Raw genomic sequence first — 72,089 nt, 5'->3', positions numbered from 1 at the left:
ACCCGCAAGGTACCGCTGAAAAGGAGGGATGTCAGGAACAAACCTATCATCGGTTCAGGAACACACATACAATCGATTCACAATACACATTCCTATATATACATATTACTGCACAACCACTTTTATTGTACACACTTGAATATACATATTATTAAAGATTGTTCTTGACACGAACTATAATAAAGCACGTGACTTCTCAATCGATCTATTTTATTTAACAAAAGTAATTTGTACCAAAGTTAAGGTACATTACACCTGAGCCCTGCTTTCGATGGGCACCATTTACCTCATGGTTGTCTGCATTTTTTTTTTATCAGGTGTACTTTCGAGTCCTCGCCAATTGTTTTCATTTGTATGTCTGCTAGTTCTACTGTTTTACATATTTGTGTGCACTTCTCCAAATCTAATTTATCTTCTCGTAGAAGGCGGTTCCTCAATTCTGAGTCTCGGATACCACAGACTATTCTGTCTTTTATTAGACTGTCTTTGAGGTTACCAAAGCCGCATGTGGCGCTCAGCGTTTTGAGGTCAGTCAAATAATTTGTAAAATTTTCACCACTCTGTTGCACACGAGTGAAAAATAAGTGTCTTTCTACTGTCTCATTCGCTTTAGGGGAACAGTAGTTTTCGAACGATTTTGTCACTGCCTCGAGTTTGTTGCTATCCGCCTCACTTAGCCCGAATGTATTAAACTTTTCTAGTGCGTCATCGCCGATGACATGTAGGAACACTGCAACTTTCCTCTCTTCTTCTTTTTTGTCCAGCCCTGTGGCCTTCATGTATAAATCGAATTTTTGCTTCCACTTGTTCCATTTTTCTTTTACATTGCCGTCGAACGATAATGGAAGTGGTACCTTCATTGATGTCTCCATTGTTTCTGTTTGTTTCTGTTCCTGTGATTCCTCGCACACGTGTTCGGGCGTGTTTCCAGGATCCGACTTGTTTTCTTTCACTTTGAAATATTGCTCTGGTACTACACGTAACTTACAGTCGTCACAATTTTGATGATAATTTTGCTCTTGTGATGCTTAATTTGATATTTGATGATTTACCGGCTGCGCCATGTTGTAGATAAAATAGGCTACACGTGTTGGATTCTTATGATTACCTCTTTATTCCATGAGATGTACAAGTGGAAAAGGAACTTACTGTCGTCACAATTTTGATGATAATTTTGCTCTTGTGATGCTTAATTTTATATTTGATGATTTACCGGATGCGCCATGTTGTAGATAAAATAGGCTACACGTGTTGGATTCTTATGATTACCTCTTTATTCCATGAGATGTACAAGTGGAAAAGGAAGTTATGGTTTTACATCTATAAATATATCTATAATACCAGAGATGAGTAAAAATATAAATATATCGATGAAATACATAGAGCTGCCATCTATTATTAATTACAGCTGTCACACTATGCACTTCAGAATTCTGCAGTTTAACTGTAATGGATTAACTGGAAAGATCACGGAGATAGTTGATTTCATGAAGCGGCACAACATCCGCATTGCTGCGATTCAAGAGACTAAACTCACAGCAAGATCTGCTCTGGAGACCTGTTCGGGGTATAATGTCACAGAAAAGATATCGAGAGCGGAAATGGAGGCGGCCTCGCGTTTATCATACACCACTCTGTGCAATATTATATATTTGATCCTGGCATCGACCGCAAGGCAATGTCTAAGAACGTCAGGGCCTATCTGTCCGGTCAGGCGATGCAAACCTAGAAATCATTAACATCCCTCCTGCCACCTGTTGCCCCAGTGGATACCGTCCTAATTGCAGGGCCTTACTCACTGGCAACAATCGCATTATCTTAGGCGATTTCAATGCCCATCATGATCTATGGCATTCAAACTTGCGGGCGGACAGTAGTGGTGAGATGTTGGCGGATCAAATAGAAGAAACCTCGTTCTGCACAATAAACGGAGATGCCCCACACGTGTGGTAGGATGCTGTCACAGCTCGCCAGATATCTCAATCGTGAGCGCAGAACTCGTAAATTGCGTCAACTGGCAGCCGATGGTAACATTGGCATCCGACCACCTGCCCATACTTATTTCGCTCGAGCGTACCGCCGACTTCATCGTCACCGAAAAGCGCACTTTCATAAACTTCAAAAAAGGAAAGTGGGAAGAATATAAATCTTCTAGAGACAACCGCTTTGCTGCCCTCCCTATCCCGACTGATGCCCCCCAAGGGGAGCGTGCCTTCCATAAGTTCATTGAATCCGCCTCGGCACGTTTCATTCCCGCCGGGAGAATTCCCGAAATCCGGCCCCACTTCCCGGCGGAGGCCGCAAACTTAGCGAGAGAACGTGACCTTATAAGACAGCTAAACTGCCACCTATTGCCCCAGCAGATACCGCCCTAATATCAGCGCCTTACTCACTGGCAACAATCGCATTATTGAAACTTGCGGGCGGACAGTAGGGGTGAGATGTTGGCGGATCAAATAGAAGAAACCTCGTTCTGCACAATAAACGAAGAACCCCCACACGTATGGTAGGAAGCTGTCACAGCTCGCCAGATATCTCAGTCGTGAGCGCAGAACTCGTAAACTGCGTCAACTGGCAGCCGATGGTAACATTGGCATCCGACCACCTGCCCATACTTATTTCGCTCGAGCGTACCGCCGACTTCATCGTCACAGAAAAACACACTTTCAGAAACTTTAAAAAAGGAAAGTGGGACGAATACAGATCCTTTACAAACAACCGCTTTGCTACCCTCCCTATCCCGACTGATGCCCCTCAAGGGGAGTGTGCTTTCCGCAAGGTCATTGAATCCGTCTCGGCTCGTTTCATTCCCGCCGGTAGAATTTGCGAAATTCGGCCCACTTTCCGGTGGAGGCCACAAATTTAGCGAGAACGTGACCTTAGAAGACAGCCCAAATAAGGGATATAAACCAACGCATCAGATTTCTTGTGGATGAACACAAGCGGGCGAAATGGGAGGAGCACCTGAGTTTTTGTAATCTCTCTGCCGGTATAGGTAAACTTTGGTCTACCGTAAAGTTCCTACCGAATCCGTCTAGGCACAATGACAAGGTTTCCATCGCCATTGGCGATAAAGTGCTGTAGGATGCGAAAAAATGCGCGAGCGCTTTCTGCCGACAATATATAATGCATTCTACGGTCGACAAAGATAGACGGAGGGCCAACAGACACGCACATAAACATAAATTCAGCGCGTCACCAATTACCATCACCGCCAAAGAGGTTGAGGATGCCATCGGTCATGCTAAGGAAAGAGGGTTTCAAATATTTAGCACATGCCTTCAACCTGTCTCTTTCCAGCTTTGTCATGCGCGAAAAATGGAAAATGGCCAAGGTGGTCCCGCTACTAAAGCCTGGGAAACCAGCTAACATAGGAGAGTCATATCGACCGATACCTCTCTTATCGCCAGTAGACAAGACGCTTGAATCCATTTTGCTCCCCTACTTCAAAGCAAATTTGCAGCTAGCCTGTCATCAGCATGGCTTCAGAAAAGTCCATAGCAGCACCACCGCGCTAAATTCCATTAGCACCCAGATAAATTGGGGTTTAAATCAAAGCCCCCACCATAGAACAGTACTCGTTGCGCTAGACCTATCAAAAGATTTTGATACTGCCAACCATGGCACGTTACTGCAAGACCTGGAAGGGTCTACCCTTCCCCCATGTCTTAAGAGGTGGACCTCAAATTATCTGGTTGGTCGGCAGGCATAGGTCCAATTTAGAAACGAAACATCAAAACCAAGAAGGATTAAACCAGGGGTTCCACAGGGTGGTGTCCTATCCCCGCTTTTGTTTAATTTCTACATATCTAAGCTACTCTCCCCACCAGAAGGAGTTACTATCGTTCCCTACGCCGATGACTGCACAATAATGGCCACAGGCCCAGGCCCACAGATCGATGAGCTTTGCAACAGAACAAACAACTGCTTCCCTGATCTCTCCAGTTTTTCGCCCTGCGAAACGTGGCATTATCACAGACTAAATCCTCCGCGACCTTACTTACAACTTGGACGTCCCAAATGTCGACCATTTTGAACATCCACGCCGATGGCACTACGCTACCGACTGTCCTACACCCCAAACTATTGGGTGTGACGTTTGATCAGGATCTACATTTTGGTGAGCATGCAGCCGCAATTGTACCGAAAATCCAGAGCCGCAATAAAATCCTCAAATCCCTTGCTGGCAATACTTGGGGAAAACCAAAGAAACGCTCATTACCACATAGACAGATAATTAATTGAGGATCGCACTCCGACCATTGGCCTATTGTGCCCTCAGCTGCTTCACAACACCTCATCCAAGCCTCATTACCACATACAAAGCAATTGGACAGTCGCGTCCCCTATATGGTCGCCAAGCCTAAAAACTACCCACTGGAAGACGCTTCCCAAGGCAGTCGGTTCTATGTACTGGAGCGACTCGGGATTTTTCCCGACCAAGGACTGTCATTTCAGTGTGACCCCATTTAATTTGTTGCGCCCTCCCACAAATTGTCATCCTCCCAGCAGCTCCTTGCAGCAGGACTGCTCCATATTCTCTTGCTCCGGGAAGGTATCGAACCCAATCCGGGTCCGTCTCCTGACCCCGGTCCTGAGAAATGCTTTTGCTGCATCTGCCGGAAAAGAATCTTTTTAGGACGGTCATACTCTGTTCAGTGTGTCTCGTGCAAGGCATGGTTGCATCGGACAGGTTGTTCTGGGCTTGATCCCAAAAGCCGACGTCCACGTAACTTTTATAAATCTTTTGTGGCTCCTTGCTGTTCACGCCCGTAGTCTACGCCTAAGCGCCCCCCCCCCCCCCACTACCTTCCAGCAGCCCCGCTGCTCAGCAAGCCACAACAAGTACCCGCTGCTGCTCGCGCCCCACGGCGCCAACAACTCAAGCAGCTGCTACCACTCATAACTACTACCTTCGTAGTAGAGTCGGTAGCAATGCTGAGCATCAGCCCTTGCACCCGTCTTCTCCCCCCTCTTTTCCGGCAGCAATCGTGCAGGTCAGGGAAACAGACTCTTAGTCCCTACCTCCGTTTGCACCGTCTGCCAGCACAGTATAGGTTTGCGACATCCGCCCAATGCAGCTCCTGCCTTGGGTGGTGCCATTTTTCTAGATGTTCTGGTCTCCGCGACGGCAACCCCCCGACGGGTTTCATCGCGCCATGTTGCCAGGTCGCAAACCCAAATCATCCGGATACCCCAATGCTTGCACAAGGACGCCCAGTCCCAGGGCCACAACAGCAATTGCGTCCTGGCCTTCCACAACCCAGGCGTGGCGACGTCTCCCCTTATGCGCTTCAGAATTCTGCAGTTAAACTGTAATGGACTAACTGGGAAGATTACGGATATAGTCGATTTCATGAAGCGGCACAACATCCGCATTGCTGCGATTCAAGAGACTAAACTCACAGCAAGATCTGCATTGCAGACCTGCTCTGGTTATAATGTCCACAGGAAAGACCGCGAGAGCGGAAATGGAGGCGGTCTCGCGTTTATCATACACCACTCTGTTTTGCAGTCTTGATACCACTAAAAGGTTTGAGATATTTAAGTCTACTGTTCTGCAAATTTGTAGAAATGTCATTCCCTTGGCTTCCAAAAAGAAGTACAAGGTGCCCTGGCATAATAGAGCCTTGATGAAACTCCGGAATTTGAAAAATAAATTTTTCCGTAAATTTAAAAGAACTCAAAATCCAACGTTTTTCAACTTGTATAAAGAGTATGATAAGAAATTCGCGTGTCTGGATAAATTCTTACACAGAAATTATATTTTAAATTTTGAGGAAAATCTTAAATCTAACCCAAAATCATTTTGGAACTTTGTCAACTCGAAGAAATCAGTTTCGAATATTCCGTCCTCTCTTTTTCTTGCTGAAGAAGCTGTCGATACTCCGGAGGATGCTGCAAATCTTTTTGCTGAATACTTTATGAACAATTTCACTTCTGACTCTGTCAATCATGATAACATTACTTTTAATATTCAGGCTTCGATTGACTTCGGTAATGTAGTATTGTCTAAGGAAGATGTTCTTAATGGGCTTATTCGGCTTAAGACGTCGAATATTACCGATATCGATGGGTTCTCTGCAATTCTGTTTAAACAATGTGATTCCCTAGTCTATCCACTGTTGTTAATTTTTAATAATTCGTTATCTACAGGTACTTTTATTGATGCGTGGAAAGTAGCATTCATTACACCTATTTTCAAGAGCGGCAATAAAAATGATATTACTAATTATAGGCCTATTTCAAAACTGTCCACCATTGCGAAGCTCTTTGAATGTATCATCCAAGATAAATTACGTTTCTGTGTAAAGAATTTTGTGTGTCCTGAGCAGCATGGATTTTTTCCAGGACGTTCAACTGTGTCTAATCTGACTATTTTCTCGGATGACTGCCTTGCAGCTTTTCAGGCAGGATATCAGGTTGACGCTGTGTATACTGACTTTTCCAAGGCATTCGATCGGGTTTCCCATGTTATTTTGATAAAAAAGTTAGCCTGTTTGGGCTTTCACTCAGTATTTTTGAGTTGGATTGAATCCTACTTATTTAAGCGTCGCTGCATGGTTGTAGTTGATGGTGTTAGGTCTCGTCCATTCGTTGCTTCCTCCGGTGTTCCACAAGGTAGTATCCTGGGTCCACTGTTTTTTGTCATGTTTATTAATGATATTCGCTCTTGCTTCTCTAAAGTAAGATTCTTGCTGTATGCAGATGACCTGAAGATATACTTGCCTATTCATAGCCTTCATGATGCGGTATTGTTGCAAGAAGCTTTGGATAAACTTAGTAACTGGTGTAATAATAATCGGTTATCACTTAACCTAAAAAAGTGCTTTCAAATAACTTTTTCGAAGCGTGTCAACTTGATTGATACCGTGTATCAAATATCAAACTCGCCCCTGTTGCGGGTTAGTGAAATTAAGGACTTGGGTGTAATATTTGACACGAAGTTTTCGTTTTCAAGTCATATTAATGTGTGCATTGCTAAGTCGTATGCCATGCTAGCTTTTGTTAGGCGTCATAGCTTGGATTTCAGTGACCCGTATACGCTAAAGCTTTTATATTCTGCGTTTGTGCGATCCAAACTTGAATACGCTTGTTTCATCTGGTCTCCGTATTATTCCTGCCATGTTGCAAGAATTGAACGAATCCAAAAAGTATTCGTACGCTTTGCATTACGCAGTCTGCGCTTCTCGGATCCTGTCCCGACTTATAAAGCTCGTTGCTTATTGATCAACTTAAAATCATTGCAGGACAGGAGGACAATTTTATCGTTGTCGTTCGTTTTCGATTTGTTACGTGGGGTTGTTGATTGCCCTGTGCTCTTGGAGAGGATATTCATTAATATACCGGCTAGAGCTCTTCGTGCTTCTGAGTTTTTTCATATTGGTGTTCTCAGGGCTCTTTATGCGCGGAATGCTCCAATTACTAGAGCCTTAATTGAGTTCAATAGAATTTCTAAATTTTGTGAGATAGATTTTTCTTGTTCGAAAGATGGCTTTCTGAGTATTTTAAATACTTTTTATAAGTAAGGTAATTTATATTATTATACATTATTAACTACTTTACACTTTTATAATTAGCCTATAAGATTCTTTTTTAATTGGCTTAAATAAATAAATAAATAAATAAATAAATAAATAAATAAATATTATATATTTGATCCTGGCATCGACCGCAGGGACAATCACCCTTATTGTCATTGTCGTCGTCGACATCGTCGTCATATTTCAGTCGACGTCACATCGTATCGACGTCGTCGTCACTTCGACACCAAATCGGTATTGGCTAAGCTTGTTGAGACGACGACAATTTTTCGATAAAACGAAAGGAAAATATACCATCTCTGTCAATTCTGGATCAGCTGTTCGTAGAGTTGTGCTTTTTCGTTCATTTCAGAGATTCGAATCTTTAGTTCTTTTTCTGATGATCGAACAAGTTGTTCTTTTTGTTCATCTGCTCTTTTTTTCAAGCAAATTTGATCACTGCTGCACGCACCCGCGAAAAAAGTCAAAAAGTATAGATGGGGGTGTGTATTCAGCAATGCTTTGTGTAGGTATATTTAAATGAGTAATGAATAAATAAGTTAATATATATGTATAATTAACTTCAAAAAAAGTTACAAATTTCGGAAGATCCAGGAAATTGAAAGAGTACAGACACAAATTGTAAATATGAACTTTTCAAGTTTAATAAATGTAATAATTAAAAATAAAATAAATGTAAGGCGCGATAACCTCCGAAGAGATCTAAGTCCGAGCTTCTCTTCCAATTTGCGTCGTGCTCCTCTTGATTTTCCCTACAAATTGGCCGGACGGGACCTACATGTTTTTATGCCGACTCCGAACGGCATCTGCAAGGCAGATGAGTTTTCACTGAGAGCTTTTCATGGCAGAAATACACCCGGAGCGCTTGCCAAACACTGCCGAGGGGCGACCCCGCTTAGAAAAATGTTCTTATAATTGAAAAACTTTATTTCTAAAATTTTGATTTTCCTTTGCCCGGGAGTTGAACCCAGGGCATACGGTGTGATAGGCGGAGCACGCTACCATCACACCACGGTGGCCGCAAAGCATGTTTTTCATAAATAGTGCATACATATATTGTTGTAGCAGTGCCACACACAAAGATGACCACACATATTTTTAGTGTAAGTGGCATCATCGACATTCGTGCTCAGAATTTCTGCGTATATATGTGTGAATTTACAATGTTCGCGAACGAGAAGAGAGAAAGAATAACATTAGATAAAACGAACTAAAAGAACCAATGAACTAAAAGAACAAAAAGAACCGAAATCGAAGATCTAGTTCACTTGTTCAGTTGAGAGACCTGGTCAATTGAACAAGTTCAGAACGAAACGACCCAACTCTAGCTGCTCGATTTTTTTTACTCACCCTTATTGCCATTGTCGTCGTCGTCACTGAACGACGACGTCTCACGACGACATGTTAAATTCGGTATTACCGTTGTCGTTTTCGATAACTATTGACGACTATCGACACATGTTTGGTATTGGCTAAGCAAATTTGCTGTCGTCGTCGCCCTCACACGACGCCATTTGTGTCGACGCGGTTTTTACTGACGTCAGAAGGAAAATTTGTAAGTAAAACATTTTTTTTAATTAATTAAATATACATATATGTAATATGCATTGTTTTCTTAGATATTCAAAATGAAAATAACGAGTGCGCAATAATTCGAGGTTCTTGTAGCTGGGCTAGAAAAAATCGAAGTTATTTCTGATTTTTTTTTCTATTGAGTCTAAGCTCCTCTTTATTATTTTCGTCACTAGAGCTCATAATAAAACATTTTTGTAAAATCTTGAAAAGAAATATTTAAACAAATCTCAAATCGCGAAAAAAGATACAGAAATAGTAAAAAAAATCGAACAGCTGATCCAGAATTGACAGAGATGGTATATTTTCCTTTCGTTTTATCGATAAATTGTCGTCGTCGTCTCAACAAGCTTAGCCAATACCGATTTGGTGTCGAAGTGACGACGACGTCGATACGATGTGACGTCGACTGAAATACAACGACGATGTCGACGACGAGAATGACAATAAGGGTGAATGTTCGCGAACGAGAAGAGATAAAGAATAACATTAGATAAAACGAACTAAAAGAACCAATTAACTAAAAGAACAAAAAGAACCGAAATCGAAGATCTAGTTCACTTGTTCAGTTGAGAGACCCGGTCAATTGAACAAGTTCAGAACGAAACGACCCAACTCTAGCTGCTCGATTTTTCTTACTCACCCTTATTGCCATTGTCGTCGTCGTCACTGAACGACGACGTCTCACGACGACATGTTAAATTCGGTATTGCCGTTGTCGTTTTCGATAACTATTGACGACTATCGACACATGTTTGGTATTGGCTAAGCAAATTTGCTGTCGTCGTCGCCCTCACACGACGCCATTTGTGTCGACGCGGTTTTTACTGACGACAGAAGGAAAATTTGTAAGTAAAACATTTTTTTTAATTAATTAAATATACATATATGTAATATGCATTGTTTTCTTAGATATTCAAAATGAAAATAACGAGTGCGCAATAATTCGAGGTTCTTGTAGCTGGGCTAGAAAAAATCGAAGTTATTTCTGATTTTTTTTTCTATTGAGTCTAAGCTCCTCTTTATTATTTTCGTCACTAGAGCTCATAAAAAACATTTTTGTAAAATCTTGAAAAGAAATATTTAAACAAATCTCAAATCGCGAAAAAAGGTACAGAAATAGTAAAAAAAAAAACAGCTGATCCAGAATTGACAGAGATAGTATATTTTCCTTTCGTTTTATCGATAAATTGTCGTCGTCGTCTTGTTGTTGTTGTAGCAATGCTCGCCCCACCTAATAGCCGCGACCGATCACAAATTGTCATCAATATCCTCTAACGGGAGTCCAAGGAAACTTGCCGTTTCAACAGGGGTGGACCATAAGGAAATGGGTGTTAGAGGCGTTGGTTCCACATTACAATTAAAGAGATGGTTGGTGTCATGTGGGGACACATTGCAAGCAGGGCATACATTTTGTATGTCGGGGTTGATTCTGGATAGGTAAGAGTTTAACCTGTTACAGTATCCAGAACGAAGTTGAGCAAGAGTGACACGCGTTTCCCTGGGGAGTATGCGTTCCTCTTCTGCGAGTTCTGGATATTTTTCTTCAAGTACTGGATTCACCGGGCAATTCCCGACATAAAGGTCCGACGCCTGTCTATGGAGTTCACCAAGGACCTGCTTGTGTTTTTCCGCTTCATACGGCTGGGTTCTCAGGTGCCGTATTTCCTCAAAATGCTTACGGAGATGACTCCTTAGGCCCCTAGGCGGTGCTGGTTCGTCAATCAGATGTCTGTTGGGATGCCCAGGTTTCTGGGTATTCAACAGAAACTGTTTGGTCAGCATCTCATTTCTCTCCCTGATGGGGAGTATTCTCGCCTCATTATGCAGATGGTGTTCTGGGGACATAAGAAGACAGCCCGTGGCGATTCTGAGAGCAGTATTTTGGCAGGCCTGTAGTTTCTTCCAGTGGGTGGTTTTTAGGCTTGGCGACCATATGGGTGACGCGTAGCACGTAATCGGCTGGCTAATTGCTTTGTATGTGGTCAAGAGCGTTTCTTTATCAGCAAGGGATTTGAGGATTTTATTAGGGCTCTGAATTCTTGGAACAATTGCGGTTGCGTGCGCACCAAAATGTAGATCCTGATCAAACGTCACACCCAAGATTTTGGGGTGTAGGACAGTCGGTAGCGTAGTGCCATCGACGTGGATGTTCAATATGGTCGACATTTGGGGCGTCCATGTTGTAAATAAGGTCGCGGAAGATTTAGTCGGTGACAATGCCAGGTTTCGCGAGGCGAAAAAACTGGAGAGATCAGGGAGATAGACGATTATTTTATTGCATAGATCATCGATCTTTGGGCCTGGGCCTGTGGCCATTATTGTGCAGTCATCGGCGTAGGAAACGATTGTGACTCCTTCCGGTGGTGAAGGTAGATTAGATATGTAGAAATTAAACAAAAGCGGGGATAGGACACCACCCTGTGGCACCCCTTGTTTAATTCTCCTTTGTTTTGATGTTTCGTTTCTGAATTGCGCCGATGCCTGCCGACCACCCAGATAATTTGCGGTCCACCGTTTAAGACATGGGGGAAGGGTAGACCCTTCCAGGTCTTGCAGTAACGAGCCATGGTTGACCGTATCAAAAGCTTTTGATAGGTCTAACGCTACGAGTACTGTTCTATGGTGGGGATATTGATTCAAACCGCAATTTATCTGGGTGCCAATGACATTTAGCGCGGAGGTAGTGCTATGAAGTTTTCTGAAGCCATGCTGATGAGGGGCTAGCTTTAAATGTGCTTGGAAATAAGGGAGCAAAATGGCTTCAAGCGTCTTTGCCACTGCGTCAACTGGCAGGCGATGGTAACATTGGCATCCGACCACCTGCCCATACTTATTTCGCTTGAGCGTACCGCCGACTTCATCGTCACTGAAAAACGCACTTTCATAAACTTCAAAAAAGGAAAGTGGGAAAAATATATAAATCCTTTACAGACAGCCGCTTTGCTGCCCTCCCTATCCCGACTGATGCCCGCCAAGGGGAGCGTGCCTTCCGTAAGGTCATTAAATCCGCCTCGGCATATTTCATTCCCGCCGGGAGAATTCCCGAAATCCGGCCCCACTTCCCGGCGGAGGCCGCAAACTTAGCGAGAGAACGTGACCTTATAACACAGCTTGATCCAGGCGACCCCCAAATAAGGGATATAAACCAACCCATCAGATTGCTTGTGGATGATCACAAGCGGGCGAAATAGGAGGAGCACCTAAGACGTTGTAACCTCTCTACCGGTGTGGGTAAACTTTGGTCCACCGTAAAGTCCCTATCGAATCCGACTAAGCACAAAGACAAAGTTTCCATTACCCCAGCGGGTAAGGGGGTCAGAATATACCCGCGGTAGGTATGCCTGTCGTAAGAGGCGACTAAAATACCAGATTCAAGGGGTGTGTAGCGCAACCCTTCAGGTTGCCAGCGCAATATATAGCTTCTCCAAATCCAATTGTCAACCTCACCTATCCGCGGCGAATCCTGTTTCACTAACAGACGAGGCTCTGGCGACCCCAAGCTCCTCATGGATCTTGGGGGTGGGGAGGGAGGGGATGGCCTGAAGGTTTAATGTGGCCACATAAATCGTTCCCGAGATGGTCGGGCTAGCACCTTATTGGTGCTGTGGTACCGGAGCGTACCGGATCTGCATCCGGCAAAGGACCATCACATCGATAACACTCCCCAAAGCCTTCGGGGAGCAACCTTATCGCTACAACAACAACAACAACAAAGTTTCCATCGCCTTTGGCGACAAAGTGCTGTCGGACGCGAGCGCTTTCTGCCGACAATATATAATGCATCCTACGGTCGACAAAGATAGACGGAGAGCCAATAGACACGCACATAAACACAAACTCAGCGCGTCACCAATTACCATCACCGCTAGAGAGGTTTTTGACGCCATTGGTCGCGCTAAACCATCCAAAGCAGTGGGCCCAGACGGCATAGCCATGCCGATGCTTAAAAACCTAGGGAAAGAGGTTTTCAAATATTTAGCGCATGTCTTCAATCTGTCTCTTTCCACCTTTGTCATACCCGAGAAATGGAAAATGGCCAAGGTGGTCCCGCCTGGGAAAGCAGCTAACATAGGTGAGTCGTATCGTCCGTAGCGCTAGACCTATCAAAAGCTTTCGATACGGTCAACCATGGCTCGTTACTGCAAGACCTGGAAGGGTCTACCCTTCCCCCATGTCTTAAAAGATGGACCGCAAATTATCTGGGTGGTTGGCAGGCATCGGTGCAATTTAGAAACGCAACATCAAAACCAAGAAGAGTTAAACAAGGGGTGCCACAGGGTGGTGTCCTATCCCCACTTTTGTTTAATTTCTACATATCTAAGCTACCTTCACCACCGGAAGGAGTCACAATCGTTTCCTACGCCGATGACTGCACAATAATGGCCAGAGGCCCAGGCCCAAAGATTGATGCGCTATGCAATAAAATAAACGGCTACCTCCCTGAACTCTTCAGTTTTTTCGCCTCGCGAAACCTGGCATTATCACCGACTAAATCTTCCGCGACCTTATTTACAACATGGACGTCCCAAATGTCGACCATTTTGAACATCCACGTCGATGGCACTACGCTACCGACTGTCCTACACCCCAAAATCATGGGTGTGACGTTTGATCAGGATCTACATTTTGGTGAGCACGCAGCCGCAATTGTTCCGAGAATTCAGAGCCGTAACAAAATCCTCAAATGCCTCGCTGGCAGTACTTTGGGAAAAGATAAAGAAACGCTCATGACACATACAAAGCAATTAGCCAGCCGATTACGTGCTACGCGTCACCCATATGGTCGCCAAGCCTAAAAATCACCCACTGGAAGAAACTACAGGCCTGCCAAAATACTGCTCTCAGAATCGCCACGGGCTGTCTTCTTATGTCCCCAGAACACCATCTGAATAATGAGGCGAGAATACTCCCCATCAGGGAGAGAAATGAGATGCTGACCAAACAGTTCCTGTTGAATACCCAGAAATCTGGGCATCCCAACCGACATCTGATTGATGAACCAGCACCGCCTAGGGGCTTAAGGAGTCATCTCCGTAAGCATTTTGAGGAAATACGGCACCTGAGAACCCAGCCGTATGAAGTGAAAAAACACAAGCAGGTCCTTGGTGAACTCCATAAACAGGCGTCGGACCTTTATGCCGGGAATTGCCCGGTGAGTCCACTACTTAACGAAAATTATCCAAAACTCGCGGAAGAGGAACCCATACTTATTGCCACTAACAACTGATGAATACACGACTTTTTTTTTGGGGCATTTATGCTAGGCTTGACTGTAATGTGGGCATTTGATGGCAGAGGTGATTTATTAAGAAAGCTGGCAGCAGCATTGGCGTATGATGTAGCGGAAGAAGATGGCAGAGTGCTAGTAGTTGATAACTCACTGTTAGTGGCAGTCATCGAATTGCTTGAATTTTTCATATTTCTTCTCTGCTTGGAGTTGGCAGTAGACTTTACCTTAGTTGCTGCTGATGTATTTGTAGGAGTATTATCGTTATTAATAGTGAGAGTATTTGACACGAGTGGTTGCGTATTAAATGCAAGTGTAGAAGTAGAAATTGTAGATGCAGTAGAAATGTTATTAGTGACAGACTTTGATGATTGTGTTTGTTCGTTTGTATGTGTATGATTCGTTAGAATAAGTAGATGTAGACGAATAAGAAAATGTAGGCAAGGCACGACCATTGTTGGAAGAAAGACCGTTTGATATTTGCAGAGGATTTGATTGCAAACTGGCGACACATGAGTTGTTGTTGTGTATGATAGGACTAGACGGGGAAGTTGACGCATTGTTTTTGTTGTTGACATTCGGAGAACTTTCACGAACGTTCAGGTTGTTGTTGGATGATTGCAACGAGTTCATTAACAATTCTTTAAGATAATCAAATTGTTTTGAAAAATTAAAAAATTTGTTATCAATAGCACTTGAGATGAGTTCAAAACCAAGTTTTTGAACAGATAGCACAGAGTCAAGTGATTTGCAGAGCTTATCCGGCATACCAACGCACTCCTCACTCAAGTAGAGCAAGTGACGATTAGATTTGATTAATCTCACAACATATTCCGAGATATTTTTGCAACATTAATTAATTTCTACATATCAAAGCTACCTTCGCTACCAGATGGATTTAATATCGTTTCCTACGCCGATGACTGCACAATAATGGTCACAGGCCCAGGCCCACAGATCGATGAACTTTGCAACAAAATAAAAGGCTACCTCCCTGATCTCTCCAGTTTTTTCACCTCGCGAAACCTGACATTATCACCGACTAAATCATCGGCGACCTTATTTACAACATGGACGTCCCAAATGTCGACAATATTTACCATCCACGTCAATGGCACTACGCTACCGAGTGTCTTACACCCCAAAATCTTGGGCGTGGCGTTCGATCAGGATCTACATTTTGGTGAGCTTGCAGCCACAATTTCCAGAGCCGTAAAAAAATCCTCAAATCTCTTGCAGGCAGTACTTGGGGAAAAGGTAAAGAAACGCTCATTACCACTTACAAAGCAATTGGCCAGCCGATTGCATGCTACGCGTCCCCGATATGGTCGCCACGCTTAAAGATTACTCTCTGGAAGGAGCTATAGGCCTGCCAAAATACTGCCCTCAGAACCGCCACGGGTTGTCTTCTTATGTCTCCAGAACACCATCTACATAATGAAGCGAGATTACTCCCCATCAGGGAGAGGAATGAAATGCTAACCAAACAGTTCCTGTTGAATACCCAGAAACCTGGGCATCCCAACAGACATCTGAGTGATGATGATGAAATACGGCACCTGAGGACAAAGCCGTATGAAGCTAAAAAACACAGCAGGCCCTCAGTGAACTCCACAAACAGGTGTCGGACCTCAATGTCAGGAATTACCCGGTGAAACCTGTACTCAAAGAACAATACCTTAAACTTGCAGAAGAGGAACGCACATTGCCTAGGGAAACGCGAGTAACTCTAGCTCAAAAATGTATGCCCTGCCTGCGATGTGTCCCCACATTACACCAACCAGCTCTTCAATTGTAATGTGGAACCAAAGCCTCTAACAGCCCTCTCATTATGGTCCACCCCTGTTGAAACAGCAAGTTTCCTTAGAATCCCGCTAGAGGATATTGATGACAATTTGTGATGTTGTTGTTGTTGTAGCAGTGCTTCGCCCCATCCAATAGGTGTGCCCGATCATTTAGTCGAAACTTCCCAAGTCGACGCTTCCCAAGGCAGTCGGTTCTATGTACCGGAGCGACTCGGGATTTTTCCCGACCAAGGACTGTCATTTCAGTATAACCCCATTTAATTTGTTGCATCCCTCCCACAAATTGTCGTCCTCCCAGCAGTTCCGTGCAGCGAGACTGCTCCATATTCTCTTGTTCCGGGAAGGTATCGAACCCAATCCGGGTCCGTCTCCTGACCCCGGTCCTGAGAAATGGCTTTGCTGCATCTGCCGGGAAAGAATCTTTTTAGGATGGTCATACTCTTGTCAGTGTGTCTCGTGTAAGTGATGGTTGCATCGGACAGGTTGTTCTGGCCTAGATCCCAAAACCAGACGTCCTGGCAACTTATATAAATCTTTTGTGGCTCCTTGGTGTTCACGCCCTAAGGCGTCCCGTAGTCTACGCCTTAGCGCGTAGTAGAGTCGGGAGCAATTTCCAGCATCAGACTATGCCCTCGTCTTCTCCCCCCCCCCCCCTTTTTCCGGCAGCAATTGTGTAGGTCAGAGAAAGAGACTCTTAGTCCCTACCTCCCTTTGCACCGTTTGCCTGTGCTGGCATATATGTTTGCGACATCCGTCGAATGCAGCTCATGCCATGGACGATGCCACTTTTCTAGATGTTCTGGCCTCCGCGACGGCAACCCCCCGACGGGTTTTATTGCGCCATGTTGCCAGGCCACATACCCAAATGCACCGGGTACCCCAATGCTTACCCAAGGACGTCCAGTCCCAGGGCCACAACAGCACTTGCGTCCTAGCCTTCCACAACCCAGGCGTAGTCACCAGTCACTTACTCCCAGAGCGACGACGTCTCTCCCTATGCACTTCAGAATTCTGCAGTTACACTGTAATGGATTAACTGGGAAGATCACGGAGATAGTCGATTTCATGAAGCGGCACAACATCCGCATTGCTGCGATTCAAGAGACTAAACACACAGCAAGATCTGCTCTGGAGACCTGTTCTGGGTATAATGTCCACAGAAAAGATCGCGAGAGCGGAAATGGAGGCGGCCTCGCGTTTATCATACACCACTCTGTGCAATATCACATATTTGATCCCGACATCGGCCGCAGTGACAGTGTCTTAGAATGTCAAGGCTTATCTGTCCAGTCAGGCGATACAACCCTAAAAATAATCATCATCTACATCCCTCCTTCCACCTGTTGCCCCAGTGGATACCGCCCTAATATCAGCGCCTTACTCACTGGCAACAATCGCATTATCTTAGGCGATTTCAATGTTCATCATGATCTATGGCATTGAAACTTGCGGGCGGAAAGTAGGGGTGAGATGTTGGCGGATCAAATAGAAGAAACCTCGTTCTGCACAATAAACGGAGACAACCCCACGCGTATGGTAGGAAGCTGTCACATTTCGCCGGATATATCAATCGTGAGCGCAGAACTCGTAAACTGCGTCAACTGGCAGCCGATTGTAATATTGGCATCCGGCCACCTGCCTATACTTATTTCGCTCGAGCGTACCGCCGACTTCATCGTCACAGAAAAACACACTTTCAGAAACTTTAAAACAGGAAAGTGGGACGAATACAAATCCTCTACAGACAACCGCTTTGCTGCCCTCCTTATCCCGACTGATGCCCGCCAAGATGCTTTCCGCAAGGTCATTGAATCCGCCTTGGCTCGTTTCATTCCCGCAATTGCGAAATTCGGCCCACTTTCCGGTGGAGGCCACAAATTTAGCGAGAACGTGACCTTAGAAGACAGCTCGATCCCGGCGAGCCCCAAAGAAGGGATATAAACCAACGCATCAGATTGCTTGTGAATGAACACAAGCGGGCAAAATGGGAGGAGCACCTGAGTGTTTGTAACCTCTCTGCCAGTATAGGTAAACTTTGGTCCACCGTAAAGTTCCTATCGAATCCGTCTAGGCACAATGCCAAAGTTTCCATCGCCATTGGCGATAAAGTGCTGTAGGATGCGAAAAAATGCGCGAGCGCTTTCTGCCGACAATATATAATGCATTCTACGGTCGACAAAGATAGACGGAGGGCCAACAGACACGCACATAAACATAAATTCAGCGCGTAACCAATTGCCATCACCGCTAAAGAGGTTGAGGATGCCATCGGTCATACTAAACCATCCAAAGCGGTGGGCCCAGACGGCATAGCCATACCGATGCTTAAAAGCCTAGGGAAAGAGGGTTTCAAATATTTAGCACATGTCTTCAACCTATCTCTTTCCACCTTTGCCATTCGCAAAAAAATGGAAAATGGCCAAGGTGCTCCCGCTACTAAAGCCTGGGAAACCAGCTAACATAGGAGAGTCATATCGACCGATATCTCTCTTATCGCCAGTTGCCAAGACGCGTGAAGCCATTTTGCTCCCCTACTTCAAAGCAAATTTGTAGGTAGCCTGTCATCAGCATGGCTTCAGAAAACTCCATAGCAGCACCACCGCGCTAAATGCCATTAGCACCCAGATAAATTGCGGTCTAAATCAAATCCCCCACCATAAAACTGTACTCGTTGAGCTAGACCTATCAAAAGCTTTTGATACTGTCAACCATGGTACGTTACTGCAAGACCTGGAAGGGTCTACTCTTCCCCCATGTCTTAAGAAGTGGGCCTCAAATTATCTGGGTGGTCGGCAGGCATCGCTCCAATTTAGAAACGAAACATCAAAGCCAAGAAGAATTAAACCAGGGGTTCCAAAGTGTGGTGTCCTATCCCCGCTTTTGTTTAATTTCTACATATATAAGCTACTTTTCCCACCAGAAGGAGTTACTATCGTTTCCTACGCCGATGAGTGCACAATAATGGCCACAGGCCCAGGCCCACAGATCGATGAGCTTTGCAACAGAACAAACAACTACTATCTCCAGTTTTTTCGCCTCGCGAAATCTGGCATTATCACAGACTAAATCCTCCGCGACCTTATTTACAACTTGGACGTACCAAATGTCGACCATTTTGAACATCCACACCGATGGCACTACGCAACCGTCTTTCCTTCACCCCAAAATATTGGGTGTGTCGTTAGATCAGGATCTACATTTTGGTGAGCATGCAGCCGCAATTGTACCGAAAATCCAGAGCCGTAATAAAATAACCAAATCCCTTGCTGCAGTACTTGGGGAAAAACAAAGAAACGCTCATTACCACATAGACAGATAATTAATTGAGGATCGCACGGCGACCATTGGCCTATTGTGCCCTCAGCTGCTTCACAACACCTCATCCAAGCCTCATTACCACATACAAAGCAATTGGACAGCCGCGTCCCTTATATGGTCGCCAAGCCTAAAAGCTACCCACTGGAAGAAGCTACGGGCCTGCCAAAATACTGCTCTCAGAACCGCCACGGGCTGTCTTCTTATGTCCCTAGAACACCATCTACATAATTAGGAGAGTTTACCCCCAATCAGGGAGAGAAATGAGATGCTAACCAAACAGTTCCTGTTGAATACCCAGAGACCTGGTCATCTCAACAGACAGCTGATTGATGAGCCAACACCGCCTAGGGCTTAAGGAGTCATCTCCGTAAGCACTTTGAGGAAATACGGCAGCTGACAACTCAGCCGTATGAAGCAAAAAACACAAGCAGGTCCTCAATGAACTCCACAAACAGGCGTCGGACCTTTATGCCAGGAATTGCCCGGTGAATCCAGTACTCAAAGAACAGTACGCGCCTCTTACGACAGGCATACCTACCCCGGGTATATTCTGATCCCCTAACCTGCTGACAATTTGTGATCGGTCGCATCTATTAGGTGAGGCGAAGCACTGCTACAATAACAACAACAACAACATGATTTAGTCGATGATGTCAGGTTTCACGAGGTGAAAAAACTGGAGAGCTCCCTGAGCCATTTATTTTGTTGCAAAGCTCATCGAAATGTGGGCCTGGGGCCATTATTGTGCAATCATCGATGTAGGAAACGATAGAACTCCTTCTGGTAGCGAAGGTAGCTTTGATATGTAGAAGTTAAACAAAAGTGGGGAAAGGACACCACCCTGTGGCACCCCCTGTTTAATTCTTCTTGGTTTTGATGTTGCGTTTCTAAATTGCACCGATGCCTGCCAGCCACCCAGATAATTTGCGGTCGGCCTTTTAAGACTTGGGGGAAGGGTAGACCCTTCCAGGTCTTGCAGTAACGTGCCATGGTTGACCGTATCAAAAGCTTTTGATAGGTCTAGCGCAACGAGTACTGTCCTATGGTGGGGGTCTTGATTTAAACCGCAATTTATCTGGGGGGCAATGGCATTTAGCGCGGTGATTGTACTATAAATTTTTCTAAAACTATGCTGACGACAGGCTAGTTGCAAATTTGCTTTGAAATAAGGTAGCAAAATAGCTTCAAGTGTCTTGGCTACTGCCGATAGGATAGATATCGCTCGATATGACTCTCCTATGTTAGCTGGTTTCGTAGGCTTTAGTAGCGTGGCCACCTTGGCCATATTCCATTTTTCGGGAATGACAAAGGTGGAAAGAGACAGGTTGAAGAGACAGGTACCGTATCGGATTTTAAGATATTGACGATCATAGCTGATGTTGGAAGTTGTAGTCGCAGGTGTATATCGGTAAAGTTTGTTTGCGAGTGAGCAGTGGTTCAAATAGCTCACTTTTGCATAGCTCAATAAATGCATCATAATCGCATACAAAAATGATTCAAAAATCTCAACCAAAACGATTGAAATACATATGTTCACGAATATGATCAGAAAATTAATGTGAAAACCAGTCAAATATTACTCTAAAACAATTAAAGCTAAATTTTAGAATATCAAATGTGAACAAAACGTTTCGAAATAGGAATCATAATGATTATTCCAGAATAATAAGATTTAGAGCACATTTTTCTCCCGACGATTTTCGAACAGAAAATGCTTTCAAATTTGAACGTATTTAATCATCTTATGGTATATTTAAATATTTTTGGATCAAAATTTTCAAAAAATGCTTCCTGGGCACCCTCCCGTAAGCTCTAGAGCTTTGAAAAATGTGAATGTGTTCCTACTTGTATATGTGTTGTTCTTTTTGCTATAGAGCTTGTAATAACTCACCTGTTATGCTATGCGTACACAATAATGAGTCACACAAATACGTTAATAAAGTATATTTAATTATAGTTGAAAGTTGCACAAATATTATGTGCTCGAAGCCAATGAGTTCACAACCATACACCCGTAATACATATATTCAACTAACTAGGTAACTAACAACTACTCGCTGGTCTTCATCAAACGTCATCCACTGTCATGAGTGCACGCACACACACATACAGGTCTATACATTTCTCCCTTATTTTTGAGTCTCCTTTCCAGCTATGAATTTGAGGCAGTGGGAATTGTTGATGATGAAACTGTTACAGCCTTATGCGGTAGGTGTTGCTGACGACGCCTCGCCATGTCACTTGCGACCTTCGTTGGTACTGTTGTCGTGGTAGCAGACGGTGTAGCTAATTCTGCGGCGTTTTGGTGTTCTCCTGAAACAGAAGGATTACCGTTTTTGGTAACTGGCAGTCTTTTGACATGGGTTATGTTTCTTCTCAACGACTTCCCATTCGCCGCTATCGTCACCTCGTTTCCATTTACTTCCTTTACTACATACTCCGTTGGATCGAACGTTGGTGTGAGTTTGTGTGGGAATATAACATTTCGTAAAACCACTTTATCTCCCACTTCAATATCAGGTTCTTTCGTTCCGCGCTTCGTATCTGCCTTCTCTTTCCCCTTCCACTTGTTGATCATGTCTAAATCTCTGGCCGCTGAATCCAGCATATCGCCTGTCAAGTCTTGTATCCCCGGGATCTTATCTCTGATAACGCGACTGAACATAAGTTCAAATGGTGATGTCCCAGTTGTACCATGAGGGGTAACATTGTACATAAGCGTAAAGTCCTGAATTTCCCTCTTGTAGTCTCTTTTGTTGTTGCGTGCTATTACTAAACGTTTTACTAACGAGCGGTTAATATTCTCGACCTCTCCATTAGCCTGCGGCCAGTATGGGGGGTTGTGATTAGTTCCATGTTATGGGTTTGACAGAAACTCTTAAACTCCGCACTCACAAACTGCCGGCCGTTGTCCGCTCTTAATGAATTTGGTATCCCCAACCGACTAAAAATTTCTCGCAAAATGGAAATTATGACTTCAGATGTAATTCTTTTAGTGAACTTGACTTCTTGATATCGGGAATAATAGTCGATCAATGCCAAAACGTGTCCATCATTTGGGAGTGGACCGAGAAGATCAGTGGCCACGCATTGCCATGGTCCATTCGGAAACGAGTGCCTTTGCATTGGTGCTGGTTTATTTGGCTGACAAACTAGTAAGCAATTTACGCATCTTTTCACAAATGATTCCGCATCTCTGTCTATTAATGGCCACCACACTTTGGACCGTAATCTCCGCTTCATGGCCGATTCCACCGGATATCCTTCATGGGCCAGCTGTAGCGTTTTCTCTCTTAAAGTTTTTGGTATAACGATTCGAGTGCCTCGAAGTAAGATGTCGCCTACCGCCGACAATTCGTACCGGAATGGATAAAATGTGCTAGTTTTGTTCGTCTCCCACAAGTCATTTTTCACGTATGATACAGCGTCTACCAATTCCTGATCCTTGGTACTTTCCTTCGCAACCTCGCATATTCCCATAGCTGAAGGTATGGAGCTCTCGACAATGTGAAAAATGTTATTGTTTTGGTCGTTGTCAAAGGTGTTTGCATTCACGATTTTGCAGAGCCTTGACACGGAGTCCGCAATATTCTCTTTGCCTGGCCGATATGTGACCTTAAATTTGAAAGGCTGTAACCTAAGGAGCTACCTTTCTATCCTAGCAGGTGGTTTCGACGTCGGCTTGAAGATTGCCTCTAGTGGCTTATGGTCAGTGACTAGCTCGAATTCTAACCCATCAGGTAATAGTAATACCTCTCGACTGCCCAAACCAGTGCCAGAATCTCTTTTTCCGTTTGAGAGTATCGCTTCTCTGTGTCTGAAAGACTTTTACTTGCGAATGATATGACTTGGGCCTCGCCAGCGAGATCGGTTTGCAACAATACCGTACCTAGCGCAACTGGACTAGCGTCCGCTATGACCCGCGTTTTTTTGTTAGGGTCAAAATATGCCAACTTAGGTATCTCAGAGAGAGCGAGTTTTAGTTTGTTGAACGCATCTTTTTGGGGTTCATCCCAAGTGAACATGCAATTTAGCTTCAGTAAACATCTTAATGATTCAGTCGTGCTAGCGAGATCGGGGATGAATTTGCCTACGTACGTTACCAACCCTAAGAAGCTTCTCAGCTCTTCCTTTGATTGTGGAGCCCGAAAATCCCTGATCGTCTGGACTTTACTAGGATCTGGTGCGATGCCCTCATCGGATAGCAAATGGCCAAGAAACTTGAGTTGCCTTACCTTCCACACACATTTCGCTTCATTCAGTAGGAGATTGTTGTTTTTGAATATGTCTACCACTTTTTTGACAGCTTCATCGTGTTCTTGCTCTGTTCTTCCGAATATGATGATATAATCTATGTAATTTAGTGCGTTTTTGCACGAGCATAAAAGCGTTTCTATCACGCGTTGAAATACTTCAGGAGCTGAGTTTATTTCAAACATCAGCCTCTTGTACTGAAAGACGCCCTTGTGTGAGATAAACGTAGTGATGTGGCGGCTGGACTCGTCCAACGCTAACTGGTGGTATGCCTATTTCAGGTCAATTCTTGAAAAGAATTTGGCCCCTCTTAGTTTGTGGGGAGTGGATAATTCTCGCCTAATACGGCTTGATTTGCCCTGCGCATATCGATGCACAGTCTCATTTCGCCCCCTTCTTTGACGACAATCACTATTAGTGAAATCTACGACTTGGGTCCCGACACCGGCTCGATTATATCTAGTGCAAGCATTTGGTCTATTTTATCTTCGACCCTCTTCTCCAAAGCCACAGGGACTCGTCGCATTGCCTGTTGTACCGGCTTAACATCTGGATTTATTGATAATTTAATTTTCACCCCCAGCATTTTTGGGAAAGGTTCTACTCTATCTACACGATTTACGTTTGTTCCCAGCCTCAGTACTCCTAGCTTCGTTGCCGTTTCGCACCTTAATAGTGACTGACATCCATTTTCGATCACATAGAAGGTAGCAATTCTTTCTACATTACGTATTCCTATCGGTGCTTCAAATACTCGCAGGACATTAAGTGTTTGATTCGACGCATAAGCTTTAAAATGAGTGGACGAGTCTTTTCGGTCATTCCATAGAACTGCTGCATTGTTCTTTAACAATTTAAAATCATTTTCACTAACCAAGTTGAATCGCGTACCAGAGTCAATAATCATTGGTATGCCACAACCCCCAATGTCACATCTCAGGTTTTCATCATCAGACGCGTCATTTGTAATCTTGAAGCAATTCAGCTCTCGAACTTCTTCTTCCGGTTCGCTTTCGTCCTCTACATTACGCACCTTAAACGACCCTGATGACCGCTTTTTGGATGAACTATGTCCATTGCTGTTGTGTTTGCGCTTTTTGGTTTTGCATTTTCTTGCGAAATGTCCCACCAGACCACATTTGTTGCATTTTAGGAATCTCGCTGGTCATTTCAAGTCCTTATTCCCGTGACCTTTTTGACCGCATCTCATACACTCATATGTCTCCCTCCGGATGTTTTGGCTGAAATTCTGTTGACTTTTTCTTCGCTTGATTTTGTGAACATGGACCATGATTGTTTACTGATTTTCTCGTAAATTTGACAGGACTCGATTATTTCATTCAGACTCTGTTCCTTTTCGAGCAGTTTCCTTTTAAGGTCAACAGGGGCCCAAGAGTCAATAATTTTATCTTTCACGCAACTTTCGACAATTTCCGACACAGTTTTCCCAAACTCGCACTTAGACACTTGATTTCTAAGACGCAACAAGTATTTATTAAAATTCTCGTCCTCACTAGGGGGCAGATTACGGAACAGGTGCCTCTCAAAAGTCGAGGTACGCTTTGGTGAAAAATATTCATTCAGCTTATCTACCAGTACTTTGAAAACATTTGTCTTCCCATCGGATTTAACCAAAGCACCCGGAATATTAAATACCACTTCCTGTAGCTGTGGACCACCCAAATGTAACAATTTGTAATAATTGTAATAATTTGTTCTTTTTCTTTATTTTATCATTTATATATTCTGCCTGAAGATATAAAGAGAAGGACCTATGCCACTTTTCCCATTCTGATCGTATCAGCGCTCTATCAATATTATCGCACAGAAACGGGCGAATTTCTGTCATTTTGTACAATTAAATGTATTGCTTCAAATATACCTGAAATCAAATAATTAAGTTACACTTTTATATGCCTAACTAAATGCGCAAATTTTCTACCTATGGGTTTCCTTGGTTCGTTTGTAACCACTGCAGTGTATTTAACGCCTGCACCACTGACAAAATCAATTCGTCATCTCCGATTCGTGTCTGCTCTAGACAAAATTTAATTCGTCACTTGCAGTCTGAAATCAGGTAATTAGATCTGCTTTGATTATTTCTGATATGCACAATTGAATGTGCTAATTCAGGTTTATTTACTCTACCTTCGATTTGTTTCTTTCGGTTATCGTATCTATTTATCAATAGCACAATTTAATGTGTCTCAGTTTTAGCGAAATATCTGTAACGAAACATTTTCTCGTTATCAATACTGCAAATTCAGCGAGTACGTATTCGTCTGAACAGAATCCACAAAAGAAAATGGCCGACACTGCCGCCACTTCCAATTTTGAAAAACTAATTTTTATTTTCGATCTTTCGATCCCATCCTCGTCGCCACTGTAATAACTCACCTGTTGTGCTATGCGTACACAATAATGAGTCACACAAATACGTTAATAAAGTATATTTAATTATAGTTGAATGTTGCACAAATATTATGGGCTCGTAGCCAATGAGTTCACAACCATACCGTAATTCATATATTCAACTAACTAGGTAACTAACAACTACTCGCTGGTCTTCGTCAAACGTCATCCACTGTCATGAGTGCACGCACACACACATACAGGTCTATACAGAGCTGACTGCCAACTTTGTCAACATTTTATCTTGCTGGGCCCTATGTTTAGCCTCCTTTTGTTTTTTTTCCTCACGTTCTTTTTGTTCCAGCATTTCTTTGAAGCTGTCATCCTTAGGGTCTACTTTGAAACCGAAGTGCCTTTGTACTTCTTTTATTAACCTTTGATTTTCCTGTTTTATAGCTAATACTTCAGCTTCCTTTTTGAAGATCCTATTTTGCATTTCTACTTTCCACTGTTCAAGTTTTATCAATTTGGTAGCAATTTCGGTCTCCCTCCGCTCAATTAATTCCTTACGATATTATTCAATGGCCTTGGCATTTATTATTAATTGGTCAAAAGAACAGGGTTCCTTTGCCAGAACTCACTGTATCTTTTCGACGCATATTGAAACAGATATTGGGACATATTCCTGTCAGCAACCCATAACGTCCAAAAACTTTCTTTTATATTTTTCAGTTAAATGAATCCACGAACACGGACATTATACGGCAATATTTCCAACAGAACATTTCTATTTTGCTGCAATAATTTGGCCATATCATGTTTGTTGAATCCTCTTTCCTTAGAAGAGTAGTTGTGGACTTGTAGTTGAGTGCATGTGTTTGAACACTATTTTTCCCGTTTTTGGCAAGCACGTTCATTTTATAAATATTTGTTAACCACATATTAACGCCAAATATGCAATATTATTATTGTAGATGTATGAATGTCGAGATGGTCTTTATGGCAGCATCACATTAGCATTTTTGTGATATAGGTACAATCAATTTACAGGTCATGATACAAAAAACGGAGGTAATTCCATTTAGTGTGACCAAAGAGGATAGATACAATAAGAGCCGTAACTCATTATTTTGTGGCGAGTATTTCGCTGGAAATTGAAAAAAATTGATGCCGAATGTTTTCTGAGAGGGACATATTTAATTGTCTCGCATTTATCCATGCCGCGTAGGCCCTTGTGCAACTGTGATTTTTGGAAAGAGAATTAAATAGTTTAATTAAATACAGTCCAAAAAATAAACAAAAATATCCCACGAAAATGTATAGAAGAAATTTATAAACATCTCGCCCAAAAAAAAAAATAACCGACTACCTCTCAGTATACATCGAGTAAATGCCAAAAAAATAACGAGTGACGGCTCTTATTGTATTTATCCTCTTTGGTGTGACGTTAGCCACTTGACTTTTGCGGGGAAAATGACAATTTCACCAAAAACAAGCTACCAGATTGAAAAATGTTACGATTTTTTCTAATTTTGATGGATTTCATATTAAATGGAAATATTTTAATACGAAACATCAGCCTAGAAAAGAAGGTTTTTATAAGTTTTTCGAGCTGCAGAAAGTTGTTTTGGTGGAAGAAATATGGATGGAAGTATGCAAAGCAAGTGAATATATCCTTCTTAAGTGTCCGTTCGTTTGCTCAGAGCATTTTGACAAAACATACACGTTTGTCAATTGCTTGCTCAAAGGAATTTCTTGATAAATTGGCTACAATTCCACACACCCGGACTTGGCATGGCGTAGCCCAGGGTTATTTTTTATAAGCGGGCCCGAAGGCCGCCTATGCAGAAAGGTGTTCTACGCAGAATTACTGTGCATGGCGCAGCCGGTGTTGGATCGGCTAACATAACAATAAACATAAGAGTTATAAGGTAATATCAGCTCGTTCACGAATGCAAAAAAGAGCTTTTTCAAATTTTTGGTAAATAAACACTAGAAAAGTTAAGGATATATATACATCAGATGAAACGTATTTTTATAGGTTATTTTTCGATTTTTTAATTTTTGAAATTCATCCACTAGTTTCGGAGATATTTTGATTTGAAAAATTCATAATTTCGCCTTTTGACATGGAATTACCCCCAAACCTTTCATTTGCACCAAAAAAGAAATATACCATTGGAATCAGCACAAAAATCTCTATAAAGTCCGATTTTTTTTTTTTTTTTTGACAAATGTATGTATTCTGCACTTGTTACTAATTTTTTTATTTATTGTATAATTCAAGCGTTGCGCCTTAGGAGGGAATTTTTAAACCATTTTTTAGGATATCCTGTAGCTCTTCAAGTTAGCCACTATTTATGAGAGCGTTTTTGCCCGTTGTACCAGGGGTCACCTTGAGGCAGCCCCATCTATACACATTCTGTGCCCTTTTAGCATTGACATAGATGTGCAGACTTTGTAGGTACACTTTTTCTCAACATGACTTGAGAAATATTCACTGTGGGGTATTATAATAGGGCCATGCTAGAACAACAGGATTTTTCGTGTATTTTTTTCTGTCTAGAGGTCAAGCTGCCATAGATATATGAGTCATTAACCAATGTATGAGTCATTATCCACTATTTTTCAATAAAATTGCATGTTTACTGTATTCTCAATCGATATATATGCATATAATTCGTGCTAAAGCATATTATTATTGCCTCAGATTACCATTTTTCGCTTCCCAAGGCCGTCGGTTCTATATACCGGAGCGACTCGGGATTTTCCCCGAACAAGGACTGCCATTTCAGTGTAACCCCGTTTAATTTGTTGCGTCCCTCCCACAAATTGTCATCCTCCCAGCAGCTCCTTGCAGCGGGACCGCTCCATATTCTCTTGCTCCGGGAAGATATCGAACCCAATCCGGGTCCGTCTCCTGACCCCTCTGCCGGAACATAATCTTTTTAGAACGGTCATAATCTTTCCAGTGTGTCTCGTGTAAGGGATGGTTGCATCGGACAGGTTATTCTGGGCTAGACCCCAAAACCAGACGTCCACGTAACTTCTATAAATCTTTTGTGGCTCCTTGCTGTTCACGTCCTAGGACGTCCCGTAGTCTGCGCCTTTGCGCTCCCGCTACCCTCCAGCAGCCCCGCTGCTCAGCAAGCCACAACAAGTACCCGCTGTTGCTCGCGCCCTCCGGCGCCACCAACTCATACGGCTGCTCTCACTCATACCTGCAATATCCGTAGTAGAGTCGCGAGCAATTCCGAGCATCAGCCCCTGCCCCCGTCTTCTTCCACTCTCTTCCGGCAGCATTTGTGTAGGTCAGGGAAACAGACTCTTAGTTCCTACCGGGAGGTTGCACCGTTTGCCAGCACAGAATATATACCTTTGCGACATCCGCACAATGCAGCTTCTGCCATGGACGGAGCCACATTCCTAGATGTTCTGGTCACCGCGGCGGCAACCCCCCGACTGGTTTCATTGCGGCATGTTGCCAGGCCGCATACCCAAATACACCAGGTTCCCCAATGCCCACCCAAGGACGTCTAGTCCCAGGCCTCAACAGCAATCGCGCTCTGGCCTTCCACAACCCAGGCGTAGTCACCCGTCACTTATTCCCAGAGTGACGACGTCTCCCCCTGTAATGGATTAACTGGGAAGATCACGGAGATAGTCGACTTCATGAAGCGGCACAACATCCGCATTGCTGCGATTCAAGAGACTAAACTCACAGCAAGATCTGCATTGCAGACCTTTTCTGGGTATAATGTCCACAGAAAAGATTGCGAGAGCGGAAATGGAGGCGGCCTCGCATTTATCATACACCACACTGTGCAATATCATATATTTGATCCCGACATCGACCGCAGGGACAGTGTCTTAGAACGTCAAGGATTATCTGTCCGGTCGGGCGATGCACATTTAGAAATCATCAACATCTACATCCCTCCTGTCACCTGTTGCCCCGGTGGATACCGCCCTAATATCAGCGGCGTACTCATTGGAAACAATCACATTATCTTTGGCGATTTCAATGCCCATCACGATCTATGGCATTCAAACTTGCGGGTGGACAGTAGGGGTGAGATGTTAGCGGATCAAATAGAAGAAACGACGTTCTGCACTATAAACGGAGACGCCCCCCACGTATGGTAGGAAGCTGTCACAGTTCGCCGGATATTTCAATCGTGAGCGCAGAGCTCATAAACTGCGTCAACTGGCAGCCAATGGTAACATTGGCATCCGACCACCTGCCAATACTTATTTCGCTCGAGCGTCCCGCCGACTTCATCTTAGCAGAAAAACGCACTTTCATTAACTTTAAAAAAGGAAAGTGGGACGAATACAAATACTTTACAGACAACCGCTTTCCTGCCCTACCTATCCCAACTGATGCCCGCCAAGTGGAGCGTGCTTTACGCAAGGTTATTGAATCCGCTTCGCCTCGTTTCATTCCCGCCGGTAGAATTCCCGAAATTCGGCCCACTTCCCGGCAGAGGCCGCAAGTTTAGCGAGAGAACGTGACCTTATAAGACAGCTCTATCCCGGCGACCCCCAAATAAGGGATATAACCCAACGCAGCAGATTGCTTGTGGATGAACACAAACACACGAAATGGGAGGAGCACCTAAGCGGTTGTAACCTTTCTTCCGCTGTAGGTAAACTTTGGTTCACTGTAAAGTCGCTATCGAATCCGTCTAGGCACAATGGCAAAGTTCCCATCGCCTTTGGCGACAAAGTGCTCTCGGATGCGAAAAAATGCGCAAGCGCTTTCTGCCGACAATACATAATGCATTCTACGGTCGACAAAAATAGACGGAGAGCCAACAGACACGCACGTAAACATAAGTCCAGCACGTCACCAATTACCATCACCGCCAAGGAGGTTGAGGATGCCATCGGTCATGCTAAACCATCCATAGCAGTGGGCCCAGAAGGCATAGCCATGCCGATGCTTAAAAGCCTAGGAAAAGAGGGTTTCAAATATTTAGCACATGTCTTCAACCTGTCTCTTTCCACCTTTGTCATACCCGAAAAATGGAAAATGGCCAAGGTGGTCCCGCTACTAAAGCCTGGGAAACCAGCCAACATAGGAGAGTCATATCGCCCGATATCTCTCCTATCGCCAGTAGCCAAGACGCTTGAAGCCATTTTGCTCCCCCACTTCAAAGCAAATTTGCAGATAGCCTGTCATCAGCATGGCTTTAGAAAACTCCATAGCACCACCACCGCGCTAAATGCCATTAGCACCCAGATAAATTGTGGTTTAAATCAGAAGCCCCACCATAGAATAGTACTCGTAGCGCTAGACCTACCAAAAGCTTTTGATACGGTCAACCATGGCACGTTACTGCAAGACTTGGAAGGGTCTACCCTTCCCCATGTCTTAAAAGGTGGACCGTAAATTATCTGGGTGTTCGGCAGGCATCGGTGCAATTCAGAAACGAAATATCAAAGCCAAGAAGGATTAAACAAGGGTGGTGTCCTATCCCCACTTTTGTTTAATTTTTACATATCAAAACTACCTTCGCCACCAGAAGGAGTTACTATCGTTTCTTACGCCGATGACTGCACAAAAATGGCCATAGGCCCGGGCCCAAAGATCGATGAGCTTTGCAACAGAATCAACGGCTACCTCCCTGATCTCACCAGTTTTTTGCCTCACGAAACCTGGCATTCTCATGACTAAATCATCCGCGACCCTATTTACAACTTGGACGTCCCAAATGTCGACCATTTTGAACATCCACGTCGATCGCACTACGCTACCGACTGTCCTACACCCCAAAATCTTGGGTGTGATGTTTGATCAGGATCTACATTTTGGTGAGCACGCAGCCGCAATTGTTCCGAAAATCCAGAGCTGTAACAAAATCCATAAATCCCTTGCTGGCAGTACCTGGGGAAAAGATAAAGAAGGCAATTGGCCAGCCGATTGCATGCTACGCGTCCCCGATATGGTCGCCACGCTTAAAGATTACTCTCTGGAAGGAGCTATAGGCCTGCCAAAAAAAATACTACCCCCAGAACCGCCACGGGTTGTCTTCTTATGACCCCATCAGGGAGAGGAATGAAATGCTAACCAAACAGTTCCTGTTGAATACCCAGAAACCTGGGCATCTCAACAGACATCTGAGTGATGATGATGAAATACGGCACCTGAGAAAAAAGCCGTATGAAGCTAAAAAACACAGCAGGTCCTCAGTGAACTCCACAAACAGGCGTCGGGCCTCTATGTCAGGAATTACCCGGTGAATCCTGTACTCAAATAACAGTACCCTAAACTTGCAGAAGAGGAACGCACATTGCCTAGGGAAACGCGAGTCACTCTAGCTCAACTACGACCTGGATACTGTAACAAGTTAAACTCTTACCTAGCCAGAATCAAACCCGACATTCAAAATGTATGCCATGCTTGCGATGTGTCTCACATGACGTCCACCCCTGTTGAAACAGCAAGTTTCCTTGGACTCCCGCTAGAGGATATTAATGACAATTTGTGATGTTGTTGTTGTTGTAGCAGTGCTTCGCCCCATCTAATAGGTGTGACCGATCATTTAGTCGAAACTTCCCAATTCGACGCTTCCCAAGGCAGTCGGTTCTATGTACCGGAGCGACTCGGCCGATCAAGGACTGTCATTTCAGTATAACCCCATTTAATTTGTTGCATCCCTCCCACAAATTGTCATCCTCCCAGCAGTTCCTTGCAGCGGGACTGCTCCATATTCTCTTGCTCCGGGAAGGTAACGAACCCAATCCGGGTACGTCTCCTGACCCTGGTCCTGAGAAATGGTTTTGCTGCATCTGCCGGGAAAGAATCTTTTTAGGACGGTCATACTCTTGTCAGTGTGTCTCGTGTAAGGCATGGTTGCATCGGACAGGCTGTTCTGGGCTAGATCCCAAAACCAGACGTCCACGTAACTTCTATAAATCTTTTGTAGCTCCTTGCTGTTCACGCCCTAGGGCGTCCCGTAGTCTACGCCTTAGCGCTCCCACTACCTTCCAGCAGCCCCACTGTTCAGCAAGCCACAACAAGTACCCGCGGCTGCTCGCGCCTCACGGCGCCACCAACTCATACGGCTGCTCCCACTCATACCTACAGCCTGCGTAGTAGAATCGGGAGCAATGCCGAGCATCAGCCCCTGCCCCCGTCTTCTCCCCCCCCCCCCCCTGTTTTCCGGCAGAAATTGTGTAGGTCAGGGAAACAGACTCTTAGTCCCTACCGGGAGGTTGCACGGTTTGCCTTTGCTGGCATATATGTTTGCGACATCTGTTCAATGCAGCTCCTTCCTAGATGTTCTGGCCTCCGCGACGGCAACCCCCCGACGGGTTTCATTGCGCCATGTTGCCAGGCCGCATACCCAAATACACCGGGTACTTCAATGCTTACCCAAGGACGTCCAGTCCCAGGGCCACAACTGCAGTTGCGTCCTAGCCTTACACAAATACACCGTGTACCCCAATGCTTACCCAAGGACGTCCAGTCCCAGGGCCACAACAGCAGTTGCGTCCTAGCCTTCCACAACCCAGGCGTAGTCACCAGTCACTTACTCCCAGAGTGACGACGTCTCCCCCTATATGTTGTAGATTAAATAGGCTACACGTGTTGGATTCTTATGATTACCTCTTTATTCCATGAGATGTACAAGTGGAAAAGGAAGTTATGGTTTTACATCTATAACTATATCTATAATACCAGAGATGAGTACAAATATAAATATATCGATGAAATACATAGAGCTGCCATCTATTATTAATTACAGCTGTCACATCTTCCCTCTTAAATAACTTAAATTAAATTGGTCGTTTTACAATTTCGTTATGGTCTTAAGTTTGATTTGTTACTCGACATAGTTATCTAGATATTCAGGTTTTCTTATCTCTCTACCCGAACGGGTGCGCATGTATTGTTCAGGATTCCCTCCGTGCGTTACGTTTGTGTTAGGGATAAGATAGCTATGTTCAGTATCTGTGTCTATGGGATCGTTAGCATCATGTTGCGTCCTATCGCTATCGTGATCATAGGTGTTATCCTTTTGATCTACATTTTGCTCATTGCTTTCGCTTTTGTTCATACCAATTGGACCATATAGGTGTCTACGATTTCTTTCTATCTTTTTTCCATTTGCCTATGTTACTTCATATGATCGGGGTCTGTTACAAATCTTGCTTATTCTACCTGGAACTAATGGTTTATTCAATTCTTTTCTTACGTGAACTTTATCATTTATTTTTAATGGTCTATGATCACGTGCACCCCTATCATATTGCTCTTTTTGCCTTAGTTGTATTTTAATCAATTTCTCTCTTGTTTCCCTATTCTCACTTTCTCTTTCAAGACTTCTGTTATTTGGTAGGATTCCTCTAATCTTCCTGCCGAACATGATCTCATTCGGAGATTTTACGCCCTTGCCTATCGGTGTGTTCCTGTATTCTAACATTGCCAGATTCGGATCCTTGCTTGGATCTTCATCCATTTTCTTAAACATTCTTTTCGTTGTGCCTATATGTCTCTCTACCATTCCATTTGATTGTGAATAATTTACACTGGAGGTTTTCCAGGCGAAGTCCCAGTCTCTGGCAAACTTCGACATTTCCAGGCTATTAAGTTGTGTTCCAGGGTCTGAATATACAGTATGTGGGATTCCATACCTTGCAAACTGGAATTTTAGCACAGCTATCACTGAGCTGCTAGACATGTCCCTCAACTTTGCAACTTCTACATATTTACTGAAATAATCCACTGTAAGTAGAAATTCAGAACCCTGATAGTAAAAAAGGTCTACACCTAACATTTGCCATGGTCCTTCTGGAACCTCCCTGTTTAGTAGCGTTTCTTTGACGTTGGCCTTTCTGTGCCTGTTGCAAATATCACAATTATCTACCATGTCTTCGATTTCTTTGTTCATGTGGGGCCAGAACAGGATCTCTCTTGTCCTATTTTTGCATTTTTCTTTTCCCATGTGATTGAAACGAATCAAGCCTAGCATTTCCTTTCTTAACTTTTTAGGGACTACTATCCTGCTACCTTTGAATATTAGGTCATCTATTATGGTTAACTCATGAGAGTAGTTATAGTAACTTCAGTGGCAGAGTTAATGCCAAACGGCATTCTTAGATACCTGTATCTACCAAACGGGGTAATGATTGTCATCATATAACTACTTCGATCTGTCAACCTTACTTGATGGAATGCTTTGCTTGCATCAAGCACGCTAAAAATTTTGCTACCGGCTATACTTGAGCTCAGCTCATCAAATGTGGGAATCTTTTTATGTTGCCTCTTTATGGATTTGTTCAGTTCAGTTGGGTCTATATATATTCTGATCTGTCCGTTTTTCTTTTTGCTAATAACTATGGGTGAACCTATTCAGTGGGCTCAGTCACTTTTTTATTATACCCTCTTTTTCCATGTTCTCTCTTTTCTGACCGAGTCATTTAGTCCAATTGGAATTTTTCTGCAGGCAGCAATAATAGGTTTAGCATCATTTTTTAATTGTTTATGCAACCCATGCCGTCAAATGCTTTTTTATATTTCGTTAATATTTTTCCAGTTGAGGAACTGTTATGATTCAATTCCACATTGTGAACTCTTTGCACAATGTTAAGTGCCATCAAACTTGGTAAACCTGATCATCTGTGTTTTCAGTTACTATAAACTACAGATCTGAATTTTCCCTATGTGCAAATTTAAAGCTTAGATTACATTTTCCAATAACATTTATATGTTGACCTCCATATGCTGTTAGCTTTACATTAGTTCTAACAATTTTTATATTTTTTAATTTTGTATTTTTTAGTTTGCTTACAGGCATGACATTGCACCTCGCGCCTGAGTCTATTTTAACCTCAATTTTGCACGAGTTATTTACTATAATTTTTTCAGTCCAGTCTAGTGTGCCTTCTACACTACCAACATAGAGTGAGTCTACCTTATCATTTCGAGTTTCTGATTTTGTTTTAACTTTACACATTTTAGCATAGTGATTTTTTCCTTTGCAATTGTTGCATACTTTACCAAAAGCCGGGCATTGGCCATACCCATGTTGTCGACCACATCTCTGACACTCCCGCTGCTGGTTATATGTCGAACTTCTCTCCTTGTCATTGCTTATGTGGCTGCCTGTTTGCATCTTAATGCCTGATGTCCGGAACAAACCTATCATCAACCACTTTACTGCAACTCTTTCACGTTACTCGATTGTAAAAAAAGGCTTTTGGCAACTGCAAGTAACACCCCGTACTTCAGAATATCTGACATTCAGTACCCCATTCGGAAGATAATCTTGCTTAAGAATGCCATTTGGCTTAGCATCGGCTCCGGAAGTTTTCCAACAAGTAATGAGTTCGTTGATAGCGGACGTAAAGAACGCGGAGGTGTCTATGGATGATGTTCTCTTGCATGCCACCAGCAAACTAGAACTAGAGAGGATCACTCAAGAGGTACTTGACAAATTCAGAAAAGCAGGCCTTAAGCTTAATAAAGAAAACTGCGTTTTTAATACACAAAAAGTAAAGTTTCTGGGACATATAGTCTCCGCTGAAGGGGTAAAACCTGATCCCGAAGAAATAGAAATTATAACGAAAATTAAGCAACCGGAAAACGTCAAAGAGTTGCAAAGATTCTTGGGTATGGTAACATACGTGTCGAAATTTATAAACAATTTGGCAGATATCACCCAACCACTAAGACAATTATTGCGAAAAGATGTTGAGTGGGTGTGGGATAGGCAACACAATGAAGCATTCAATAAACTAAAAAATCTGTTGCAGAATCCACCAGCACTAGGGTATTATGACACTAAAGCGCCAATTTTGCTGTCAGTAGATGCCAGTAGTTATGCATGTGGCGGAGTACTAATACAAAAACAGAAGCCGAGCGCTTACTGTGCGAAATCGTTCACAAAAACTGAACAGGGCTATAGCCAATTAGAAAAAGAAGCAAACGCCATTCAAGTTGCATGTAAAAAATTTCACATGTACATTTGGGGTTGCAAAGATTTAACGATTGAATCTGACCATAAGCCTTTTGAGACAATATTTAAAAGGCCAATTACAGATGCACCACCGAGATTGCAAAGAATCATGTATCAAATCCTGCCTTATAATCCAGAAGTCACTTATAAAAAAGGTACGGAATTGTATGTAGCAGATTTACTGAGTAGAGACTGCGAAAACTTAGATAGTGAAGATTTAAATACAGAAAATTTACAAATATGTGCTATTGTACCATTCACGAAAACGCGAAAAGACGAACTTAAAGCAGAGATCTCAAAAAGTAAAGAACTTAATGATTTGTTATGGTATCGCATCTACGATGGAAGCAGTAAGGAAGGCGGTCGGCATGATGTGGTGGTGCACAGTGGCTAGTCATCGTCGGCTGGGGCGGGTCCTTGCCAACCTTACTGTTCCTGCGCCATAAACAGAAAAAAGTTCCTATCATGCCTATCAAAACCAAGAGTTGTCAAATTCAAAAAAAAACTGACAGAAGCGCAGAGACCGACTCAAAACGCTTATAAATTCAAACTAAAACGACATCCGGTCAAACCGGATGCCACGGACAGACCGCGAACATTCAAAAATTTAAATTCAAAAAGAAATTAAAAAAAAACTAAACGCAACGAAAATTACCGAACCGGACATGACCGGTTACCACAAGTTCAAAATCAAAATTAGAAAAAAAAGGCTGAAAAATAAAAATACAAATAAAAGGGCCGAATATATAGAGGGGCGCCGCGCTGTTGTTGCCACGCCCGGTGCTTATACCCACCCTCAAATCCATGGCCACCGACGCACCTATTTTTCGGTGGCCCCTTACCTGTATACCCTACATGCCTTCTAAGTCAAGGAGGAAGTCAGCACTCCCATTATTAGTACACTTTATTGATTATTCATCTTACAAAAATAAAGGGGGTAATTCCAGAGCAGTTAAGTTTTGTTGTGATTACATTAACGATTGTTTAATTTTTACAATGGTTTACAATTATCATATATATTTTCGCAAGAATTAAATAATAAATTTTTTTTTTTTTTTTTTTGATTATTTAAACTAGGAGTCTTTAAGAATAGATAGAAAAAGACGTGGGCATGGAAAAGGCGGAATGGTAAGTAGTGTGTACTTGGGATTTCGTAACCCTTTACCCGTTTGCGGTTTGTTCGGATTTTCGATATCAGTTCTTTTACCCAAATCTGTTTTTATATCTTAATTTATTTGGTTTTATTTTAGGTTGATTTATTCGCGTTTAAGTTCAATTTATTTTAGTTTTATTTCTGGTAAATTCAGTTTAATCAATAACCTCTTAACCCGTACGCATATCATAACGAATATGTTAATTTGTGTATTTTAGCAATGGTGTTATGTAAATGGGTTGGGGGGGTATATATCGAAGGTAGTAGAAGAGGGCGAAATAATTATATAATTAGATTTACTTATACCAAGGGACTTATAGGAATAATAAAGGAAAAAGAAAACCACTTAATATATAACCAAATTCTACTTCCTGCATTTAGGTGTGTACGTATATAAGTTATTTGTAATAGTGGTCATTACGTAATGTTTATACCGAAACCAAAAAAAAGGACTATGTGCTTATGCACTTGTAATACTAACGATACTAATGACATGTATATAATTTAGTCTTCCTAAATTCAAAGGTGTAAACATTTTCTCTTTTTTTTTTTTGATTTACATTCACCAAAATGGAGTTGACACAATGTATTAATTAATATAAAGCACTATGCATGATGTATTATACTATGTCCTAATGTAATCTACTACTTCAAAGATTTTATCATTAATTCATAAGATTAAATGGAACGATAAATGAATCATATGCAGCCATGGTTACAAAGTGGCAATGAAAACGAATACTAATCCTTCCGGTTATCATCTCCGGGTAGGTATTTGCTTGTATGTAACCATGTTTGCTATAAATATATATGTATGTATTTCTATACTAATGTATGCCTATGCGTAATTTTATGTATGCCTCTGCTTACAGGTAATTTACTATAGGCGATATCAGCACCTAAGCAGGTATTTAAAAGGGGGTTGCATACATACGTGCAACTCTAAGTAGGCATATGCTTATATATACATATACCCATATTCGCTATTAGCACCCAAGTATATATTTATAGGTGGTTGCACTCAATGCGCAACTCTAAGTGGGTATATGCCTATATATGCATATAACTATAATTAATACAAGTACTTAACCATATGTCTTCATGGTGTGGTATATATATGTGTATATTTTTATTGCTTTAGTTTCTTTGTGTGCCTACGCTCATGTATATACGTCTACAAGTGTATTTAAGCTCTCCTCATGGGGGGCTTTGGAACGGACCCACCCCTTTATGTGGTTCTGGTTGCGGTGGCCGGCTCTGCAGCAGACCTAGGTGCACGATCGTACAGTTGTTGTAGTTGGTATTGTTGTTGCTGTCGTTGGCTTGTGCGCGCTGTTCTGGTACCGTTGGTGGTTGTCGCGCTCTGGTTCGAGGTGGTCGAGCGCACCTGGTGGCAATACACGTCGTGTTGACCTTTACTATTTGGATGACTGGGGACTAATTCTGCCGTTCGTTGTATTACACTTCAGCGTACTGCTGGCCCTGGAGGCGGAGGTGGTGTTGAACGCTTTTCCAAAGGAAACGGTGTGCTTCGTGGACGCAGGGAGAAGGGTGTACCTTCGGAGTACTAGGCCTACTCTTCACAATTAGTATAGGGCTCTCCGATTTTGAATCACCATTGCTTTCCTCACTAGGAGTGACTGTCCAAGGCCGACTTACTGCTCACTTGGAAATTGTCTTGTGGTTTATTACTATCCCAGAATAGACGAATGGGAACGAGGTTTGCCGGAATGAACCGTTACGGTACTTTGCTCTACCGCTTCTTTCCTAGTTTCTAGGCTTTGCTGATAGTCCTTTCGTCGTGGGTCTAAGGAATCGGCCGTGCTTCCTCGTGGCTGTATTTTGGTTCTTCACCAATACTCACTTAATTATGTGCACAGCATGGCGATGACGTTTTACCATGCGTTGATTATAGCTGGGGATGGGCAGTTGATGTACACAATAATGATAATACAGCAGTTTCTGAGCTTGACGCTTTTCCGTTTGAAGTTGTGCGCATAACTGTTATACTATCCTTTGCAGGATCAAAAGGCCGCCAAAGTTTAGGCTGAACCAAATCACCAATCTCGTAATGATTAATTCTACTATAAACCTTTTGGTTTATAAAAAATTCCCCGATTAAATGCGCACAATAAAAAAAACAGTTCTTGCTTCTTCTTTTACCAGCAACTAAACTTCAAGGCTGGAGCCTATTTTTCTTGCGTCCATCCGCCAGCTAACCAAATAAGGAAGAGAGCAAAAAAATTTTTCGTTTCCGCGAAAAACGTGCCTTTTTTCCTTCCTTCTTTTTTCTTCTTTCTTTTGATGCCGATTTTTCGATCTTTTTTTCTTGTTTTCAATACTTTTGTATCGCAACTTTCGTCCCATCACCAGTCACTAGGTGTGTTCGCGCGAACACGCTCCCAAGTGGACCGTAACCGTAGACCATAACCGTGGACCGTAACAGATTTAAAGTCAACCATATTAAAAGGATGGCCAGAGCCCATCAATAAAGTGCCGGTAAATCTCAAAAAATATTGGTACTACATAGAGGCTCTCAGCGTTTACGAGGACATAATTTTTAAAGATCACAGAGCATTGGTTCCAAACTCAATGGTGCCATTAGTAATGAAACATTGCCATCTTAGTCATACAGGACTACAAGGGACGCTAAAACTGGCCCGTGACAATGTATTCTGGCCAACAATGACCAAAGATTTAACTGAGTACATAAAAACTTGCAGTGCATGCAGCAAAATACAAAAAGATAATCAGATGGAACAAATAAATTTACAAGCAGCGCCGAAACGGCCATGGAGTATTGTCGCTTCGGACATATTCCACTTAAGAGGAAAGGATTACATCCTCATTGCAGATAGCTACTCAGGATACTTTGACTTTAAACAACTAAACAATATCACCAGCTTCAACGTCATTAAAGAACTTAAGACATGGTTTGCTACCTTCGGCATCCCGGAAGTACTATTATCAGATGGTGGTAAACAATTTGATTGCAGCGATTTCAGGGCTTTTCAGAAAGAATGGAACTTTGAACATAGAATTTCGAGACCTCATTTTCCACGTTCAAACGGTCTAGCCGAACGCTATGTACAAGAGGCAAAAAACCTGATGAAAAAGTGCCTCGAAGACAACACGGACATACAATACAGCTAGCGCTGCTACATCATCGGAATACTCCACGCATGGACCTAGGGTCTCCAGTTCAACGGTTAATGAACAGAAGAACCAGAACGCTATTACCTACCAATGAAAAGCTACTCAATCCAAAAATAATAAAAAACGTAAGCAAAAAACTAACAAAACTCAAGGTAGGTGAGAAAGAAACAGCAGATAGAAATAAAAAACAGAGTAGATAATACAAAACGCAAGAGAAAGTACTGCTTAGATAAAGCCATAACAACTGGGTTCCAGCTTATATAGTGAGAACAGAAGGACACCGCTCGTACAGAGTACAAACCAAAGATGGCGCCATATACAGAAGAAACACATGGCATCTTAAGCCAGCCACTTCATCCCTCGACGTTGATCCTAGGTCGTCCACAGATCGTCCTACTGTTGAACCAAAAACCAAAGTTCTTCAAGTCCAACACAGCCACCTACAGAAACCACAACACAACAGTGTTCGCCAGATGACGTGCCTCGTGAATCTGAACCTTCCACGCCCGCTACACCACAGGATGCAGCTAGCCTCAATCATCCACCACGCACTCGCTCTGGACGTGTAATTAAAACACCCGCAAGGTACCGCTGAAAAGGAGGGATGTCAGGAACAAACCTATCATCGGTTCAGGAACACACATACAATCGATTCACAATACACATTCCTATATATACATATTACTGCACAACCACTTTTATTGTACACACTTGAATATACATATTATTAAAGATTGTTCTTGACACGAACTATAATAAAGCACGTGACTTCTCAATCGATCTATTTTATTTAACAAAAGTAATTTGTACCAAAGTTAAGGTACATTACACCTGAGCCCTGCTTTCGATGGGCACCATTTACCTCATGGTTGTCTGCATTTTTTTTTTATCAGGTGTACTTTCGAGTCCTCGCCAATTGTTTTCATTTGTATGTCTGCTAGTTCTACTGTTTTACATATTTGTGTGCACTTCTCCAAATCTAATTTATCTTCTCGTAGAAGGCGGTTCCTCAATTCTGAGTCTCGGATACCACAGACTATTCTGTCTTTTATTAGACTGTCTTTGAGGTTACCAAAGCCGCATGTGGCGCTCAGCGTTTTGAGGTCAGTCAAATAATTTGTAAAATTTTCACCACTCTGTTGCACACGAGTGAAAAATAAGTGTCTTTCTACTGTCTCATTCGCTTTAGGGGAACAGTAGTTTTCGAACGATTTTGTCACTGCCTCGAGTTTTTTGCTATCCGCCTCACTTAGCCCGAATGTATTAAACTTTTCTAGTGCGTCATCGCCGATGACATGTAGGAACACTGCAACTTTCCTCTCTTCTTCTTTTTTGTCCAGCCCTGTGGCCTTCATGTATAAATCGAATTTTTGCTTCCACTTGTTCCATTTTTCTTTTACATTGCCGTCGAACGATAATGGAAGTGGTACCTTCATTGATGTCTCCATTGTTTCTGCTTGTTTCTGTTCCTGTGATTCCTCGCACACGTGTTCGGGCGTGTTTCCAGGATCCGACTTGTTTTCTTTCACTTTGAAATATTGCTCTGGTACTACACGTAACTTACAGTCGTCACAATTTTGATGATAATTTTGCTCTTGTGATGCTTAATTTGATATTTGATGATTTACCGGCTGCGCCATGTTGTAGATAAAATAGGCTACACGTGTTGGATTCTTATGATTACCTCTTTATTCCATGAGATGTACAAGTGGAAAAGGAACTTACTGTCGTCACAATTTTGATGATAATTTTGCTCTTGTGATGCTTAATTTTATATTTGATGATTTACCGGATGCGCCATGTTGTAGATAAAATAGGCCACACGTGTTGGATTCTTATGATTACCTCTTTATTCCATGAGATGTACAAGTGGAAAAGGAAGTTATGGTTTTACATCTATAAATATATCTATAATACCAGAGATGAGTAAAAATATAAATATATCGATGAAATACATAGAGCTGCCATCTATTATTAATTACAGCTGTCACACTATGCACTTCAGAATTCTGCAGTTTAACTGTAATGGATTAACTGGAAAGATCACGGAGATAGTTGATTTCATGAAGCGGCACAACATCCGCATTGCTGCGATTCAAGAGACTAAACTCACAGCAAGATCTGCTCTGGAGACCTGTTCGGGGTATAATGTCACAGAAAAGATATCGAGAGCGGAAATGGAGGCGGCCTCGCGTTTATCATACACCACTCTGTGCAATATTATATATTTGATCCTGGCATCGACCGCAAGGCAATGTCTAAGAACGTCAAGGCCTATCTGTCCGGTCAGGCGATGCAAACCTAGAAATCATTAACATCCCTCCTGCCACCTGTTGCCCCAGTGGATACCGCCCTAATATCAGGGCCTTACTCACTGGCAACAATCGCATTATCTTAGGCGATTTCAATGCCCATCATGATCTATGGCATTCAAACTTGCGGGCGGACAGTAGTGGTGAGATGTTGGCGGATCAAATAGAAGAAACCTCGTTCTGCACAATAAACGGAGATGCCCCACACGTGTGGTAGGATGCTGTCACAGCTCGCCAGATATCTCAATCGTGAGCGCAGAACTCGTAAATTGCGTCAACTGGCAGCCGATGGTAACATTGGCATCCGACCACCTGCCCATACTTATTTCGCTCGAGCGTACCGCCGACTTCATCGTCACCGAAAAGCGCACTTTCATAAACTTCAAAAAAGGAAAGTGGGAAGAATATAAATCTTCTACAGACAACCGCTTTGCTGCCATCCCTATCCCGACTGATGCCCCCCAAGGGGAGCGTGCCTTCCGTAAGTTCATTGAATCCGCCTCGGCACGTTTCATTCCCGCCGGGAGAATTCCCGAAATCCGGCCCCACTTCCCGGCGGAGGCCGCAAACTTAGCGAGAGAACGTGACCTTATAAGACAGCTAAACTGCCACCTATTGCCCCAGCAGATACCGCCCTAATATCAGCGCCTTACTCACTGACAACAATCGCATTATTGAAACTTGCGGGCGGACAGTAGGGGTGAGATGTTGGCGGATCAAATAGAAGAAACCTCGTTCTGCACAATAAACGAAGAACCCCCACACGTATGGTAGGAAGCTGTCACAGCTCGCCAGATATCTCAGTCGTGAGCGCAGAACTCGTAAACTGCGTCAACTGGCAGCCGATGGTAACATTGGCATCCGACCACCTGCCCATACTTATTTCGCTCGAGCGTACCGCCGACTTCATCGTCACAGAAAAACACACTTTCAGAAACTTTAAAAAAGGAAAGTGGGACGAATACAGATCCTTTACAGACAACCGCTTTGCTACCCTCCCTATCCCGACTGATGCCCCTCAAGGGGAGTGTGCTTTCCGCAAGGTCATTGAATCCGTCTCGGCTCGTTTCATTCCCGCCGGTAGAATTTGCGAAATTCGGCCCACTTTCCGGTGGAGGCCACAAATTTAGCGAGAACGTGACCTTAGAAGACAGCCCAAATAAGGGATATAAACCAACGCATCAGATTGCTTGTGGATGAACACAAGCGGGCGAAATGGGAGGAGCACCTGAGTTTTTGTAATCTCTCTGCCGGTATAGGTAAACTTTGGTCCACCGTAAAGTTCCTACCGAATCCGTCTAGGCACAATGACAAGGTTTCCATCGCCATTGGCGATAAAGTGCTGTAGGATGCGAAAAAATGCGCGAGCGCTTTCTGCCGACAATATATAATGCATTCTACGGTCGACAAAGATAGACGGAGGGCCAACAGACACGCACATAAACATAAATTCAGCGCGTCACCAATTACCATCACCGCCAAAGAGGTTGAGGATGCCATCGGTCATGCTAAGGAAAGAGGGTTTCAAATATTTAGCACATGCCTTCAACCTGTCTCTTTCCAGCTTTGTCATGCGCGAAAAATGGAAAATGGCCAAGGTGGTCCCGCTACTAAAGCCTGGGAAACCAGCTAACATAGGAGAGTCATATCGACCGATACCTCTCTTATCGCCAGTAGACAAGACGCTTGAATCCATTTTGCTCCCCTACTTCAAAGCAAATTTGCAGCTAGGCTGTCATCAGCATGGCTTCAGAAAAGTCCATAGCAGCACCACCGCGCTAAATGCCATTAGCACCCAGATAAATTGGGGTTTAAATCAAAGCCCCCACCATAGAACAGTACTCGTTGCGCTAGACCTATCAAAAGATTTTGATACTGCCAACCATGGCACGTTACTGCAAGACCTGGAAGGGTCTACCCTTCCCCCATGTCTTAAGAGGTGGACCTCAAATTATCTGGTTGGTCGGCAGGCATCGGTCCAATTTAGAAACGAAACATCAAAACCAAGAAGGATTAAACCAGGGGTTCCACAGGGTGGTGTCCTATCCCCGCTTTTGTTTAATTTCTACATATCTAAGCTACTCTCCCCACCAGAAGGAGTTACTATCGTTCCCTACGCCGATGACTGCACAATAATGGCCACAGGCCCAGGCCCACAGATCGATGAGCTTTGCAACAGAACAAACAACTGCTTCCCTGATCTCTCCAGTTTTTCGCCCTGCGAAACGTGGCATTATCACAGACTAAATCCTCCGCGACCTTACTTACAACTTGGACGTCCCAAATGTCGACCATTTTGAACATCCACGCCGATGGCACTACGCTACCGACTGTCCTACACCCCAAACTATTGGGTGTGACGTTTGATCAGGATCTACATTTTGGTGAGCATGCAGCCGCAATTGTACCGAAAATCCAGAGCCGCAATAAAATCCTCAAATCCCTTGCTGGCAATACTTGGGGAAAAACAAAGAAACGCTCATTACCACATAGACAGATAATTAATTGAGGATCGCACTCCGACCATTGGCCTATTGTGCCCTCAGCTGCTTCACAACACCTCATCCAAGCCTCATTACCACATACAAAGCAATTGGACAGTCGCGTCCCCTATATGGTCGCCAAGCCTAAAAACTACCCACTGGAAGACGCTTCCCAAGGCAGTCGGTTCTATGTACTGGAGCGACTCGGGATTTTTCCCGACCAAGGACTGTCATTTCAGTGTGACCCCATTTAATTTGTTGCGCCCTCCCACAAATTGTCATCCTCCCAGCAGCTCCTTGCAGCAGGACTGCTCCATATTCTCTTGCTCCGGGAAGGTATCGAACCCAATCCGGGTCCGTCTCCTGACCCCGGTCCTGAGAAATGCTTTTGCTGCATCTGCCGGAAAAGAATCTTTTTAGGACGGTCATACTCTGTTCAGTGTGTCTCGTGCAAGGCATGGTTGCATCGGACAGGTTGTTCTGGGCTTGATCCCAAAAGCCGACGTCCACGTAACTTTTATAAATCTTTTGTGGCTCCTTGCTGTTCACGCCCGTAGTCTACGCCTAAGCGCCCCCCCCCCCCCCACTACCTTCCAGCAGCCCCGCTGCTCAGCAAGTCACAACAAGTACCCGCTGCTGCTCGCGCCCCACGGCGCCAACAACTCAAGCAGCTGCTACCACTCATAACTACTACCTTCGTAGTAGAGTCGGTAGCAATGCTGAGCATCAGCCCTTGCCCCCGTCTTCTCCCCCCTCTTTTCCGGCAGCAATCGTGCAGGTCAGGGAAACAGACTCTTAGTCCCTACCTCCGTTTGCACCGTCTGCCAGCACAGTATAGGTTTGCGACATCCGCCCAATGCAGCTCCTGCCTTGGGTGGTGCCATTTTTCTAGATGTTCTGGTCTCCGCGACGGCAACCCCCCGACGGGTTTCATCGCGCCATGTTGCCAGGTCGCAAACCCAAATCATCCGGATACCCCAATGCTTGCACAAGGACGCCCAGTCCCAGGGCCACAACAGCAATTGCGTCCTGGCCTTCCACAACCCAGGCGTGGCGACGTCTCCCCTTATGCGCTTCAGAATTCTGCAGTTAAACTGTAATGGACTAACTGGGAAGATTACGGATATAGTCGATTTCATGAAGCGGCACAACATCCGCATTGCTGCGATTCAAGAGACTAAACTCACAGCAAGATCTGCATTGCAGACCTGCTCTGGTTATAATGTCCACAGGAAAGACCGCGAGAGCGGAAATGGAGGCGGTCTCGCGTTTATCATACACCACTCTGTGCAATATTATATATTTGATCCTGGCATCGACCGCAGGGACAATCACCCTTATTGTCATTGTCGTCGTCGACATCGTCGTCATATTTCAGTCGACGTCACATCGTATCGACGTCGTCGTCACTTCGACACCAAATCGGTATTGGCTAAGCTTGTTGAGACGACGACAATTTTTCGATAAAACGAGAGGAAAATATACCATCTCTGTCAATTCTGGATCAGCTGTTCGTAGAGTTGTGCTTTTTCGTTCATTTCAGAGATTCGAATCTTTAGTTCTTTTTCTGATGATCGAACAAGTTGTTCTTTTTGTTCATCTGCTCTTTTTTTCAAGCAAATTTGATCACTGCTGCTCGCACCCGCGAAAAAAGCCAAAAAGTATAGATGGGGGTGTGTATTCAGCAATGCTTTGTGTAGGTATATTTAAATGAGTAATGAATAAATAAGTTAATATATATGTATAATTAACTTCAAAAAAAGTTACAAATTTCGGAAGATCCAGGAAATTGAAAGAGTACAGACACAAATTGTAAATATGAACTTTTCAAGTTTAATAAATGTAATAATTAAAAATAAAATAAATGTAAGGCGCGATAACCTCCGAAGAGATCTAAGGCCGAGCTTCTCTTCCAATTTGCGTCGTGCTCCTCTTGATTTTCCCTACAAATTGGCCGGACGGGACCTACATGTTTTTATGCCGACTCCGAACGGCATCTGCAAGGCAGATGAGTTTTCTCTGAGAGCTTTTCATGGCAGAAATACACCCGGAGCGCTTGCCAAACACTGCCGAGGGGCGACCCCGCTTAGAAAAATTTTCTTATAATTGAAAAACTTTATTTCTAAAATTTTGATTTTCCTTTGCCCGGGAGTTGAACCCAGGGCATACGGTGTGATAGGCGGAGCACGCTACCATCACACCACGGTGGCCGCAAAGCATGTTTTTCATAAATAGTGCATACATATATTGTTGTAGCAGTGCCACACACAAAGATGACCACACATATTTTTAGTGTAAGTGGCATCATCGACATTCGTGCTCAGAATTTCTGCGTATATATGTGTGAATTTACAATGTTCGCGAACGAGAAGAGAGAAAGAATAACATTAGATAAAACGAACTAAAAGAACCAATGAACTAAAAGAACAAAAAGAACCGAAATCGAAGATCTAGTTCACTTGTTCAGTTGAGAGACCTGGTCAATTGAACAAGTTCAGAACGAAACGACCCAACTCTAGCTGCTCGATTTTTTTTACTCACCCTTATTGCCATTGTCGTCGTCGTCACTGAACGACGACGTCTCACGACGACATGTTAAATTCGGTATTACCGTTGTCGTTTTCGATAACTATTGACGACTATCGACACATGTTTGGTATTGGCTAAGCAAATTTGCTGTCGTCGTCGCCCTCACACGACGCCATTTGTGTCGACGCGGTTTTTACTGACGACAGAAGGAAAATTTGTAAGTAAAACATTTTTTTTAATTAATTAAATATACATATATGTAATATGCATTGTTTTCTTAGATATTCAAAATGAAAATAACGAGTGCGCAATAATTCGAGGTTCTTGTAGCTGGGCTAGAAAAAATCGAAGTTATTTCTGATTTTTTTTTCTATTGAGTCTAAGCTCCTCTTTATTATTTTCGTCACTAGAGCTCATAATAAAACATTTTTGTAAAATCTTGAAAAGAAATATTTAAACAAATCTCAAATCGCGAAAAAAGATACAGAAATAGTAAAAAAAATCGAACAGCTGATCCAGAATTGACAGAGATGGTATATTTTCCTTTCGTTTTATCGATAAATTGTCGTCGTCGTCTCAACAAGCTTAGCCAATACCGATTTGGTGTCGAAGTGACGACGACGTCGATACGATGTGACGTCGACTGAAATACAACGACGATGTCGACGACGAGAATGACAATAAGGGTGAATGTTCTCGAACGAGAAGAGATAAAGAATAACATTAGATAAAACGAACTAAAATAACCAATGAACTAAAAGAACAAAAAGAACCGAAATCGAAGATCTAGTTCACTTGTTCAGTTGAGAGACCCGGTCAATTGAACAAGTTCAGAACGAAACGACCCAACTCTAGCTGCTCGATTTTTCTTACTCACCCTTATTGCCATTGTCGTCGTCGTCACTGAACGACGACGTCTCACGACGACATGTTAAATTCGGTATTGCCGTTGTCGTTTTCGATAACTATTGACGACTATCGACACATGTTTGGTATTGGCTAAGCAAATTTGCTGTCGTCGTCGCCCTCACACGACGCCATTTGTGTCGACGCGGTTTTTACTGACGACAGAAGGAAAATTTGTAAGTAAAACATTTTTTTTAATTAATTAAATATACATATATGTATTATGCATTGTTTTCTTAGATATTCAAAATGAAAATAACGAGTGCGCAATAATTCGAGGTTCTTGTAGCTGGGCTAGAAAAAATCGAAGTTATTTCTGATTTTTTTTTCTATTGAGTCTAAGCTCCTCTTTATTATTTTCGTCACTAGAGCTCATAATAAAACATTTTTGTAAAATCTTGAAAAGAAATATTTAAACAAATCTCAAATCGCGAAAAAAGGTACAGAAATAGTAAAAAAAAAAACAGCTGATCCAGAATTGACAGAGATAGTATATTTTCCTTTCGTTTTATCGATAAATTGTCGTCGTCGTCTTGTTGTTGTTGTAGCAATGCTCGCCCCACCTAATAGCCGCGACCGATCACAAATTGTCATCAATATCCTCTAACGGGAGTCCAAAGAAACTTGCCGTTTCAACAGGGGTGGACCATAAGGAAATGGGTGTTAGAGGCGTTGGTTCCACATTACAATTAAAGAGATGGTTGGTGTCATGTGGGGACACATTGCAAGCAGGGCATACATTTTGTATGTCGGGGTTGATTCTGGATAGGTAAGAGATTAACCTGTTACAGTATCCAGAACGAAGTTGAGCAAGAGTGACACGCGTTTCCCTGGGGAGTATGCGTTCCTCTTCTGCGAGTTCTGGATATTTTTCTTCAAGTACTGGATTCACCGGGCAATTCCCGACATAAAGGTCCGACGCCTGTCTATGGAGTTCACCAAGGACCTGCTTGTGTTTTTCCGCTTCATACGGCTGGGTTCTCAGGTGCCGTATTTCCTCAAAATGCTTACGGAGATGACTCCTTAGGCCCCTAGGCGGTGCTGGTTCGTCAATCAGATGTCTGTTGGGATGCCCAGGTTTCTGGGTATTCAACAGAAACTGTTTGGTCAGCATCTCATTTCTCTCCCTGATGGGGAGTATTCTCGCCTCATTATGCAGATGGTGTTCTGGGGACATAAGAAGACAGCCCGTGGCGATTCTGAGAGCAGTATTTTGGCAGGCCTGTAGTTTCTTCCAGTGGGTGGTTTTTAGGCTTGGCGACCATATGGGTGACGCGTAGCACGTAATCGGCTGGCTAATTGCTTTGTATGTGGTCAAGAGCGTTTCTTTATTAGCAAGGGATTTGAGGATTTTATTACGGCTCTGAATTCTTGGAACAATTGCGGTTGCGTGCGCACCAAAATGTAGATCCTGATCAAACGTCACACCCAAGATTTTGGGGTGTAGGACAGTCGGTAGCGTAGTGCCATCGACGTGGATGTTCAATATGGTCGACATTTGGGGCGTCCATGTTGTAAATAAGGTCGCGGAAGATTTAGTCGGTGACAATGCCAGGTTTCGCGAGGCGAAAAAACTGGAGAGATCAGGGAGATAGACGATTATTTTATTGCATAGATCATCGATCTTTGGGCCTGGGCCTGTGGCCATTATTGTGCAGTCATCGGCGTAGGAAACGATTGTGACTCCTTCCGGTGGTGAAGGTAGATTAGATATGTAGAAATTAAACAAAAGCGGGGATAGGACACCACCCTGTGGCACCCCTTGTTTAATTCTCCTTTGTTTTGATGTTTCGTTTCTGAATTGCGCCGATGCCTGCCGACCACCCAGATAATTTGCGGTCCACCGTTTAAGACATGGGGGAAGGGTAGACCCTTCCAGGTCTTGCAGTAACGAGCCATGGTTGACCGTATCAAAAGCTTTTGATAGGTCTAACGCTACGAGTACTGTTCTATGGTGGGGATATTGATTCAAACCGCAATTTATCTGGGTGCCAATGACATTTACGCGGAGGTAGTGCTATGAAGTTTTCTGAAGCCATGCTGATGAGGGGCTAGCTTCAAATGTGCTTGGAAATAAGGGAGCAAAATGGCTTCAAGCGTCTTTGCCACTGCGTCAACTGGCAGGTGATGGTAACATTGGCATCCGACCACCGGCCCATACTTATTTCGCTTGAGCGTACCGCCGACTTCATCGTCACTGAAAAACGCACTTTCATAAACTTCAAAAAAGGAAAGTGGGAAAAATATATAAATCCTTTACAGACAGCCGCTTTGCTGCCCTCCCTATCCCGACTGATGCCCGCCAAGGGGAGCGTGCCTTCCGTAAGGTCATTAAATCCGCCTCGGCATATTTCATTCCCGCCGGGAGAATTCCCGAAATCCGGCCCCACTTCCCGGCGGAGGCCGCAAACTTAGCGAGAGAACGTGACCTTATAACACAGCTTGATCCAGGCGACCCCCAAATAAGGGATATAAACCAACCCATCAGATTGCTTGTGGATGATCACAAGCGGGCGAAATAGGAGGAGCACCTAAGACGTTGTAACCTCTCTACCGGTGTGGGTAAACTTTGGTCCACCGTAAAGTCCCTATCGAATCCGACTAAGCACAAAGACAAAGTTTCCATTACCCCAGCGGGTAAGGGGGTCAGAATATACCCGCGGTAGGTATGCCTGTCGTAAGAGGCGACTAAAATACCAGATTCAAGGGGTGTGTAGCGCAACCCTTCAGGTTGCCAGCGCAATATATAGCTTCTCCAAATCCAATTGTCAACCTCACCTATCCGCGGCGAATCCTGTTTCACTAACAGACGAGGCTCTGGCGACCCCAAGCTCCTCATGGATCTTGGGGGTGGGGAGGGAGGGGATGGCCTGAAGGTTTAATGTGGCCACATAAATCGTTCCCGAGATGGTCGGGCTAGCACCTTATTGGTGCTGTGGTACCGGAGCGTACCGGATCTGCATCCGGCAAAGGACCATCACATCGATAACACTCCCCAAAGCCTTCGGGGAGCAACCTTATCGCTACAACAACAACAACAACAAAGTTTCCATCGCCTTTGGCGACAAAGTGCTGTCGGACGCGAGCGCTTTCTGCCGACAATATATAATGCATCCTACGGTCGACAAAGATAGACGGAGAGCCAATAGACACGCACATAAACACAAACTCAGCGCGTCACCAATTACCATCACCGCTAGAGAGGTTGGTGACGCCATTGGTCGCGCTAAACCATCCAAAGCAGTGGGCCCAGACGGCATAGCCATGCCGATGCTTAAAAACCTAGGGAAAGAGGTTTTCAAATATTTAGCGCATGTCTTCAATCTGTCTCTTTCCACCTTTGTCATACCCGAGAAATGGAAAATGGCCAAGGTGGTCCCGCCTGGGAAAGTAGCTAACATAGGTGAGTCGTATCGTCCGTAGCGCTAGACCTATCAAAAGCTTTCGATGCGGTCAACCATGGCTCGTTACTGCAAGACCTGGAAGGGTCTACCCTTCCCCCATGTCTTAAAAGATGGACCGCAAATTATCTGGGTGGTTGCTCAACTTCGTTCTGGATATTGTAACAGGTTAAGCTCTTACCTATCCAGAATCAACCCCGACATACAAAACGTATGCCCCGCTTGCAATGTTCCCACACGACTCCAACCATCTCTTCAATTGTAATGTGGAACCAACGCCTCTAACACCCCTTTCCTTATGGTCCACCCCTGTTGAAACGGCAAGTTTCCTTGGACTCCCGTTAGAGGATATTGATGACAATTTGTGATCGGTCGCGGCTATTAGGTGGGGCGAGCATTGCTACAACAACAACAACAGGTACCGTATCGGATTTTAAGATATTGACGATCATAGCTGATGTTGGAAGTTGTAATCGCAGGTGTATATCGGTCAGGTTTGTTTGCGAGTGAGCTGTGGTTCAAATAGCTCACTTTCGCACGCTTTCTTCCCTTGATGAAAAAAGATTATTATGTAGTATCTTATTTTGAAAGAGATATGAAGAATAAATCGCATACAAAAATGATTCAAAAAATCTCAACCAAAACGATTGAAATACATACTTATGTTCACGAATATGATCAGAAAATGAATGTGAAAACCAGTTAAATATTACTCTAAAACAATTAAAGCTAAATTTTACAATATCAAATATGAATAAAACGTTTCGAAATAGGAATCATACATGATTATTCCAGAATAATAACATTTAAGGCACATTTTTCTCCCGACGATTTTCGAACAGAAAATGCTTTTAAATTTGAACGTATTTAATCATATTATGGTATATTTAAATATTTTTTGATCAAAATTTTCAAAAAATGCTGGCTGGGCACCCTCCCGTAAGCTCTAGAGCTTTGAAAATTGTGAATGTGTTCCTACTGGGATATGTGTTTATCTTTTTGCTATAGAGCTGAAGTTTTCTCTGCCAACTTTGTCAACATTTTATCTTGCCGGGCCCTACGTTTAGCCTCCTTTTGTTTCTTTTTTTCCTCACGTTCTTTTTGTTCCAGCATTTCCTTGAATCTGTCATCCTTAGGGTCTACTTTGAAACCGAAGTGCCTTCGTACTTCTTCTATTAACCTTTGCTTTTCCTGTTTTATAGCTAATACTTCAGCTTCCTTTTTTAAGATCCTATTTTGCATTTCTACTTTCCACTGTTCAAGTTTTATCAATTTGGTAGCAATTTCGGTCTCCCTCCGCTCAATTAATTCACTACGATATGATTCAATGGTCTTAGCATTTATTATTAATTTGTAAAAAGAACAGGGTTCCTTTGCTGAACTGACTGTATCTTTTCGACGCATATTGAAACAGATATTGGGACATATTCCTGTCAGCAACCCATAACGTCCAAAAACTTTCCTTTTATATTTTTCAGTTAAATGAATCCACGAACATGGGTCGTTATACGGCCATATTTCCAACAGAACATTTCTATTTTGCTGCAACAATTTGGACATATCACGATGATGCGTATGTCGAGCTCTTTCCATGTTTGTTGAATCCTCTTTCCTTAGAAGAGTAGTTGTGGACTTGTAGTTGAGTGCATGTGTTTGAACACTATTTTTCCCGTTTTTGACAAGCACGTTCATTTTATAAATATTTGTTAACCACATATTAACGCCAAATATGCAATATTATTATTGTAGAGATATGAATGTCGAGATGGTCTTTATGGCAGCATCACATTAGCATTTTTGTGATATAGGTACGATCCATTTACAGGTCATGATACAAAAAACGGAGGTAATTCCATTTAGTGTGACGTTAGCCACTTGACTTTTGCGGTGACAATGACAATTTCACCAAAAACAAGCTACCAGATTGAAAAATGTTACGATTTTTTCTAATTTTGATGGATTTCATATTAAATGGAAATATTTTAATACGAAACATCAGCCTAGAAAAGAAGGTTTTTAAAAAGTTTTTCGAGCTCCAGAAAATTGTTTTGTTGGAAGAAATATGGGGGAATATTTAGAATAAGGTGCCACGATTTTCCATCTTTTCTTTTTTTCGAGGGTGGTGGGGGTCCTAAAAATCACAAAATTATCATCCGCAACTCTAGGAAACTCTAGTTTATGAAATATAAGCCTTTTAATTTCTAAATTTAGTAAAATTTCAGCTTAAGTCCTGCACTTAAAATTCGGGTCGCACATGTCGATAGTGATATCGTTTAAAAGTTATTCGCGGAAAACCCGTCGGTGTTATTGTCGCTTTTTTCGTTGTTGCAATTAAACAAACGAAAACAAATGAAGGTGGTGAATAGTGTGCCAGCTTCGCAACAATATCTTTTTAACTTGGTAGAAGATTATAAGGTGGTAACACGTCGACATAAATGCAAACAAACATACACTATCAATGTATTTTGTTTTGTAATTCTCTGAATAATTTGAAATTAATGTATTTAATTGGAACAAGTGCAGAATACATACATTTGTCAAAAAAAAAAAATAAAACATTGTACTTTATAGAGATTTTTATGCTGATTCCAACGGTAATTCTGCGTAGAACACCTTTCTGCATAGGCGTTCTTCGGCCGCGCTTATAAAAAAAATAACCCTGGGCTACGCCTTGCCAAGTCCGGGTTTGTGGTATAACCGTGGCTACCGCCACGGTGATGTCCTTTTGCGTAGTACACCCTTCTGCGCAGCACCCCCAAATAATATTAGACTACAATTATTAAAACTGTTTTACAAAAACAAAATACCTTAATAGCGAATGTTTGTTTGCATTTATTTCGACGTGCCACCACCTTATAATGTTGTACCAAGATAAAAAGATATTGTTGCGGAGCTGGCAACACTATTCACCACCGTCATTTGTTTTCGTTTGTTTAATTGCAACAACGAAAAAAGCGACAATAATACCGACGGGTTTTCCGCGAATAACTTTTAAACGAGATAAAAAAAAAATGTAGTTTCTGCTTCCGAATTCTGAATCTTGACGCAAATATGCGTCTTTTGATACCGCTATCGACATGTGCGACCCGAATTTTAAGTGCAGGACTTAAGTTGAAATTTTACTAAATTTGGAAATTAAAAAGCTTATATTTCATAAACCAAGAGTTTCCTTGAGTTGCGGATGATAATTTTGTGATTTTTAGGACCCCCTCTACCTCTACAAATCAGCAAAAGTTTGAAAATCGTGGCACCTTATATAAAATCCAACCCGAAATATGGATCGAAGTATGCAAAGCAAGTGAATATAGCCTTCTTAAGTGTCCGTTCGTTTGCTCAGAGCATTTTGACAAAACATACACGTTTATCAATTGCTTGCTCAAAGGAGGTCCTTATAAACCGACACCGCAATTTCTTGATAAATTGGCTACAATTCCACATTTTTAATTTTTGGCAGAATACATACATTTGTCAAATTAAAAAAATGTATATGAGTATCGGTAGTGGTGTTTATGGTGAGTTCAACCGTATAATTTTTTTTTGGTGCAAATAATAACTATAGGGGTAATTCCACGTCAAAAGGTAAATTTTACATTTTTTTAAAACAAAATATCTTTGAAACTATATAGTCAATCTTGAAAATTGTAATGTCTTTAGATAGGTAATAAAACAAGGTTTTGTGTGATTTATAAAACATCTATATTCAGAAGAAATTTCTATAATAAAATTATGTTTTTATGGGAAAATAAACTTATCATAAATCGAATAATAAGTCGAAAAAATGTGTTATTGACAAAACACTTTAATACTATCGTGTTGAAGATAATTTCATTACCTTTAATTTGGTATATCTATAAATCTTATAAAATAAAGTCGCTAAATGCCATGTATGCACATAACTTCACACAGAATACTCCGATTTTAAAACGGTTTTTTACATTTGAAAGCTTAGCTACGTGAGATGGTACAGTTAATATAATTTGAAGATATATATTATAGGGGCGTGGCAAATTGCCAAAATGTAGCAAAAATTCATAAAATTTTTGTTTACAGAGCTATAACTCATAACCGGCTGGATGGATTTCAAAAATTCTACTTTTCAGTAAAACTTTGAAATATTTACCTTCGATCTGCATAAAAAAAAGTACTTGATTCCTTTCTTATATCAGCCAAATTGTTTAAACAAAAGTAACAGCTAGACGGAAAAAGCTTGTTAAAATGTATAGAGATAGACCAAACGGACGGGTCTGCTAGTATATCTTTATATTAGAAGGTATAACTTGATTATTTAGGGGCGAAAAACAAAGAAGGTGTCATATGAGTTCAATTATTTTATCGATGTATGTATATATATAATGTTATGGGCTTATGCATTTATTTATTTATTTATTTATCAGTCTACAATTTAAACAATTATACAGACCAAATATACCGGCACTTAATTCTCAGATGTAATACACGATATAAACGACATAAGCAGTCATCAATTTTAAAGTAATATTTAAACAGTATTGAATTAAACGCTTGACAATTTCAATTAAAAACTTAAAAGTAAGCAAAAGTTAAAATGTTGTAAATGTGTTAAAATGTACTCATGAAGGAGCTAGTAAATAATAATTTATGAAATTGACAATAAAGCAAATTAATAGTAGATAAAATATATACAGAATAGAATTTATACGTATTAATTAATTGCAAAAATACATACTGTATAACATTGCAAATTTTTTATTGCTAAAATATACGTCAAAGGTAAACTATTTAAAATTTTGCATTCGTGAACGAGCTGATATTACCTTATAACTTTTATGTTTATTGCTATGTTAGCCGATCCAACACCGGCTGCGCCATGCACAGTAATTCTGTGTAGAATACCTCTCTGCATAGGAGGCCTTCGGCCGCGCTTATAAAAAATAACCCTGGGCTAGGCCATGCCAAGTCCGCGTGTGTGGTTTAACCGTGGCTACCGCCACGGTGATGTCCTTCTACGTAGAAGGGTGTACTACGCAGAACGACATCACCCCGACATATACCACCCACCCAGGCTTGGCATGGCGTAGCCCAGGGTTATTTTTTATAAGCGGGCCCGAAGGCCGCCTATACAGAAAGGCGTTCTACGCAGAATTACTGTGCATGGCGCAGCCGGTGTTGGAGCGGCTAACATAACAATAAACATAAGAGTTATAAGGTAATATCAGCTCGTTCACGAATGCAAAAAAGAGCTTTTTCAAATTTTTGGTAAATAAAGACTAGAAAATTTAAAGCATATATACACCAGATGAAAGGTATTTTTATAAGTTATTTTCCGATTTTTTAATTTTTGAAATCCATCCACTAGTTTCGGAGATATTTTGATTTGAAAAATTCATAATTTCGCCTTTTGACATGGAATTACCCCCAAACCTTTCATTTGCATCAAAAAAGAAATATACCATTGGAATCAGCATAAAAATCTCTATAAACTCCGATTTTTTATTTTTTTTATTTGACAAATGTATGTATTCTGCACTTGTTCCTAATTTTTTATTTATTGTATAATTCAAGCGTTGCGCTTTAGGATGGAAATTTTAAACCATTTTTTAGGGTACCCTGTAGCTCTTCAAGTTAGCCACTATTTATGAGAGTATTTTTGCCCGTTGTACCAGGGATCACCTTGAGGCAGCCCCATCTATACACATTTTGTGCCCTTTTAGCATTGACATAGATGTGCAGACTTTGTAGGTACACATTTTATCAACATGCCTTGAGAAATATTCACTGTGGGGTATTATAATAGGGCCATGCTAGAACAACAGGATTTTTCGTGTATTTTTTTCTGTCTAGAGGTCAAGCTGCCATAGAGATATGAGTCATTAACCAATGTATGAGTCATTATCCACTATTTTTCAATAAAATTGCATGTTAGCTGTATTCTCAATCGATATATATGTATATAAATCGTGCTAAAGCATATTATTATTGCCTCAGATGACCATTTTTCGCATCCCAAGGCCGTCGGTTCTATGTACCGGAGCGACTCGGGATTTTTCCCGACCAAGGACTGCCATTTCAGTGTAACCCCGTTTAATTTGTTGCGTCCCTCCCACAAATTGTCATCCTCCCAGCAGCTCCTTGCAGCGGGACCGCTCCATATTCTCTTTCTCCGGGAAGGTATCGAACCCAATCCGGGTCCGTCTCCTGAACCCTCTGCCGGAAAATAATCTTTTTAGGACGGTCATACTCTTTTCAGTGTGTCTCGTGTAAGAGATGGTTGCATCGTACAGGTTGTTCTGGGCTAGACCCCAAAACCAGACGTCCACTTAACTTCTATAAATGTTTTGTGGCTCCTTGCTGTTCACGTCCTAGGACGTCCCGTAATCTGCGCCTTTGCGCTCCCGATGCCGTCCAGCAGCCCGCTGCTCAGCAAGCCACAACAAGTACCCGCTGTTGTTGGCGCCCCACGGCGCCACCAACTCATTCGGCTGCTCCCACTCATATCTACAATATCCTTAGTAGAGTCGCGAGCAATTCCGAGCATCAGCCCCTGCCCCCGTCTTCTTCCCCCTCTTTTCCGGCAGCAATTGTGTAGGCCAGGGAAACAGACTTACTCCCTACCGGGAGGTTGCACCGTTTGCCAGCACAGAATATATACCTTTGCGACATCCGCACGATGCAGCTTCTGCCATGGACGTAGCCACTTTCCTAGATGTTCCGGTCTCCGCGACGGCAACCCCCCCGATGGGTTTCATTGCGGCATGTTGCCAGGCCGCATACCCAAATACACCAGGTTCCCCAATGCCTACCCAAGGACGTCTAGTCCCAGACCTCAACAGCAACCGCGTTCTGGCCTTCTACAACCCAGGCGTAGTCACCCGTCACTTACTCCCAGAGTGACGACGTCTCCCCCTGCAATGGATTAACTGGGAAGATCACGGAGATAGTCGACTTCATGAAGCGGCACAACATCCGCATTGCTGCGATTCAAGACACTAAACTCACAGCAAGATCTGCATTGCAGGCCTGCTCTGGGTTTAATGTCCACAGAAAAGATCGCGAGAGCGGAAATGGAGGCAGCCTCGCGTTTATCATACACCACACTGTGCAATATCATATATTTGATCCCGACATCGACCGCAGGGACAGTGTCTTAGAACGTCAAGGATTATCTGTCCGGTCGGGCGATGCACATTTAGAAATCATCAACATCTACATCCCTCCTGTCACCTGTTGCCACAGTGGATATCGCCCTAATATCAGCAGCGTACTCACTGGAAACAATCGCATTATCTTTGGCGATTTCAATGCCCATCACGATCTATGGCATTCAAACTTGCGGGTGGACAGTAGGGGTGAGATGTTAGCGGATCAAATAGAAGAAACGACGTTCTGCACTATAAACGGAGACTCCCCCACACGTATGGTAGGAAGCTGTCACAGTTCGCCGGATATTTCAATCGTGAGCGCAGAACTCATATACTGCGTGAACTGGCAGCCAATGGTAACATTGGCATCCGACCACCTGCCTATATTTATTTCGCTCGAGCGTCCCGCCGACTTCATCAAAGCAGAAAAACGCACTTTCATTAACTTTAAAAAAGGAAAGTGGGACGAATACAAATACTTTACAGACAAGCGCTTTGCTGCCCTCCCTATCCCAACTGATGCCCGCCAAGTGGAGCGTGCTTTCCGCAAGGTTATTGAATCCGCCTCGGCTCGTTTCATTCCCGCCGGTAGAATTCCCGAAATTCGGCCCCACTTCCCGGCAGAGGCCGCAAGTTTAGCGAGAGAACGTGACCTTATAAGACCGGCGACCCTCAAATAAGGGATATAACCCAACGCATCAGATTGCTTGTGGATGAACACAAGCGGACGAAATGAGAGGAGCACCTAAGCGGTTGTAATCTTTCTTCCGCTGTAGTTAAACTTTGGTTCACTGTAAAGTCCCTATCGAATCCGTCTAGGCACAATGGCAATGTTCCCATCGCCTTTGGCGACAAAGTGCTCTCGGATGCGAAATAATGCACGAGCGCTTTCTGCCGACAATACATAACGCATTCTACGGTCGACAAAAATAGACGGAGGGCCAACAGACACGCACGTAAACATAAGTTCAGCACGTCACCAATTACCATCACCGCCAAGGAGCTTGAGAATGCCATCGGTCATGCTAAACCATCCAAAGCAGTGGGCCCAGAAGGCATAGCCATGCCGATGCTTAAAAGCCTAGGAAAGGAGGGTTTCAAATATTTAGCACATGTCTTCAACCTGTCTCTTTCCACCTTTGTCATACCCGAAAAATGGAAAATGGCCAAGGTGGTCCCGCTACTAAATCCTGGGAAACCAGCTAACATAGCAGAGTAATATCGCCCGATATCTCTCCTATCGCCAGTAGCCAAGACGCTTGAAGCCATTTTGCTCCCCCACTTCAAAGCAAATTTGCAGCTAGCCTGTCATCAGCATGGCTTTAGAAAACTCCATAGCACCACCGCCGCGCTAAATGCCATTAGCACCCAGACAAATTGTGGTTTAAATCAGAAGGCACACCATAGAACAGTACTCGTAGCGCTAGACCTATCAAAAGCTTTTGATACGGTCAACCATGGCACGTTACTGCAAGACTTGGAAGGGTCTACCCTTCCCCCATGTCTTAAAAGGTGGATCGTAAATTATCTGGGTGGTCGGCAGGCATTGGTGCAATTCAGAAACGAAATATCAAAGCCAAGAAGGATTAAACAAGGGTCGTGTCCTATCCCCACTTTTGTTTAATTTTTACATATCAAAACTACCTTCGCCACCAGAAGGAGTTACTATCGTTTCTTACGCCGATGACTGCACAATAATGGCCGCAGGCCCGGGCCCAAAGATCGATGAGCTTTGCAACAGAATAAACGGCCACCTCCCTGATCTCACCAGTTTTTTCGCCTCGCGGAACCTGGCATTATCACAGACTAAATCATCCGCGAGCCTATTTACAACTTGGACGTCCCAAATGTCGACCATTTTGAACACCCACGTCGATCGCACTACGCTACCGACTGTCCTACACTCCAAAATCTTGGGTGTGATGTTTGATCAGGATCTACATTTTGGCGAGCACGCAGCGGCAATTGTTCCCAAAATCCAGAGCCGTAACAAAATCCTCAAATCCCTTGCTGGCAGTACCTGGGGAAAAGATAAAGAAACGCTCATTACTACATACAAAGCAATTGGCCAGCCGATTGCATGCTACGCGTCCCCGATATGGTCGCCAGGCTTAAAGATTACTCTCTGGAAGGACCTATAGGCCTGCCAAAATACTACCCTCAGAACCACCACGGGTTGTCTTCTTATGTCCCCAGAACACCATCTACATAATGAGGCGAGATTACTCTCCATCAGGGAGAGGAATGAAATGCTAACCAAACAGTTCCTGTTGAATACCCAGAAACCTGGGCATCCCAACAGACATCTGAGTGATGATGATGAAATACGGCACCTGAGAACAAAGCCGTATGAAGCTAAAAAACACAGCAGGTCCTCAGTGAACTCCACAAACAGGCGTCAAACCTCTATGTCAGGAATTACCCGGTGAATCCTGTACTCAAAGAACAATACCCTAAACTTGCAGAAGAGGAACGCACATTGCCTAGGGAAACGCGAGTTACTCTAGCTCAACTACGACCTGGATACTGTAACAAGTTAAACTCTTACCTATCCAGAATCAACTCCGACATACAAAATGTATGCCATGCTTGCGATGTGCCCCACATGACGTCCACCCCTGTTGAAACAGCAAGTTTCCTTGGACTCCCGCTAGAGGATATTGATGACAATTTGTGATGTTGTTGTTGTTGTAGCAGTGCTTCGCCCCATCTAATAGGTGTGACCGATCATTTAGTCGAAACTTCCCAATTCGACGCTTCCCAAGGCAGTCGATTCTATGTACCGGAGCGACTCGGGATTTTTCCCGACCAAGGACTGTCATTTCAGTATAACCCCATTTAATTTGTTGCATCCCTCCCACAAACTGTCATCCTCCCAGCAGTTCCTTGCAGCGGGACTGCTCCATATTCTCTTACTCCGGGAAGGTATCGAACCCAATCCGGGTCCGTCTCCTGACCCCTCTGCCGGAAAATAATCTTTTTAGGACGGTCATACTCTTTTCAGTGTGTCTCGTGTTAGGGATGGTTGCATCGGACAGGTTGTTCTGGGCTAGACCCCAAAACCAGACATCCACGTAACTTCTATAAATCTTTTGTGGCTCCTTGCTGTTCACGTCCTAGGACGTCCCGTAGTCTGCGCCTTTGCGCTCCCGCTACCCTCCAGCAGCCCCGCTGCTCAGCAAGCCACAACAAGTACCCGCGGCTGCTCGCGCCTCACGGCGCCACCAACTCATACCGCTGCTCCCACTCATACCTACAGCCTGCGTAGTAGAATCGAGAGCAATGCCGAGCATCAGCCCCCCATATACCTCTGCGACATCCGCACAATGCAGCTTCTGCCATGGACGGAGCCACTTTCTTAGATGTTCTGGTCTCCGCGACGGCAACCCCCCGACGGGTTTCATTGCGGCATGTTGCCAGGCCGCATACCCAAATACACCAGGTTCCCCAATGCCTATCCAAGGACGTCTAGTCCCAGGCCTCAACAGCAATCGCGTTCTGGCCTTCCACAACCCAGGCGTAGTCACCCGTCACTTACTCCCAGAGTGACGACGTCTTCCCCTGTAATGGTCTAACTGGGAAGATCACGGAGATAGTCGACTTCATGAAGCGGCACAACATCCGCATTGCTGCGATTCAAGAGACTAAACTCACAGCAAGATCTGCATTGCAGACCTGTTCTGGGTATAATGTCCACAGAAAAGATTGCGAGAGCGGAAATGGAGGTGGCCTCGCGTTTATCATACACCACACTGTGCAATATCATATATTTGATCTCGACATCGACCGCAGGGACAGTGTCTTAGAACGTCAAGGATTATCTGTCCGGTCGGGCGATGCACATTTAGAAATCATCAACATCTACATCCCTCCTGTCACCTGTTGCCCCAGTGGATACCGCCCTAATATCAGCGGCGTACTCACTGGAAACAATCGTATTATCTTTGGCGATTTCAATGCCCATCACGATCTATGACATTCAAACTTGCGGGTGGACAGTAGGGGTGAGATGTTAGTGGATCAAATAGAAGAAACGACGTTCTGCATTATAAACGGAGACGCCCCCACACGTATGGTAGGAAGCTGTCACAGTTCGCCGGATATTTCAATCGTGAGCGCAGAACTCATAAACTCTAGTCAGTGTGTCTCGTGTAAGGCATGGTTGCATCGGACACGTTGTTCTGGGCTAGATCCCAAAACCAGACGTCCACGTAACTTCTATACATCTTTTGTGGCTCCTTGCTCCCCCATATTCCCCCCCCCAATTTTCCGGCAGAAATTGTGTAGGTCAGGGACAGGGTTTACGACTTCCGTCCAATACTGCTCCTTCCTAGATGTTCTGGCCTCCGCGACGGCAACCCCCCGACGGGTTTCATTGCGCCATGTTGCCAGGCCGCATACCCAAATACACCGGGTATCACAATGCTTGCCCATGGACGTCCAGTCCCAGGGCCACAACTGCAGTTGCGTCCTAGCCTTCCACAAATACACCGGGTACCCCAATGCTTACCCAAGGACGTCCAGTCCCAGGGCCACAACAGCAGTTGCGTCCTAGCCTTCCACAACTTCTTTCTTGGGATATCGTGGTTTTCTTCTAATACTCGTTGTCGCAGTGGTGTGGGTACACAAAATTTCCAAGGGACCGCCTCTTCATCGTATGACCGGAACGGAATATGGCGGCACAATTGCTCATCTTGTATTATGTAGTCAGAATATTTCTCGGGGTTAGTGCTCACTTCGTTCACGCGCTTGTGCCACCACTTGCATGGTCGCTCTGTTGTCGTTGCCAATCGTAGGGCCTCCAGTGGCTGTCGTGATAGTGCGTCCGCTACCAGGTTCAGCTTTTCTTTCCTGTACTCGATGTCGAAAGTGTGTTGCTGAAGTTCCAAGGCCCATTGTGCTACACGGCCGGAGAGGCTTTCGATGGGGTTTAGCCACTTTAGGACATATGGTCCGTGATTACCTTGAATCGGTACCCTTCCAAGTACGGCCTCATCTTGCGTATTCCCCAGACTATCGCGAGGCATTCGTTTTCGGTGAGCGAGTAGTTGGTTTCCGCCTTGCTGAGTTTCCTGCTGGCGTAGGCGATCACGCGTTCTCCGACTTCCAAGTCCTGTGTCAATACGGCGCCCAGCCCGAATTGCTTGCGTCCATTTGTAAGGTGAAGGTCTTGGTGAAGTCCGGACAGGCAAGTATCGGTGCTTCCGTGAGTTTTTGCTTTAAGACCTCGAAGGCTTCCTGTTTTTTGGCCCTCCACTTCCAGTGTTTGCCCTTTTTCAGCACGGTTGTGAGTGGCTGGCTGATCTTGGCGAAGTCGGGAATGAACCGTCGGTACCAAGATGCTATACCGAGATATTGACGCACCTCTTTCGCGTTCGTTGGTGGTTTCAGGTCTTTGATGGCTGCAACTTTCTCGGAGTCGATGTGAATTCCCTTGTCGCTTACTACGTGTCCTAGGTATCGCATTTCATTTATTCTTAGGTTGGCGCGCTGCAGTCGTAAAATTACTTCTTTCAAGTTGCGAATGTGCTCCTCCAAGGTGGATCCTATGATGATTATGTCATCCAGGTACGCGAAAGCGTTGGGTTTCATCTCCGGCCCAATAACCTGATATAGCGCTCTTTGAAATGTTGTAGGTGCGGGGTGTAGGCCGAACGGCATAGCGCTCCACTAAAATAACCCGCATCCCGGTACCGTGAAAGCTGGGTAGGGACGGCTCTGGGGCTCCAGTGGTATTTGCCAGTAGCCATTTTTCAAGTCCAAGCTGCTGATGTACTTCGCTCGTCTTAGCTTGTCTAGTATATGTTGTATTCTGGGTAAGGGGTATGCGTCGGGTACGGATCGGGCGTTGAGCTGCCGATAATCCACGCACTACCTCCACTTCCCGATTTTCTTCTTGGCTAGTACGATTGGTGCACTGTGTGGGCTACAGGATGGCTCGATGCATCCTTTCTGAAGTAATTCGTCAACTTGGTTGTTGATGATGGTCTGCATAGGTGGGTTGCGTGAGAAGTAACGTTGCTTGATAGGGCGGTCGTCCGTCAGGATAATCTTGTGCTTGGCTATTGTCGTCACCCCACTCATGCCCTCGAATTTTCGGAGTTCTTTTGCCAGAAAACCGCGCACTCGTTCCGCCTCGTCCTCATCGTAGGCACCGTTGATCCTGTTGATCCTATCACCTATGTTATTGTTGTCCTCGGCTGGTGGCGTTACCTCCTCCGTGATCTGTGTCGGCTCTGCTGGTGGCAATGTATGCTGTGTGACTGGCCTGGATAGCGCGAGATGACCTCCTCCGCAGGATGTGGTGGCTCCCATGCTCCCTAGCCCAGCGTTACGCGCTGAAAATGCTCTCATTCTCACTACAATGAATGCGTTAAAAGACGATAACATTAAACTTTCGCAAAAGCAAGATGCTCTATTTGCTGAAGTTCGCTCTCTAAAATCTTCGATTGTTGATAAAATCACAGAAATCTCTACTTTATCATTGGAACTAAAGAATGTGCATAGTGTTGTTGCTGCTTTTGCCAATGGGCAAAATTAAACTCGTGCTGGTTCTTTACAAAAAGATGACAATAAAGAATTGGCTGAAAAAACAAAGAAACCAACCAATAACAACAAAGACAATAAATCTGATGCGAGTGCAAAATCAATGCAGGCTGAATTGTCCAAAAAAACAAAGCATCCAAGCACTAAAAACAAAGATAATGACATGCTCTCGGGTGCAAAAACAACGCAGCCTGTAAATAAATCGGCGACTAACAATGTCTCGGCCTCTAAAGCTAAACAATTAGCTAATATAGCTAAACAAAATGCAAATACCAATTCGGCTGCAACAACAAATCAGCCTCTAATTGATTTGTCTTTAACAAACACAATCAGTAGTGACTCTCAATCGCCTGCCATGCAAAGCAATAACTCTATGACTGCAAAGAATGTGATGCCGTTGAAGTCTGCCAGTGAAACTGTGCCTACTTATGCTGACGTCACTATTATGGCGAAAGGTAATAATAAACAATTTGCATCTGATGACGTTGCTTCTGCCAGTGAGACCGTGCCTACTTGTGCTGGCGTCACTATTATGGATAAAGGCAACAATAAGCAATCTACATCTGATGACGTAACTTCTGAAATTAAGACAAACAAATCCAAGAAGGCTGCTACTATCGTTGTAGGCAGTAATGTAAATGCTGATCTTAATCTAGCTGTTCCCCTAAAATGGTTACATTTATCCTCATTCAAGCCGTCAGTTAATGCAAGTGATATCATCAGTTATGTATCAAAAAATGCGAATATTTCGCCATCTCTTATTCATTGTTATAAGTTAGTAAAGAAAAACACAGATTCTAGCTCGTTAGTAAGATGCAATTTTCATTTCAATCTATAGTAAATTACTAGACTCTTCTATATGGCCAACTGATGTTAAAGTAAAGCCGTTTCGTTTTTTTCAAAAGGGCAAAGGCCAAACGCTCAACCCCTAGAAAATAATCCGCAAAATTCAATTTTTAATAATGTAAATATTTACTACCAAAATATCTCGGCGATGAGAACTAAAGCTAAGGATATTTTCTTAGTCACTTCGCGCTGTGAATATGATGTGTATGTCATAGTTGAGACCTGGCTCAACAATGATTTCTTTGACGTAGAATTTTTTGATACTACTTTGTTTCATACCTATCGTAAGGATAGGGATCCAATCAAAACGGGATGCCAAAGAGGTGGCGGGGTACTAATTGCCGTAAGACGTACTCTCCTTTCTTCTTTCGTTCAGCTCCCCAATACTGACTCGCTACTGGACCAAATGTGTGTCTCTATTTGTGGGCTGTTTGGAAAGCTGTTTATTTGTGTTTCGTATATTCCGCCTTGTAGTAATGAGTCTCTGTACTGCGCGCATGTGAATAATATTTTTGAAGTTTACGAAAAAATTTAAACAATCATTTTTGCGTTTTTGGTGATTTTAATATGAACGGGGTTGTTTGGTCAAAATTGCTAAATGACAATCTATTAACACCTATGAATGTCAATCATCTACATGAAATATATTTTTTAGATACTCTTTTTAGTGCCAACTTTGTTCAGATTAATTCATTTGTGAACCAGCTAAATAACATACTGGATCTTATTTTTGTCGATGAAAATTTAATTTCTCACTTATCTGAGTGTCAATTTCCTATCTGCAAATCGGACATGCATCACGTACCCTTATCTTTGTTATTAAAATTCATTGAATTTGTACCTAACAACAATACCACTCAAAATACTCCCTCCTACAATTTCAAAGATGCAAATTTTGATGCACTCAATTCGAGTATTGCTGAAATTGACTGGAAGTCTATTTTCTGTGCTAAAAATGCCTCTGAATGCTTTGAAATTTTTCAGCTGCAGTTATCTGATATATTTAGTAGAAATCTCCCCCTTCTTCGAAGCAAAATACATAAATTACCCTGGTACAATACCAGGTTAAAAAAGCTTAAAAATCTTAGAAATAAGTATTTTAAGTTGTACAAAGCAACCAACGAATTTTCATTTAGAGATCAATATTTATTATACATGAATCAGTTCAATGTGCTTGATAAGTTTTTATATAATAAATACATCTCCCGTTTCGAAGAAGAGTTAAAGCAAAATCTCAAGGCCTTTTGGAACTTTGTCCGTACAAAAAAAGGTTGCTCCAATATTCCAACCTCTGTCAATTTTAATGGCATTAGTTCAAACAGTTTAGTGGAAACAGTGAACCTTTTTGCTGATTTTTTCAAATCTAATTTTGTTGCTGACTCTAATATTTCTGATGTTAGGGTTGGTTCTGATACAGCTAATTCCTTGGACTTTGGCTCATTATTGGTATCGGAATCAGATATTATTATTGGCATCTCGTCCCTACAATCTTCTTTAAAAAAAGATATTGATGGGCTGTCTTCTTTTTTGGTTAAAAAATGTAGTAGTTCGCTATGCGTGCCGTTATGTCATATCTTTAATGTGTCATTGTCCACTGGCGTTTTCATTGATCGATGGAAATTGGCTTCTATTACTCCAATCTTCAAGTCTGGAAATAAGAGCGAGGTAGCAAACTACAGGCCAATCTCTAAACTATCAACCTGTTCAAAACTGTTTGAGAAAGTAGTAAAGGAGAAGTTGGCTTTTGCTATTAAAGGAATAATCGTTCCATATCAGCATGGGTTTGTTGCGTGTCGTTCAACAGTGACAAACTTAGCTGTTTTTTTCGCAATACTGTGTTTCTGCTTTTAAGGATGGGTATCAAGTTGATACTATATATACAGATTTCTCTAAGGCGTTTGATACAGCGTCCCACAAGATACTTCTTCAGAAACTTGAGTACATTGGTTTCCATTCAGCTTTTCTGTCATGGTTAAAGTCATACCTGACAAACCGAATTTTATTTGTTGAAATCGAGAATATGAGGTCGTATAAGTTCTTGGCAACCTCTGGGGTGCCACAAGGTAGTATTCTCGGTCCAATCTTATTTGTTATCTTCATTAATGACGTCGGCTTATATTTAAAGCATTCAAATTATTTACTTTATGCTGATGATTTAAAACTGTTTAGGCGTATCACCACTGTATCTGATGCATTGCTCCTACAGAGAGATTTGGATGCTCTTAATGTGTGGGCTTTTAATAATCATCTGAGACTTAACAGTAGCAAATGTTGGCATATAACGTTTTCTAGATCTACAAGTGCGCTTACGTCAACATACTATATCGCTAATACATATCTTGCCTCGGTCAAAGAATTTCGTGATCTTGGTGTCATTTTCGACTCTTCGTTCACTTTCGTTAACCATGTTAACTATCTTATACCAAAAGCGTATGCTAATTTAGCTTTTTTACGGCGTTATGCGAAGGATTTTAAGGACCCATACACTAGGAGTATATTGTATAATTCATTAGTGCGATCCAAATTAGAGTACGCCTCTATCATATGGAATCCCATTTACAGCACATACTCTGCTAGAATTGAAAGGAGTCAACGTAAATTCATTCGATTCGCCCTCCTACCTCTTCATTTTGTTAATCCCCTACCACCTTATATAAACAGGTGCATGCTTATAAATGTTATGCTACTGCATGTCAGACGCTCAGTACAACATTTAATGTTTATTTACGATATTATCTCTGGTACTATTGATTGCTCAGCTCTGTTGGAGCAGTTAAATTTTCTAGTTCCTAGTAGATCTCTACGCTCTCATAATATATTCTACGGTGAAGTTCTGAGAACCAATTACCTTAGCTTTGCCCCTCTCACAAGAGGTCTCGAAGAGTTTAATAAAATTTCCAGAATGCTAAATCTTGACTTTGCAATGCCCAGGCCTTTGTTTAAGTTACGGATTGAGTCTTACTATCGAGAAAATTTATCTCATCCTTGAATTAATTAATTTTAGTTGCTTAGTTTTAAGTTAATTTGCAAACTTGTAAATCTAGTCAGTAAGGTTTCTGCCATTGACTCAATAAATATGAATATGAATATGAATATGATGTCGTCGATTGCTCCAGTCATGACGTGTAAAACTGTATGGTGTGACACTTCTCCGAGGCGTACCTCAGTCCTTATGGCGTCGAAGATTGTGGTGCTAGTCCCGTTTGCCATCGTTATTTTGATGGCCTCTCTCACCATTTCTCCGCTCCCAGAGTTTACCAAACAATCTGCAAGGCTGCTCGAAACGAAACTTCTCGGTGCCCCTGTATCGATGACCGCCTCGGCTGATTCCGCGCCGAGCCTGGCTACGGCGTAAAGGCGGTCATGCTCTTGGTACGTTACTACTGCCGATTCGGCGCCGAGTTCCTTGGGCTCACCGCGCCTTGTTTTTCGTGAAGCCCTCTGTCTGACGTCGACGGCAGCATTCGGTTGTGCGTATATCATTGAGGCCACACTCCCAGCAAAAAATTTTCCGTGGGTTTCGACATCTGTTGGCGTAGTGTCCTTGTTCACCGCACCTCCTGTATACGTTGTTGGGTCGAATCTTTGATTGCCTGGAGACGTGTGGTGCGGTATGTTCGGTGGTGGTGGCGGTGGTGGGTGTACAGGTTACGGTGGTGATACCAAGGTCGTGGCACCTGCGATGTGTCGCGTAACTTCGCCTGATGATTTTCGATAGTCCTCATGTATGCTCTCGTATTCCTCGGCAAGAGTTGTGCGAGATTGGTGAATTCCCTCCGACGGATATAAAGTAGGTAAGCGGGGTGGCTTTTACAGAAGATTCGTTCCAGCCGCTGTTCGGTGGTGTATCCTGCGTGTCTCATCAAGCTCTGTATCGCTAGCACGTAATCCTTGTACTTCTCCTTGTTATACTGCCTTCGTTGGCGTATGTCGTCCTACAGACGCTCGAAATACCTGCCTGGCAGGAAGAAACCTAAGATCCTGTTTGAAGCTTGTCCACCCCAGTGCGCATTGTTGTTGCAATACAAATGTAGCGCGGTGCCACCTAGTAGCTCGGGCATGGTTTTTGGTAGGAGATCCACGTTTAGCGCGTACACTTCGGCTAACTTCTCTAGCCGCTCAATGAACGCTTACGGATCTCGTCCACCATCGTACTTAACTGACTTAACTTCCACACTTGGTCGATGATGGGTGCGAATACAACGGTCGGTGCTTGAGTTACCTGAGATGTATAATTTATGGCTGGTACCGTTATTCCCGATGGTAAGTACGGTTGCGCGGGTTGCGTATTCCGTGGAGGTGTCTGAGATTTACCGTTGGATGACACCGCTATTCCTGATGATAAGCACTGTTGTGGGGATGCTGTGTTCATGGGAAGAAACGCGAAATGGTCTTGCTCTGCTGGTCTATCGGCGATGTTCATGGTTCCCCCTCCGTTCGACGAAATCGATGTCTTAACCTCATTTAACTCACTCGTGTCTGTAGTTTCCTTATAAGCGGCTTCTAGGGATGAAAATTTTGCGTGTATTTTCCAGTCAGCATTTGCTTTCGAAGACAGTGCTGCTATGCACTTTCGGATCTCCCGGGTGGTGCCTCT

The 72,089-nt window shown here is 43.1% G+C and overlaps 2 protein-coding genes and 1 pseudogene across 2 annotated transcripts; all 3 read right to left on the bottom strand.

Moving 5' to 3' along the window:
- Nucleotides 1-26,289: 26,289 nt before the first annotated feature.
- Nucleotides 26,290-34,543, bottom strand: LOC137254219 (large ribosomal subunit protein mL64-like; annotated as a pseudogene).
- A 1,182-nt stretch (nt 34,544-35,725) lies between these two features.
- LOC137254218 (uncharacterized) lies at nt 35,726-43,218 on the bottom strand. Its single transcript, XM_067791931.1, has 2 exons — nt 42,217-43,218; nt 35,726-36,207 (listed from the first exon to the last, which is right to left on the bottom strand). The coding sequence occupies exons 1-2, from the start codon at nt 42,797-42,799 to the stop codon at nt 35,726-35,728; spliced, it is 1,065 nt and encodes a 354-aa protein (XP_067648032.1). The 5' UTR covers nt 42,800-43,218.
- A 10,613-nt stretch (nt 43,219-53,831) lies between these two features.
- Nucleotides 53,832-54,833, bottom strand: LOC137254581 (large ribosomal subunit protein mL64-like). Its single transcript, XM_067792364.1, has one exon. The coding sequence runs from the start codon at nt 54,696-54,698 to the stop codon at nt 53,985-53,987; it is 714 nt and encodes a 237-aa protein (XP_067648465.1). The 5' UTR covers nt 54,699-54,833; the 3' UTR covers nt 53,832-53,984.
- Between the last annotated feature and the right edge of the window lie 17,256 nt (nt 54,834-72,089).

Source organism: Eurosta solidaginis, chromosome 5, assembly GCF_040869045.1.
Source record: "Eurosta solidaginis isolate ZX-2024a chromosome 5, ASM4086904v1, whole genome shotgun sequence".
Classification (NCBI taxonomy): domain Eukaryota; kingdom Metazoa; phylum Arthropoda; class Insecta; order Diptera; family Tephritidae; genus Eurosta; species Eurosta solidaginis.
The sequence above is the reverse complement of the archived record's forward strand: the minus strand, read 5'-3'. Positions and strand labels throughout refer to the sequence as shown.

Bases quoted from the DNA above. Each gene is read 5' to 3' on its own strand.
- LOC137254581 (XM_067792364.1), bottom strand. From the start codon at position 54,698: ATGTGGTTAACAAATATTTATAAAATGAACGTGCTTGTCAAAAACGGG.
- LOC137254218 (XM_067791931.1), bottom strand. From the start codon at position 42,799: ATGGAGACATCAATGAAGGTACCACTTCCATTATCGTTCGACGGCAAT. The intron at 36,208-42,216 runs GAGGTAAATGGT...TCCGGACATCAG, and splicing joins AAAAAAATGCAGACAACCAT to GCATTAAGATGCAAACAGGC.